Source organism: Ictalurus punctatus, chromosome 21, assembly GCF_001660625.3.
Source record: "Ictalurus punctatus breed USDA103 chromosome 21, Coco_2.0, whole genome shotgun sequence".
NCBI classification, from domain to species: Eukaryota; Metazoa; Chordata; class Actinopteri; order Siluriformes; family Ictaluridae; genus Ictalurus; species Ictalurus punctatus.
The window spans coordinates 7,727,512-7,797,671 of NC_030436.2; the positions used below are offsets into that span (position 1 = coordinate 7,727,512).

Genomic DNA, 70,160 nt, shown 5'->3' on the forward strand with positions numbered 1-70,160 from the left:
CCTACCACATGTCAGTGGACAGTATGAGTGATAAAAGATATATTGCTCATGCTGATATTTAACTGTAATCTGCAGAAATGTATGAAGATATAAGCAACCACTTGAGTGTTTAAACCTACTTATATAAGCTTTTAGTTTATACAGCTGTTAAATTAACACACGTGCATTACCACACGTGCAAATGAGAAGTCTACAACTGTACTGAAATATATTAACTGGTGATTAACTGTTTCTTATGGCAGATAAAAGCTATCAAGCCATCACTAACCAATGGTTAGTGGAGAACATAAAACAAAGGAGATGAGAAGGCTTTAGCAGCTGCTTGCAGACCATGGCTTCAGCAGTCAGATGAAACCAAGAAAATGTCAAGAAAATCCTACAGAATCAGCTGGTCTTTTTGGGGGGTTAATAAGAATAATTTAATTGATGACAGCTGTATGATAATTACATTTGAACATGAGATTGAATGTGATTTATTCTGAACACAGAATAATCCTCCACATCCCCAATTGTAAAAGGGAGTGCACAATTCAGAAATACTATTAATTAGTTTGCAAACATGTGCTCAATAAGACTTTAAAAACGTAAAAACAACCTCAATTCCGAAAAAGTTGGGACAGTGGAAATGGAAAATGCAAAAAACAAACAAACAAAAAGAGTCATTTGAAAATTCAATTCATCCTGTACTATATTGAAAACACATTATTAACAGATTATTTGATGTTTTACTTTGTGAATATAAAATTTATTTTTGTAAATATATGCTCATTTCAAATCTGATGACTGCAATACACGCCAGAAAAGTTGAGACAGTCGACGGTTTACCGCTGTGTAACATCACCTTTTCTTTTATTTCTTGACTCTTTTAATTATATTTGGCACTGTAGAAGGTGAAATGCCCCAAATCCTTCCGATTTGTCTTTGGAGAATGTTGTTTTTAAAGTGTTGGATTATTCTCTGCTGCATCTGTTGGCAGATTGGCGAGCCCCGACCCATCCTCGCTCTTGAAGGACTAGGCCATTTTTGGAGGTTCCTTATATACTATGATTAGATGATTGCTTCACCTGTTTCACATCAGCTCCTCATTTCAACATGTAACACCGCTATTACTCTTAAATTGCCCCTGTCCCAACTTTTTTTGCAACATGTTGCATGCATCAGTTTCAAAATAAATGTTTACAACAAATGATTGCTTCTGAAGGGCAATACTAAATTACAAAAAAAAATAAGACCTTCAAACAAAATAACAATTTACACCAATCTTCCTGTTCAATATTTTACCCCGGCTCTTAATGCATCGTGCGTGTCGCATTCTTGAGCATCAGTGAACGTTTGCACCTTTTGTAACTGTCGTGTACGCGTCCCTCAGTCGTCCTCAGTGTGAAAAGATGGATCTCAACATCATCAGGTCACTGTTGGAAAAGGGGTCAAATATGCAGAACTGTTATGTCCACAACTGTATGTGATTTAGTAGAGAGAGAAGAGAGATTAATATATATTACTGTACATAGAATACATAGAGAAATATCCATTTAAATCCACAAATTTCAAGTATCTTGTGCTTTTATTTAAAATAAATGACTTAATTACTTAATAATGATCCCGCTCTTTATTTGTAATATCAGTTGGTTATTGTAACAGTGAAACGTCTTTAGATTAGCTTAATGAAGTCATTAGATTACCAAGATGTTAAACATTAAGTCGTTTAAGGAATTGACAATTTCACTTCCCACGTTTTTCTGGAAAAAAGCCAAATATAACAGCTGACTTTACATACTGTACACTTTCTAGAGACGTGTGAGGCAAGTATCAACACTGCCCTCTTTTACTAGTATAAATATGAAAGCTTGCAGCTTGTTTATCCATAAAACTTTGATCCTTCACAAAACATTTTCCTGCTTCTGATAGCCTTCTTTAAGTATGCCTGCTGTTCTTGATCAAATGATGCAGCTTATCATATTTAAGCTTTGTAATATTTATTTACAGCAGGCATAGTGGGATGGTAAGTTTCATAATTTAATACCTTAACTTGCTGGTACTATATATGGTAATCCTTTATAATAATGTTTTTTTTAACTCATTTTATTTATACCACAGTGCATGTTGAATGCTCGATTCTGATTTCTTAGGTGTTGATTAATTTTCTATAACAGCACAACTTGGAGGATATCTCACTCTTTAATGAAAAAAAAAAAATGACTGTGGTATAGGAGACTCTGCTTTGTGTCAGGCTGCATCACACCACACACTGAGAATTATTTCCTCTAACAGCATGCCCAATTGTGTTGGTTTTTTATTTTTTATTTTATTTCTTCCTTACAGCATTAGCTAACATGAACAAGTCATGAATGTCAGCATTAATAAAGCATAAATCATGTTAAAAAAAAAAAAAAGAGTAAGGCCTGTATTCAGAGTGAGAGACTTAAGCCCAAAAGCAATGTTAGTATTTACACTGGAATAATTTGGGCATATTCAGAGATGGATTATGCACCTCTAAAGAGACAAATTAAAATGAAACATTAAAAAACGATTAATTGTATGATCTTTGAATAAGAGGATAATAAACATAATATACTCTAGTAGTCCGGTATATTGCTGTTTGTATAGACCTAGCTGTAATGATCACTTTAATTTGGTGTAATTTAACAAAATGGTTTCCGTCCTCATTGTTAATTATTTAATATTGACCTCAAATGGCATTCCACAGGATTTTGAGTGTATTTACAACCTAAAACACATTTCAGTGTGACATATTGTGGTTACAATAAACTGTATGTAACCAATTATGATGGAGTTAATATGCTCATATAATAATATATACTATTTTGTAACGTTCCCATAGAAGGCAAAAGCCTAGGGTGAGTGCAAGAATGAGAACAAATTACGATAGTGGGTTGGGTGGATGATAGTAATATGGTGGATATGTGGATGGTGCATGATAGTAGTGATGGTGGATATGTGTAGGACAGGAGGTTGGAGGTGTGGTTGTAGATTTGATTTCTACAAGAAACAAAAAAAGGACAGGCATTTACAGACACTAAGAACAGGACAACCATGAAACCATGACGACGGGGAAACTAGTCTCACTTAGGAGAGAGAACGTGGATGGTGCCAAAAGAATAAATATAGCAAAATAAGACTACACTAGGCTGTATTTAAAGTAGCTAACATGACTGCCAAAACATCAACAAAACAAAAACTAACTAACTAGAAGTACAAGGGGTGGTACCCACCCACCAACCTTCTTGAGTTTAACCTTGTTGGCTCTAACAGTGAGCCTAGGGGCTAAGGGTGGGACTAACAGTGGGTCTAATGGTGCGTTCAAGTCATATCGAAAAGATCGTATTTACGAGTTGAACACACATGAACGCCAGCAGAAAGTCGTATTTACGAGTGGGAAACTGGATTTTCTTTAAGCACTGAGTTTCAGAGTAAGAAAACATTGCGTGTCAGTAAGAAAACATTACGGAATCAATGGATATAACTCTAGTTGACTGTAAATTTGTTGAAATTGAATGTTTATTCGCCTCAGAAGCTGATTTCAGTTATTATGTGTTTGGTATATGCAGTAATTATTTAAATACAAGCAGATTTCTTAACATGTCTTTGTCAGGCTTTTTTATTTACAGTAAAACAAGCTAATTTCCTGTATAAAATACAATAGCATTGTACAATGACTATATAATATGTAACATTAAAATTTATGGTGGCTTCATAAATTGATTAAAAACATAAAAAAGCAAAACACACCTGATGTGCATTCTTTGCTCTTCATTCTTTAGAAGTAGAGTTGAAAAACTTTCTGTATTTTTTTGCTGTTAATTAAAAGAAGGTTCACCGCCATCTTGCTCCGACCAAAGTGACTTGAACGCACCTGACGACGTAGTTAAGACTTTGCAACTCGTAAACGCAAACATCCTAGGAGAACTTGAACGCACCATAACACTGAGCCTAGGACCTGACATGAGTCTTCAAAGTGCTGCTTTTAAACCAAAACGCCACCTCTTTAGGTCGGGTTCCGACCTTCCATCTGGTCAAGCCCTCTCAATCAGTGAATGGTAATTGCCACAGGGATCCACCTATAGGAGGACAGCCAGAGACAGAAGCGCAAACCGAAGAAAAAAGAGCGAGGGAGCGCACAAATACAAACACACTGTCACGTAACAATATTATATTATATTAGACTGGTTTCAATCACAGAGTATGCACTGAGCAAATAATATACAGTAGGCAGAAGGCTACAGTATATGTTTCTGATAATTTATTTTTAACACATTAAACCTAAATATTTGATTGCTTTTTTGAAGGTACAGATTAAGATCAAGAACATGTCATACTTGGCAGGCATCTGTAAAATTGATGGGGGAGGAGGATCTCGCTTTGATTTTAATGGTGTTGGAAATGGAGCCACACTGAAAAAGATCTGGGTGTGGCCCGGCGGCTGGCAGATAAAAGCCATCAAGGTTTGGCTTAATGATGACCAGTCCAAGCAGTTTGGAGAACCTGCAGGGAAGTTTTCAGAATTTACATTTGAAGATGGAGAGCATTTCACCTCCCTTTCACTTTGGGGAAATGGAGCTGGAACACGTCTGGGTGCCATCAAATTCAGGACAAATCACTCCCGTGAGTTTTTTCCACAGATGACAGACTGGGGTCTGAAAACAGAATATCCAGTTGATGTGGGTTCTGGGATCTGTGTTGGAATCAAAGGACGTGCCGGTACAGATGTTGATTGCTTAGGCTTCATGTTCATCAACACCATCAAGTCTACTAAGCTAACAGATGTTCGGTATCCCACACTTCATGATGTGATATCCAGTGTGGTTTTTGAAGAAATGAAATCCATGACTTTCCAAAATAAGTCTACACAAACTCAAGAATCTAAAATTGAAACCTCCAAAAAAATTATCAAAAAGTCCTCCTGGTCTGTTACCAACAAGCTTGAAGAGACATTCAGCCTGGATGTGAAGGCAGGAGTTCCCGGGATTGTGGAAGTATCAAGTGGATATCGCTACACAGAAGGAACTAAGAGCTCTCAAAGTTTAGAGAATACTGTAGAGACAACTGAACTGTACTCGTTTCAGGTCAAAGTCCCTCCAGGGAAAACCGTGGATGTGCATATCACAATTGGCCGGGCTACAGTTGATCTCCCCTACACTGGCACAGTCCAGATTACCTGCTATAATGGCAGTGTGCTGCAGTTTAAAACCAGTGGAAACTACCAAGGGGTCACTTACACTGATGCAAAAGTAAATGTGAATGAATCCACAAAAAAGCTTGCTGAGGAGCCAGAGGCTGAGAGTGAATTGATTTGTGAAACATTTTAAATAATGAATCATTAATTCTGCTTCTTCAGTTTTGATTACTGGCTTTTCATAATGGTGACCATAATTATTCTTTTGTTGCTTTACCTTACCAGTGTACAAGTGATGCAGACCCATAGGTTTTGATTGATCTGCTTTTTTGATTTTCTGAAAATGTTTGTAATTTTTTTTTATATACCTATTTATGGTAGTTTACTGCTGTGGAGATGAATTTCTGCTTCTTTTCAAATTTCCAATGAATAAAATACTGTAATTCACCCTACTTGTTTCAAACACTTTACTGTGTACAATGTCGTGTTTCAAAGCATGGTCTCTGTTCAAGAAGGATCTATAACACTTCCCAGGCATGTAGGGGAAAATAAAATAATTTTTAAAAAAATAAATTATAAGTAAAATAAAATATATAACCAGTTCCTTCAGGATTATCTTCATGTGATCGCAGAAAATAACGCGCAATCAGGCAAAATCCGCAATATTCGGAGGAGCTTGCAATTTTTCAAAAATGACCGCAGATTTGGGTCAAGATGCGTTATGTGACATTTGTTATCTGGTGTATTTACTGTCCTGTGAATTTATTATCTGGTGTATTTACTGTCCTGTGTATTTATTGTTCTGTCCGGTGTATTTATTGCCTTGCACTCATCTCACATTGTTGTGTATTTGCACTTTATGTAGTCTCAACACTCTCCTTGAGGTTCATGTTCCCTCATGAAACCTGCGATCAGTTAACGACCGACGCCTGGTAGTGCCTACTCAGAGAGGCATGAGGTCCCTTTCCAGAACCTTCAAGCTGACTGTCCCTCAGTGGTGGAATGAACTTCCAACCTCAATCCGGAGAGAATCTGTCCCTGTCTTTAAAAAAACAGCAAAAGACCCACCTCTTCCATGAACACTTGACTTCTTTAACCCTAACCCTAAACCCCAATTTAAAAAAATTCTGCGCTTACTCTGGCTCTTACACCTCTACTCTGTGCTTTTTGCTTCTCTAGAACTAAATTAAAAATCTTGTATTGTAGCACTACTTGTATTGTTCTCCGCTTCATATACTGCTTTACTTGTATTTCCTCATTTGTAAGTCGTTTTGGATGAAAGCGTCTGCTAAATGTTTTTGGATTTTGCACTGTGAGTTCCTACAGTAATTTCCAGTCCAGGTGGAGCAGCTGCTATAGCTATATAGAGGAATGCTATAGCATTCATATATAGCATTCAGTGCCATTTGTTTTCATTCTTTGATCTCTTTTATACCACTAAAATGTATTACAATCCTTAGTTTGTTAAATACTTTCATAGCAGATCTCCATGGCTTTGTAAGTTACAATAAAAAAGAGGGTACAGATATCAAATGTAATTAGATTATATCTTATCTATAACTTAAAACTAAGAGCCCACTCTTGAGGTGCTAGAGATTTACACAGTTGAATGGCTTCACTGTCCAAAATATGACATTCTCCTATTTTTATTATTATAATTTCTTTTGTTTATCTTTTTTTTCTTCTTCATATTCCATGAACATGTTTTTTGTTAGGAGAACCCATGTGTGTTAGAGAATTAGGAGACACAAAGATTCACTAGTGTACCATCGACTTGATCAGTGGAAGGAGCATTTAATTCAATACACAGCTCACTGTACTATAAAAAGAAATCTAGATGAACTTTTAGGAAGTTTTTTTTTTTTATCAGACTATGTGAGTGGGGAGTGTGTGCTGCAGTATTTGTTGTAAGGGTATAAATTGTTAATGAAAACTAACGAGGTCTCACACACAAACACATTTTGGCACATGCTGTCTACAACAAAAGCAATATGAAGTTTTTATTGAAAATCAGATGGAGTGAACAATTTTATTAATTGAAAACTTTGCAGATTAAAATGAAACAGAAGAATCATCTCCATAGTAGTGCGTTAACAAGTGAAACTTTTTTCAATTCAATTCAGTTATCTCAAAGCAGCTTTACAGAAACGTATAAGCACAGGATACAGATTTTAAGTGTGAAACAGTAATAATAAAAAGAAAATGTGCTTAAAGCAAGCTACAATCATATTAAATCTGCGAAAACATAAAATGAGATGTTGTATTCATTTCTCAGAGTGTGTGTTAAAATAATCTTTAACCAATCGAACAGTGTGTCTGCACACAGCCCTAACTGTGAATGTCGAATTTACAGGCTTTTATTCCTGTTTATTCCTTCACAACTACTTTTGCATCAGTGTAATTAAGGCCTTTGTAGATTCCACTGGTTGGAAACTCCAGCACACTTCCATTATAGCAGGTAATCTGGACTGTGCCAGTGTAGGGGAGATCAACTGTAGCCCGGCCAATTGTGATGTCCACATGCACGGTTTTCCCTGGAGGGACTTTGACAGGAAAAGAGAACAGCTCAGTTCTCTCCTCGCTGTTCTCTAAACCATATGAGCTCTCAGTTCCCACTGTGAAACCGAATCCAGCTGACACTTCAACAACCTCTGGGATTCCTGCCTTCACTTCCATACTAAATGTGAATTCAAGCTTGTTGGTAACAGACCAGGAGGACTTTCTGATGATTGTTTTGGAGGTTTCTAGCTTATACTCTTGAGTTTGAGTAGACTTATTTTCATAAGTTGTGGATTTGATTTCCTCAACAGCCACATTAGGTATCACATCATGAAGTGTGGGATACTGAACATTTGTTAGCTTAGTAGACTTGACTGTGTTAATGAATTCAAAGCCTAAGGAATCCATATCTGCACCAGAATGTCCTGTGATTCCCACGCAGATCCCAGAACCCACGTCAATTGGATATTCTGTTTTCAGACCCCAGTCTGTCATTTGTGCAAAGAACTCACGGGAGCGATTTGTCCTGAATTTGATGGCACCCAGACGTGTTCCAGCTCCATTTCCCCAAAGTGAAAGGGAGGTGAAATGCTCTCCATCTTCAAAGGAAAATTCTGAAAACCTCCCTGCAGGTTCTCCAAACTGTCCGATCTGGCCATCAGTAAGCCAAACCTTGATGGCTTTTATCTGCCAGCCGCCGGCCCACACCCAGATCTTTTTCAGTGTGGCTCCATTTCCAACACCATTAAAATTAAAACTCTTGCCTCCGCCTCCACCAATTACCAGGATGGGTGACAGGTATGACATGATTTTCCACTTAATGTGTTCCTTAAAAAAGACAAACATTTATTCAGGTTTAATATGTTAAATTGGAAAATAAATATTCCGAAAAAGACCCAAGAAATTTGGTTTCCCATTTTTTCACAAATAAGATATTGAAATATCAGAAGCATGTATTGAGCTTCTGCCTATATTATTTGCTAATTGGGCTCATAAAGCATTATCAACAAATTGTCAACACATATTTTTAGATTCAATTATACAGCCTAATGGCCAGTGCATACTTTGTGATTAAACCCTGTCATTTATTAATATATAGGGTAATGCTTTACATTAAGGTTATTTGAACAGACATTATTTAACACATTACAGTTCTACTGACATAATCTAACACTTGTATTAATTGATGAATAAAAAACAACAACAACAACAAACAAAAACCCACCTCCACTGAACAATGTTTATACCAGTCAGTAAAATAAAGCCCACAATGAACAGCTGTTTATCAAAATTCAGAACTGAGGCTAAAGTTTCATAATTTAAACCTGATGCTCGGTTTAGGATTTTAGGTACATGTAGTTAAATTTGTGACAGTTTATGTAAACATAGTTTAGTCATGGATTAATTAAAGTCAAAGCAGGTCTATTATATTCAAATCTAAAATCTCAATTAACATAAGTTAACTTTTCTTTCTTTGTGACATTAGTTTTGAATTCTGTTTTTGTTCACATTCCAGATGTTTTATTCATGTTAAATTCATGGTTTATTAATGTTTACTAATGAGGTAAATAATTTTATTTAAGGAAACCTTAACCTTATTAAAGGGAATGTAAAGCTATAATAACAGCACCTATAATCTCTATCCCTGCTATAAATATTGCTAAAATAATAATTCCAAAGCTTAAATACAATAACCTATATAATTTGATCAAGAATAGTAGGCACACTTACAAGAAAGTTGTCAGAAGAAGGTAGCAAGAAATGGCTCCCTTAAAAGAGTTTTGTCAAGGATGTAAGTTTAATGGATAAGACAGAAGTGCTTGCTCTCTTATTTATACTAGTTAAAGAGGGTGGGGTTGAATACCTTATTTTGAAATAATGCTCGTGTGTATGTGTGTGTGTGTGTGTGTGTGTGTGTGTGTGTGTGTGTGTGTGTGTGTGTGTGTGCGCGTGTGTGTGTGTGCATGCATGTGTGTGTGTGTGCATGCATGTGTTTGTGTGTGGGTGTTTGTGTGATATCAATGTTGCAACAATAGAAACCTGTTTCTCCATTGTGCTGCTTACGCAATGGGAGAAGAAACAAATAAGTGTGATGTTGGGAAATCAACAAATACTACTTATTAATGAAATTGAAGTTGATCACAACAACGATGTAACTGGAAGAGAAGTCAATGAGAAACATTCCACCTGGGGGGCCCGAACCTACACTATTTAAACCATAACTCAAAGATTCTGTCAGAATGGAGCCCAGCTAATAATTGCAGGTAAGGAAGTGACACCGTTGAGTAACACTAACTGTCTTTGTGTGGCCATCTGCCCAACATGTCACAACAAATAGATAAGATTTAGCTACAGATGTCTTATGAAGTTCTTATGGAATTTTTTCATATTCCATAAACATGTTTTTTGTTAGGCGAACCCATGTGTGTTAGAGAATTAGGAGACACAAAGATTCACTAGTGTACCATCGACTTGATCAGTGGAAGGAGCATTTAATTCAATACACAGCTCACTGTACTATAAAAAGAAATCTAGATGAACTTTTAGGAAGTTTTTTTTTTTTATCAGACTATGTGAGTGGGGAGTGTGTGCTGCAGTATTTGTTGTAAGGGTATAAATTGTTAATGAAAACAACACACTCACCACTCACATAATCTGATTAAAAAAAAAAAAAACTTCCTAAAAATTCATCTAGATTTCTTTTTATAGTACAGCTCCATTCTGACAGAGTCTTTGAGTTATGGTTTAAATAGTGTAGGTTCGGGCCCCCCAGGTGGAATGTTTCTCATTGACTTCTCTTCCAGTTCCATCGTTGTTGTGATCAACTTCAATTTCATTAATAAGTAGTATTTGTTGATTTCCCAACATCACATTTATTTGTTTCTTCTCCCATTGCGTAAGCAGCACAATGGAGAAACAGGTTTCTATTGTTGCAACATTGATATCACACAAACACCCACACACAAACACATGCATGCACACCCACACACACATGCATGCACACACACACACGCACACACACACACACACACACACACACACACACACACACACACACACACACACACACACACGAGCATTATTTGAAAATAAGGTATTCAACCCCACCCTCTTTAACTAGTATAAATAAGAGAGCAAGCACTTCTGTCTTATCCATTAAACTTACATCCTTGACAAAACTCTTTTAAGGGAGCCATTTCTTGCTACCTTCTTCTGACAACTTTCTTGTAAGTGTGCCTACTATTCTTGATCAAATTATATAGGTTATTGTATTTAAGCTTTGGAATTATTATTTTAGCAATATTTATAGCAGGGATAGAGATTATAGGTGCTGTTATTATAGCTTTACATTCCCTTTAATAAGGTTAAGGTTTCCTTAAATAAAATTATTTACCTCATTAGTAAACATTAATAAACCATGAATTTAACATGAATAAAACATCTGGAATGTGAACAAAAACAGAATTCAAAACTAATGTCACAAAGAAAGAAAAGTTAACTTATGTTAATTGAGATTTTAGATTTGAATATAATAGACCTGCTTTGACTTTAATTAATCCATGACTAAACTATGTTTACATAAACTGTCACAAATTTAACTACATGTTCCTAAAATCCTAAACCGAGCATCAGGTTTAAATTATGAAACTTTAGCCTCAGTTCTGAATTTTGATAAACAGCTGTTCATTGTGGGCTTTATTTTACTGACTGGTATAAACATTGTTCAGTGGAGGTGGGTTTTTGTTTGTTGTTGTTGTTGTTTTTTATTCATCAATTAATACAAGTGTTAGATTATGTCAGTAGAACTGTAATGTGTTAAATAATGTCTGTTCAAATAACCTTAATGTAAAGCATTACCCTATATATTAATAAATGACAGGGTTTAATCACAAAGTATGCACTGGCCATTAGGCTGTATAATTGAATCTAAAAATATGTGTTGACAATTTGTTGATAATGCTTTATGAGCCCAATTAGCAAATAATATAGGCAGAAGCTCAATACATGCTTCTGATATTTCAATATCTTATTTGTGAAAAAATGGGAAACCAAATTTCTTGGGTCTTTTTCGGAATATTTATTTTCCAATTTAACATATTAAACCTGAATAAATGTTTGTCTTTTTTAAGGAACACATTACGTGGAAAATCATGTCATACCTGTCACCCATCCTGGTAATTGGTGGAGGCGGAGGCAAGAGTTTTAATTTTAATGGTGTTGGAAATGGAGCCACACTGAAAAAGATCTGGGTGTGGGCCGGCGGCTGGCAGATAAAAGCCATCAAGGTTTGGCTTACTGATGGCCAGATCGGACAGTTTGGAGAACCTGTAGGGAGGTTTTCAGAATTTTCCTTTGAAGATGGAGAGCATTTCACCTCCCTTTCACTTTGGGGAAATGGAGCTGGAACACGTCTGGGTGCCATCAAATTCAGGACAAATCGCTCTCGCGAGTTCTTTGCACAAATGACAGACTGGGGTCTGAAAACAGAATATCCAATTGACGTGGGTTCTGGGATCTGCGTGGGAATCACAGGACATTCTGGTGCAGATATGGATTCCTTAGGCTTTGAATTCATTAACACAGTCAAGTCTACTAAGCTAACAAATGTTCAGTATCCCACACTTCATGATGTGATACCTAATGTGGCTGTTGAGGAAATCAAATCCACAACTTATGAAAATAAGTCTACTCAAACTCAAGAGTATAAGCTAGAAACCTCCAAAACAATCATCAGAAAGTCCTCCTGGTCTGTTACCAACAAGCTTGAATTCACATTTAGTATGGAAGTGAAGGCAGGAATCCCAGAGGTTGTTGAAGTATCAGCTGGATTCGGTTTCAAAGTGGGAACTGAGAGCTCATATGGTTTAGAGAACAGCGAGGAGAGAACTGAGCTGTTCTCTTTTCCTGTCAAAGTCCCTCCAGGGAAAACCGTGCATGTGGACATCACAATTGGCCGGGCTACAGTTGATCTCCCCTACACTGGCACAGTCCAGATTACCTGCTATAATGGAAGTGTGCTGGAGTTTCCAACCAGTGGAATCTACAAAGGCCTTAATTACACTGATGCAAAAGTAGTTGTGAAGGAATAAACAGGAATAAAAGCCTGTAAATTCGACATTCACAGTTAGGGCTGTGTGCAGACACACTGTTCGATTGGTTAAAGATTATTTTAACACACACTCTGAGAAATGAATACAACATCTCATTTTATGTTTTCGCAGATTTAATATGATTGTAGCTTGCTTTAAGCACATTTTCTTTTTATTATTACTGTTTCACACTTAAAATCTGTATCCTGTGCTTATACGTTTCTGTAAAGCTGCTTTGAGATAACTGAATTGAATTGAAAAAAGTTTCACTTGTTAACGCACTACTATGGAGATGATTCTTCTGTTTCATTTTAATCTGCAAAGTTTTCAATTAATAAAATTGTTCACTCCATCTGATTTTCAATAAAAACTTCATATTGCTTTTGTTGTAGACAGCATGTGCCAAAATGTGTTTGTGTGTGAGACCTCGTTAGTTTTCATTAACAATTTATACCCTTACAACAAATACTGCAGCACACACTCCCCACTCACATAGTCTGATAAAAAAAAAAAACTTCCTAAAAGTTCATCTAGATTTCTTTTTATAGTACAGTGAGCTGTGTATTGAATTAAATGCTCCTTCCACTGATCAAGTCGATGGTACACTAGTGAATCTTTGTGTCTCCTAATTCTCTAACACACATGGGTTCGCCTAACAAAAAACATGTTTATGGAATATGAAAAAATTCCATAAGAACTTCATAAGATATCTGTAGCTAAATCTTATCTATTTGTTGTGACATGTTGGGCAGATGGCCACACAAAGACAGTTAGTGTTACTCAACGGTGTCACTTCCTTACCTGCAATTATTAGCTGGGCTCCATTCTGACAGAATCTTTGAGTTATGGTTTAAATAGTGTAGGTTCGGGCCCCCCAGGTGGAATGTTTCTCATTGACTTCTCTTCCAGTTACATCGTTGTTGTGATCAACTTCAATTTCATTAATAAGTAGTATTTGTTGATTTCCCAACATCACATTTATTTGTTTCTTCTCCCATTGCGTAAGCAGCACAATGGAGAAACAGGTTTCTATTGTTGCAACATTGATATCACACAAACACCCACACACAAACACATGCATGCAACACACTCCCCACTCACATAGTCTGATAAAAAAAAAAAAAAAAAACTTCCTAAAAATTCATCTAGATTTCTTTTTATAGTACAGTGAGCTGTGTATTGAATTAAATGCTCCTTCCACTGATCAAGTCGATGGTACACTAGTGAATCTTTGTGTCTCCTAATTCTCTAACACACATGGGTTCTCCTAACAAAAAACATGTTTATGGAATATGAAAAAATTCCATAAGAATTTTTTGTTAATGTCTTAATGACAACTGAGATTCTACAGTATGATATGGCTTACAGCGGGATCATGTTTGTACAGTCTGACAAGCAAAAGTCACAAAGGATTATTAAAAATCTCACATAGTGCACCAGACTTTAGGCAGGATCAGAGCTCTGTTAAAGAAGCATAGTTCAAATATATGTCCAATTTAATTCCACAAAATGCAAAAGTTCAAAGGTACTTTTTAAATCCTACTTTTAAAAATCCTATTTCGAGTGGCCTTTTAGAGACTTGTACTGTCCTGTGTGACCAATTTGTAAATCATTTTATTCATAAAGGTGAGGACATAAGGTCTAACTTACCCCCTATAGCTCTGTTCTCTTAGAAACATTGTCATATCAGAGCTCTCTACATCAGTTTCAACTTGTGTCACCATCACAACTCTCTGATATTGTTTCTAATATGAAGTCTACAAACTGTCCTTTAGATGTTTTGCCTTCACACATTTTTAAAGAGGCTTTTCCAGTTTTAAGTCTGGTTGTTACTGCTATTATTAATAGCTCCCTAGAAAATGGAGTTGTTCCAGTTGCATATAAACATGCTGAAGTCCAGCCATTGTTAAAAAGACATCATTTTAACCAACATGATCTGAATAATTACAGACCCATCTCCAAACTATCTTTTTTCAAAAGTCTTGGAAAAAGTTGTTTATTCTCTGATCTCTTCTTACATGAGTACTTTTAACATTTTTTATACGTTTCAGTTTGGTTTTAGGGAACTACATAGTACTGAATCTGCTTTGTTAAAGGTTACCAATGGCAATTTACTCTCTCTTGACTCTGGTTCCTGCTGTATTTTAAGTGCAGCCTTTGATACAGTTGATCATGACATACTGTTAAAGAGTCTTAATTATGTGGCTGGGTTTCAGGGACCTGTGGTAAAGTGGTTTGCCTCTTACCTTAAGAGGAGAACTTTTTCTGTTAATGAAGGAAATTCTTTCTCATCTCATGCATAGATCTCTTATGGTGTACCTCAGGGTTCCATTTTGGGACCTCTTTTGTTTGCTCTATACAGTATATGCTTCCCCTTGGTCACATAATTCAGAAACACAACTAATCATATTGCTGTCATGCTGACGACACACGGCTTTTCAAACAACAGCTCTTCTCTGGTAAATCTGTATGAATGTCTTTATGACATTAAATGCTGGATATTAAATGCACATGATTTTTTTTTTACAGATAAATCATGATAAAACTGAAATAATAATTTTTGTCCCACAAGTTTCAACTACTGCTATTTTTAATCAGTTAGGTCCTCTGTCTACCAATGTGCACGATTGTGTCAAAAACCTTGATGTCATTCTAGATCCTTGTGTTTTAATAAACAGATCAGTGCTGTTGTCAAAAGCATCTTTTGTCAGCTGAGCTCTATTGCTAAAATTAAGAAAATGCTCTCTAAGAAGGACCTGGAAATGGTTATTTATTACATTAAGGTTAGACTACTGTAATTCCCTCTATTTTGTATTGTCTAAAACCGCTCTAGATCGCTTGTAAATGGTTCAAAATGCGGCAGCTGGATTATTGAGTGGCACAAGAAAACATGAGGATATTACTCCTGTCCTCACCTCTTTACACTGGTTGCCAGTCAATTTCCACATTGATTTTAAAATTCTGCTATTCAGTTTTTAAAGCTATGCATGGACTTGATCCCCAGTGCATCTGCAGTTACCCCGTATACTGCCGCAAGATCTCTTTGATCATCCAGCCAACTACTCTTTCAGTCCCTCGTTCACGTTTTAAAACTAAAGGCTACTGGCCTTTCTCGGTAGCTGCTGCCAAGCTCGGGAATAGTGACATGTGGAATTCAAGTGGCCAGGATCTACCTGGGAGTGTTTCTTTATTAAAAAGGTTCCAACTAGATGTTTTTAGGAAGTTTTTGTGGTTCCAAATTACATCCACCAACCAAATACAATTAATTAACTTATCATAGAGTCAGGTACTTATCTACTAGACAGTTGAATGAAGAAAGCAAGATACCGAATCAGTGAGTGAGAAGAAGCAAGGGTCCAAGTTTATTGTTTCATTCACATGAGATCCACACAGTTGAGACGTCCCAAGGGTGATCTAAAAAACCCAGAGCTGAGGCTCTTCTATTGATAAAGTTCCTCATATTCCGTTTTCCCACCCTCAGCACTTTTTCCACTACCAATATGTTCCAAGTTCAGCTGATACCAAAAACCCTTATGTTTGCTAAAACGTGTTTTTTAGCATCACTTGTCATGTAGTATTCGCTTATTTCAGCGTCCCTTATCATCGAAGTTTGGTTCGATTCCACTCCCCTTATGTTTGGCCTATCTTGGCTTCTATTTTTTAAAAGCTGACTTCTGCTTACTGTGTTATTCCTGACTGGATTTTCATTGAGAGGGGATCTCCATAACGTTACATCTAGTCTTCTGCTAATTATGGGTAAGTTTGCTCTTTTTCTACATTGCTTTTAGGTGATGTCTCTGCTTGTATTTTCTTTCCAGCTCTTTTAGCATGTGTATATGCTTTTACAATATTATTTTTCTGCATAACGTACAGACCTCTCTGTGTGTGTGTGGAACGTGACTCTCAGTTGGACGTCTGCTCCTATGTATGTGTGTGAGTGCAGGCGAATATAATCTGACTAAGCTCTTTAGCATGCCTCAGCGATTAGGTTCATGTGGTGTTTTTCTCCCGAGTATTGAACATTCTGTGTTTTTCTGTGTGTCCAGGTCAGATCTTCTTATCTTCTTTACTGGAGAGTTTGGACTTTGATCTGAACACCCGCTACCAGCTTGCACAATTGACTGCCGACATAACCCTGCTGACTGAGTTCCTGCGCACCCCGTCGGACATCTCCGGGTTCCCACCGCCTCTCAGATACAGAATCTGCCCAGCTAAGGTGTGTGGATGCTTCCACTCAGACTGACCCTCTGCCTGCTGCTTCACCCGTCCCCTCGGACTACCAGACCGATGATGACACGGGCTCTGGCCTTTCTCTTCCCTTTTCACCTGCCAGTCCTGACTATTCCTCTTCTTATGTCTCAGTGGGCTACAGTTTTTCCCCAGGATGTACGCCCTATTACCAGCCATTCTCTCCCTATTGTTTGTCTTCGCCCACTGATTACAGCCCCACCAGCCCTGTTTATCCTCAATAAAATCACGTGTTACTCATGCTTTGTTTCCATTTGTGTTTTATTTCATATCTATTTTAAATACAACATTTTCTACCCTTAACTTACTCAAGAACACTTGAGGGGTTCTTTTTTCCTTGCAAGTGTGCTATTCCTTTTGTTGAATAAAAATTTGCTTTCTTTAACCAATTCCATTTTCTTACATAATGACACACACTATATTTTATTCTGATTTTCTCGTGTTTCCATTTAAAATTAGTTTTATGTAAACAATTATTTTTTTTTAAATAATCTTTGTTTGTATAGTGATTATGGTAGCAGAAGTTTAATGCATGATTATGAAAAAAAATAGGATCTACTGTTTCAAATTAAGGTCTGATTAAAACTGCAATTATAATAGAGAAGCTCATTGGTTCACTCTGCTCAGTTTTCAACATAGACCTATTTTACTGATATTCTTACTATGTTAATCTTCTGCTCACTGGTTTTCCTCTAAAATAAACACTTCCACTGTTTCATTTGTCATTATGTGTAAGCAAAAGAAGTCAAAGAAATTAGATTACTTTGCACAAACCGATTCATACAACAACTGTTGAACCATTAAGGTTAGGGCTTGTAGTTTTTTGTATACAATCTTGCATAATCTCACCCAGTTGGTAGAATACTTAGAATAAATTTGCGCAACAACTGTAAAACTGTGTTAACTTGGAACAAGGGAGAGATTTATAAATAATAATAAAATTTCATGTCAACATGTCAAAATTAAAGAAAAATGTGTACATCAAATAATGAAATCATTAATAAGCAAAACACAGATTAATAATAATAATAATAATAATAATAATAATAATAATAATAACAACATTTGAATATAAACAGGACATCTTAGCCAATAAGGATCTTTCCCTCCAGATGGTGAGTGACGTCAGACTCAGTGGGTTTAGTCATCAGTAATGGTTCATTCAGGACTCTGAAGCTTTTGTACTCTATTTATCTCAGCACAGAGGACTCAGGGTGGGAAACTCAGACAAGCTCTAAACTCATACTGACTTACAAAGACATGACGCGAGTCCCATCTGTTACATCTGGAGTCCGGGTAGTGATAGAAGAAAAGACATAACATGAAAATTTTTGAACAATTTAACAATATATTCCATCCAATAAAATCTTCAGTGTAAAAATTTAAATTATCGATAAAATGAACTACCACATTAGTGAAATAAATTTTTTACCCTCAGCAATGGCTAAATAGTACAGTTGCTGTTCTATTATAGGTGGATTCCTTACAAGATATATTCAATAACAATGTAGATTATCAGGATTATTAGAATAGTGTTGAAATATGAGATTTGAGATGAGATCTACAAAAACCTCAGAATTACAAATGAAGATTTTTAAATCATGTTATTACGACCTGTTGATAAGGAATAACAGCAAAAATGTGACACCTTGTATTGAAAGTGTATATTAAGTGTGTGCAGGAAGAAGGGTAGCGCCCTCAGGGACAATATAGGAGACAGTGTAAAGTCGTCTCAAACGATTAGCCTGTAGGATATATTAGCATGTGAGTAGGCACACTTCTATTGTTTCTGACTCAATCTTTCAATAGTCAGAGTGTGGGAAATCTCAGGAGGGAAGCCTCACAGTCTATCGTCATCAATGTCTTAAACTCCACCACACACTGGATATTTGGGTGCACAAATGGGAGTAGACACACTTATTCACTTATGAGGGTGAACGTTACCACACAGTTTTCCTGGTGACATTAGCAGAGAATCTGTATAAACATACTAAAAAGTGCATTAGAAAGCAATTAGAATAGCTAAAGATAATACAAACAGTGATGCAGACAAAAGTAGAGATAATATTACTGTAAAGCTTGGCTTTAGCTATAGGTTTAACAGAAAACTATGGGTGAGAACCAGTGATTATCTTTGGATATATATTACGGTGGTTTTGCTTTTAAAAATTAATCTAACTTAACAAATAACACAGCATATATCCCATTATATCCCATTAAAATAAATGTTGACTCCACACGTGTGAGCAGTGATGATGAGCGTGTGCTCTGTCAGTGACATTGATCCCAACACCAGGCAGCAGATCTGCTCTCTTTACAGGGTCACTACTTTCCCAGATTCACACAGTGTTCTGTGAATCCATCTCCATCACCCCACCCCTCCACCTGCTCCCCTGAGACATGGACATTGTCCACTGCTAGAAGAACACTGAGCATGTGGCAGCCCTACATTCCTCATTGTGTGTCCAAGCTCTCCCATTGGCTCCAAACTGTGAGAAACTCCAACAAGCCCAAGACCCACACATTCATATGGAGATTTGGGAGTATAAATAGAGGAGATGCAGCCAGTACAAATCACACTCTCTACACAGAGAGATCTACAGCACAGAGACACAGCCATGGCACCAACCATCACTTCTGCAATGACCATCTCAAATGAGCACCTACCTCTAAACAACAAGGTAAATTAAGAACCTGGCTCCTTTCAATGCTTATATTTACCTGCTTTCTACTTAATAGCTCTTTATAGTTTAAGATGGCTAAATGTTCTCTCTTTGTTTTTTGCAGCTGAGGAAGCCGATGGTGGAGAAGATGCGCAGAGATCGTATTAACAGCAGCATTGAGCAGCTGAAGTCTCTCCTGGCTCCAGAGTTCCTCAACCAGCAGCCTGACTCCAAACTGGAGAAAGCAGATATCCTGGACATGACAGTCAGCTTATTGAGACAACTGCAGCAGCAGCCTGCATTATCCTGCAGTTCAGCAGCTGTCAATCAAGGCTTCTCCAGATGTGTCCATGAGGTTGCCCACTTCCTGTCCAAAGAAGAGGTGAAGACACAGAGTCAGAGAAAACTGCTGAACCACATCCAGAACCTGCAGCCATCTTCATACGAGAAGAGGAGGGAAAGTGTCCTGCCTCAGCTGAGCTCTACAGAGCAGCAGATCATCAGCAAAGACAAGAATGCAGTTAAGAGCTCCCTCTGGAGGCCCTGGTAAAGGGAAGATCAAGACTAAAAATGAAAAGCTGGAAACACAAGTCTATGTGGACTGTTTGGTTTTCTTTCAATTTCTATGTGAGCAGGATTATAACTGAGTTGTTAAAACTTAACATTTTATTATTGTTTTATGATCTATACCTTTCTATTTTGAGAAAGATTCTGAATGAAGATGCTTGTAGACTCCAGTTAGGAGCAATGTCAAGATCTGCAGTCTTGACAATGCATGTTTATGTTAATATAAATAATCTTGATTCATTGTTTTAAATTCACAAAACGTCCTTTACAATGCTGTTTCCATTTTAGGAGAAACACTGAATGTATTATTCTATATTAGATCTAATATTTGTATTATCTTTTTGAATTGACAAAATTCTGTTGGTTTTTGATCAAGCCTGATCACATTTTAGTGAGCTGGTTGGCCAATTTTACTGGAAAATACAGTATTATGTATTTTCTGGTTAAATACACTATATTTCTATATTGAAGTAGAAAATATATAAACATTAAATGCCTTCTATGAAGATGATCACATTCTGGTTAATACAGAATTATTCAGTTTTAATTTTCCATTTATTTGAAATGGGATTATAGTGTTTATCAATATGTTGCATGTTGATTGCCTATTTCTCATACAATTTGAGAAATTTTACGTTTTTTCCCCCCTTAGCCAATGTTTATTTTGTACCTTTTGCATGGTACTATTAATTATGAAACATGCATTTTGCCCTTGACAGTATCTGTTGAGACACTTTCTATTTAATTCCCATTTATTTATTTCTTTTGTGAAATATCATCTTGATCTGTTCATATTTAACAGACTTTAGTTGTTGGAAAGGTTTCCTGTGTCTTTTGTAAAGACAAATTGTTTAAACTTTGCTCTATTATGAGCACCATGTGTGTTGAAGAATTGTTCAAGTGACTGTTGTGATACATTATCACATATTATATTACCTTAACTCTAACACAAAAGTGCACCAGAAATAAAAATGAAAATAAAAATGTGTACACTACTCTCTTCTGTGTGATGAATTTTGTCATTAAACCAGAACACAGAATACATTTGGACAGGACAGGCCAGTACTTAAAAGAAATATGTGGTAATGATAGTTAATACCTGCACCATTTAATATCTGCACATTTTGATGTCTTTCATTGGGCAGAGTATAAAATATCTCAGGAGAGAAGAATGACAGTATGTGGCAATTAATGTCCTAAAGTGCATGTCTTATTCTTTTTTTTTTTTTTTTTTTTTTTTTTTTTTAAAGGTGGAATTTAAATGAACAGGATCAGTTCTTTAAAGGTACTATATAGAACCCTACAAGAGAGTGCAAAGGTCTCTGCACATGAACTAGACAAATAATAGTAAAATTTTTAATAACAGTAGAAAAAAACTGAAAATGAAAATCTAAAGTATCAAAAAATATAATGAAATCTGTAAAATTAGACTAAATGGATAATTAAATTGTATAACAGCGATGTGGCAATAAAATTTAAGAATATTTCATATGTGGAATATGGAGAAGGTTAGACCTATATGATCTTAACACATGATACGGAACATCTATTATCAGGTGTTCAGAGATGTATGAAGGTACTGCACCATTAAGACAGTTAAAAACTGATAAAAAGAAAATGTTAAAGTCAAAAGGAAACAGGCAACCAGTGGAATGATGAAAAAAGCTCTAATAGGATTTTCTAGTTTGCAGTAATAAAGAGAAATGATTGTGGATTATTTCAGTGGTGCCATGATTTCAGTCCATGAGATAATTGTTTAAATTTAGTCAGAATGTTGTAAAAAAAAAAAAAAACATTATTATTATTATTATTTTTTAAAATAAATAGTGACTCCACCTTGCCTAAGATGCAGTGTTTATGGCTTTTGAAGCACACTTGTGAAGAAGCCTGTCAGGATCTGGGTACCCATAGAGTCATTAGTATATGAATGGACACACTTCTGTCGTCCAGCACTTCATCTCAATGGGAAAACTGTGGGAAAGCGCGGGAGAACACAGTTAGACTTCTTAATTGTGTCAGCATGCTAAACTCCACTGACCCCTAACAAATGAATAAATGAGACCCCTGGTTCATCATGACACATCACCTGAGAAGCAAGTACATAACATGTCAATCTGATAATAATCTTCAGCATATTAAAACTTTCTATCAAAGTTGTACACCTGATAGAAATGTTTTAATATGGCAGAAAAAAAAGGATCATTCTAGCAACGTGTTCAGACTTTTCCTTCCAGATGGTGAGTGATGTCACTTTACAATCCACCACACAGTGTTTAGTCATCAGTAATGGTCCTTTCAGGTCTCGAAAGCTTTTGTACTCCATTGATATCAGCACAGAGGACTCAGTGTGGGAAACTCAGACAAGCACTAAACTCACACTGACTGACAAAGACACGACATGAGACACATCTGTCTGGTGTCTGGGCTGCTGGGCTATGAAACTTTATGTTGCTACACACAACTGAGATATGTGCATTAGTCTTTTTAAATGTATTATACTGTATATTATGATATATCAAATATTATCAAAAAAGTATTTCATACTCTGGATCAAAACTTTTAAAAGAACCCGCTATTAATAAAGTAAACATGTACTATGGAAGAGGGATGCTGTGTATTTTCAAATTTACAAACAATATTTCCACATTTTATGGAAATATTAACAGAAAATGTCTCACTAACAGGTGAAAAAGCGATAATTAGAGCTGTGATGTGTTTCCACACGTGTGAGCAGTGATGATGAGCGTGTGCTCTGTCAGTGACATTGATCCCAACACCAGGCAGCAGATCTGCTCTCTTTACAGGGTCACTACTTTCCCAGATTCACACAGTGTTCTGTGAATCCATCTCCATCACCCCACCCCTCCACCTGCTCCCCTGAGACATGGACATTGTCCTCTGCTAGAAGAACACTGAGCATGTGGCAGCCCTACATTCCTCATTGTGTGTCCAAGCTCTCCCATTGGCTCCAAACTGTGAGAAACTCCAACAAGTCCAAGACTCACACATTCATATGGAGATTTGGGAGTATAAATAGAGGAGATGCAGCCAGTACAAATCACACTCACTCTACACAGAGAGATCTACAGCACAGAGACACAGCCATGGCACCAACCATCACTTCTGCAATGACCACCTCAAACGAGCACCTACCTCTAAACAACAGGGTAACTTAAAAATCCTGAATATTGAATAAAAATAAAAATATCGAATAAAAATATCGTCTTAATGCTTACAATTACCTGCCTTTTGTTCAATAGCTCTTTATAGTTCAAGTTGACTAAACGTTCTCTCTTTGTTATTTATAGCAGAGGAAGCCGTTGGTGGAGAAGATGCGCAGAGATCGTATCAACAGCAGCATTGAGCAGCTGAAGTCTCTCCTGGCTCCAGAGTTCCTCAACCAGCAGCCTGACTCCAAACTGGAGAAAGCAGATATCCTGGAGATGACAGTCAGCTTATTGAGACAACTGCAGCAGCAGCCTGCATTATCCTGCAGCTCAGCAGCTGTCAATCAAGGCTTCTCCAGATGTGTCCATGATCTTGTCCACTTCCTGTCCAAAGAAGAGGTGAAGACACAGAGCCAGAGAAAACTACTGAACCACATCCAGAATCTTCAGCCATCTTCAGATGAAAGCAGGAGGGAAAGTGTCCTGCATCAGTTGAGCTCTTCAGAGCAGCAGATCATCAGCAAAGAGAAGAGTTCAATTAATAGCTCCCTCTGGAGGCCCTGGTAGTCTTCTAGGTTTGAAATTGTCTCTGTTAACCACTGTTGACCACATTGGTCTGCTAATGTGAGAGTAATAACTGGCTTTTTTTTTGTTGGGTAAAATTTACTCATGAACGCCCATTTCTTGTATATTGTGCTATTTGTTACATAATTTTCTCAGCAATTAAAAAGACATCAGAAAGCATTTATTTCATAATGCTTTGCATACTCAAGAAATAATTCATTTCAAATGTTTGGAATGATCATTAAAGTCTGACATCCATTTCCTATATCTGGTATAGATATTTAGGTTTGCCTTTTATAAAGGCTTTTATTTTCCTAAACATAAATGCCCTAGTGATATTCTAAAGCACATCAAGGGCTTTTATTAACCTATAAATATCATTTTGATGTTCTGAAACCTGTTGTACTTTATAATGAATAACTATCCTTTCTGGATAGGCATTGGATCCTCTCTGGATATTTCCTTGTGTGAAGGCAAAATATTTAAAAATACTAATTGAATATACTTGACTCATGACATGGCGAAATAAAACAATCAATGAAATTTTCTGTCTGGTTTGCTCTTCATTCCAGCACACTGGCTGATCACATTTTGCAACATATACAGTACGTTGCTGAATATGTATATTAGGGTGCTATTTTGAACATAACGGTTTTAAGTGTTAAAAAATAATAATAAACTCCTAAACAACAGAATCTCTAAATACATAGACTGTATGTGTTGGGGGGTTAAGGTTGTGTTATAATTCTAATAAGATTCATGAGGTTTCCCACGCTGGATTATTTGCATTCAGAGATTATGAAATGAACAATAAGCGTGTGTCTATTCAGACGCTAATGGTGTATTTAATTCTTGTCATCTGACAAGTCTGTGTAAGTTTAAAAAGCCTTAGCTATCCAAAGAACCTTCAAGTACTGGAATGAGAGCAATTTCACAGGACCTCATAAAAGTAAGAGATGCTATGAGTCATAATAAAATGAAGAATTTAAAGCATCATTGAAGGGAAAAGATAAATGTCATACCAGAAGATCACAATTTACAATAACATGGAATAGCCAATAAAAAAGAAGCATGTGCATGTGATATTCACTATAGAAGTTGTATTTAATGTGATGGCTTGCTAAGAAAGTAGAAAGTGACCATGAAATATGATCATCAACATTTTATTGCTTTATATTACTGTGATTTGATCAAAACAGTTGCTTGAAGAATTCTGAAAGACAGGTCTTTACAAAAGATAAATCCATACATTTACAATCTAATAAATTGATCAAAATCTATGAGAACACCTTGAGGAATGAAAGGAAATGCTCAAATATTCAGTATGAACTGCAACCAATGATTAAACACAGAGGATGCATAAAATGTCTAATTCAGACAAAGTAATTGTAATACTTAAAAACAATTTAACAACTTTAAAAAAATGTAAACACTAACCCTCCAATTTCCAGTTTGAAACATGTCTATAGCGTGATAATCGTGTAATTCAGTATAAAAGTCGGACATCTGTCACAAATCGTGACGGAGCAGAGATAATGCGGATGCAAGTGCAGGATAACAGTTGTTTATTTGTAGAGACAGGCAGGCAGACAAATCCAAAACGTGATCCAAAACGTAATCCATAAACATGCAAGAGGTCAGGCGACTGGCAAACAGGCATACACGGGGCTAGGCAGGAATCTAGGTCGATTAACAAAACAAGACACAAACTAGGACGAGGAACTGGAAGCGGAGAATCCAGCACGAACTAACTTTAAACATTGACTATGACGCAAACTAAACTAACTCTAACATGAACCGTGACACTTACTACTTACTACTTACTACTTACTACTTACTACTTACTACTTACTACTTACTACTTACTACTTACTACTTACTACTTACTACTTACTACTTACTACTTACTACTTACTACTTACTACTCTTCCGCGTTGTGTGCTGGGAGGCACGCGCTATATATGCCGACATGATTAGCGTCTCAACTGCTATCAGCTGAGAGCAATTCAGACCCACGTGAATTCCCAGCCAATGACGGAACAGGTATGAGACATGACAGACATAAACAAAACACACGTGTCCCAATGTCACTACGGTCAACAGCGGAAAAGCAGGTGCTCGCGCATTCGCGCTTAGAGCACGCTGCTTCAAGGGGGAATCGTGACAATACCTCCAACAATGTCCTTATACACTTCTTCTATGTAGGAAAATATGAATATTGAAGGTCTGTGATCCAGAATCCATAATTGAAACTTTTTTCCAGTAATAAATTCTCCCGATTATAGGATGATGCTTTTTTTTTCTACCCTTAATTCAATACAGAGTCTAATAAAGACCTCTAGAGTCTACCAGGGCCTCCAGAGGGAGCACTTAACGGAACTCTTCTCTTTGCTGTGGTATTTATTAGTACAAAATAGTGTGTGAGTCAAGATGAGCCAATATACTAATCATTAATCAATATCACCTTATTTTATGGAAGCAATACAATCAGCAACTGCATCACTGACTTTCTTCACTACTTCAAGACAAATAGTCTTTGGAAGACTAATGAGTAAATAACCAAGCAACAAATTTTTCATAATTTCTAATACTTTCTGTGACTGCATCATTATTTAAAACATCATTATTTAAAACATTGTACCTATTCCCATGTGAGGCTCTTTAGGACTGAATGATTCAGATGCCAATGCCATAATTATGCTAATGATGTCAACAACACTGTGCATTAAAGTTCACCCTCATATCCATAAGGGTGTCCCCTGTGTGCACCCAAAATATCCCTGTGGCTGGTGGTTTCGGATGGACTATGACTCTTCCTTCCTGAGCTTTCCCACACTCTGACCATTCAGAGAAACAATAGAAGTGTGCCTATTGACATGCTAATATCCTTTTAGAAAAGACCCTCAGGGGCTGTTTGTCATTTAGAGGAGTGACTCACACCTGTGGTGAAAGATGCTTAAACTTTGCAGTATCCTAAAAGAACTATCAGTCTAACTTTAGGAACTTTTGAACTACAGAACTCATTTTATTAGTCTGAAAACTAGTTTGAATGTTTTTCACATTTTGGGACCATCATGCACAAATAGATTATATTTATTAATCCTTTTGGAAAAAAGAAGTGTGTGTGTGTGTGTGGGGGGGGGGGGGGGGGGGGGGGGGGGTTGCATTAATATTTCTGCATAAAGTAAGACACAATTTCTTTAAGCCAAATACACTTAAATATAACAACAATTTAACTCAAACTTTGTAAATTAAAATAAATTGTTGTTATATTTAAGTGTATTTGGTTTAAAGAAATTGATTTATCAACTTAAAAGTTTTGAGGTAATTAGTTTCCTCAAATTTTTTGAGTTAAATGAACTTATCCGGTTTTACAGTGTGGTGTTGGAGGTTTGTGGATTATGTTTTTGCTATCATGTTAAAATGTCTTTTATTCTGTCACTGATAAGGGCTCCATATGTAACAGATGCACCTTACAACTTGCCAACATGAGGAACGAGTGTGTCTGAGCTTCTCACACTTAATCCTCTGTGCTGAGATCAGGGGAATACGAAAGCTTTAGTCCTGAATGGATCATTAGTGACATTTAAAAACTGTTTGTGGTTTTATAAAGGAGCTCAACATCGCTCACCATCTGGAGGGAAAGATCAATATTGGCTGAAATGTGATGTCAAAATATTTCCCTGCATATATACATTAATAAAACTGAAAAAATTAAGTGTTCTGAAAAATCTTTATTATGCATGAAAGAAGCACTGACGCTTAGGCAATGTGGACTCAATATTTTTACAAACTCCTGAAGTTTCTCTATAACAAGCAGGAAACATAACACGCTGCTGACTGAATTTCCTACTAACATTTAACATACTAATAATACAGTACATCTACTATTGTAAACTGTTTATGAAATTGCTATTTGGTGGTCAATGTAATGATCCATTAATGAAATCCTTCCTGAATACACTGTTACGAAAAGTAAAAGAGTAACAAGTCATTCGTATTTTAATATTATCGGATTTCTTGAACATTTTCTAAAACGCAGATCCTGTCCAAACTCATTCAGTACTTTGGTTCCAAAACATGAAAAATGTAGAAAATGAGGGAGCGATTTAGAGTTACTTTTTATTTTTTGGTTCTGCGTATACAAATGATTTTCTCATAGTTCAGAAAACAGGTGATAACATATCACAACCTTTGCTTGAAGAGTTCTTCAAGACACATGGCACTCATAATAGAGCAGAGTTTAAACAGATTGTCTTTACAAAAGACACAGGACACATTTCCAACAGCTAAAATCTGTTAAATGTAAAGATTATTTCTCAACAGCGATTATCAGGAAATAGCAATGAAACAAAGTTTCTCATCAAATCCTGTCAATGACAAAGTTTAAGTTACGTACGTAAGAGTACCGTTCAATAGGTACAAAATAAACCTTAATTAAGGTTTTAAAAAATTCTTAATTTAAATCAAGATTTTATCAGAATAAACTAAACTGCATTCCATAGAAATAAACATTTTAAAGCTTTATAATTCTGTATTAATCAGAATGTGATTACCTTCATAGAAGTCATTTTATAGTGGTTTACTATATAAACATACAATGTACATAGTACTGAATTTTTCAGTATAACTGTGGACCAATTCCAAAAAATAGGATAAAAACTGATCAAATACAATCAGAATTTTGTAAAATCAAAAAGATAACACAAACGTTAGTTCAATATAGAACAATGTTTTTTTTCCTAAAATGGAAATAGCGTTATAAAGGACATTTCATGAATTGAAAACAATGTATCAATATTATATATGTTGAACATAAACATACAATCTCAAGACTGCAAGATCGTTCCTAACTGGATTCTACCAGCATTTCATTAAGAATCTTTCTCAAAGTAGAAAGGTATAGGTCTATTGCCCAAAGATATTAGTAACATGTTAAATTTTAACAATATAATCCTGTTCACACAGAAATTGAAACAAAAACAAATAAAGTCCACATAGACTTGTGTTTTCTGCTTTTGAGTCTTGATCTTCCCTTTACCAGGGCCACCAGAGGGAGCTCTTAACTGAACTCTTCTCTTTGCTGATGATCTGCTGCTCTGTAGAGCTCAGCTAAGGCAGGACACTTTCCCTGCTGTTCTCATCTGAAGATGGCTGCAGGTTCTGGAAGTGGTTCAGCAGTTTTCTCTGTGTCTTCACCTCTTCTTTGGACAGGAAGTGGACAACCTCATTGACACATCTGGAGAAGCCTTGATTGACAGCTGCTGAGCTGCAGGATAATGCAGGCTGCTGCTGCAGTTGTCTCAATAAGCTGACTGTCATCTCCAGGATATCTGCTTTCTCCAGTTTGGAGTCAGGCTGCTGGTTGAGGAACTCTGGAGCCAGGAGAGACTTCAGCTGCTCAGTGCTGCTGTTGATATGAACTCTGTGCATCAGCTGCAACTGTAAATAACATCAGCTGCAAATAACAAAGAGAGAACATTTAATCGTCTTGAACTATAAAGAGCTATTAAGTATAAAGCAGGTAAATATAAGCATTGAAAGGAAACAGGTTTTTAATTTACCTTGTTGTTCAGAGGTGGGTGCTCGCTTGAGATGGTCATTGCTGAAGTGATGGTTGGCGCCATCCCTGTGTCTCTGTGCTGTAGATCTCTCTTTGTAGAGCGAGTGTGATTTGTCCTGGCTGCATCTCCTCTATTTATACTCCCAAATCTCCATATGAATGTGTGAGTCTTGGGCTTGTTGGAGTTTCTCACAGTTTGGAGCCAATGGGAGAGCTTGGACACACAATGAGGAATGTAGGGCTGCCACATGCTCAGTGTTCTTCTAGCAGAGGACAATGTCTATGTCTCAGGGGAGCAGGTGGAGGGGTGGGGTGATGGAGATGGATTCACAGAACACTGTGTGAATCTGGGAAAGTAGTGACCCTGTAAAGAGAGCAGATCTGCTGCCTCTTGTTGGGATCAATGTCACTGACAGAGCACACGCTCATAATCACTGCTCACACGTGTGGAAACACATCACAGCTCTAATTATCGCTTTTTCACCTGTTAGTAAGTCATTTTCTGTTGAGAATATTTCCATAAAATGTGGAAATATTGTTTGTAAATTTGAAAATACTGAAATTCAACAAATGTGCTGTGGTATTTATTAATACAAAATAGTGAATGTAACCAAGGATATAAGAACGAGTAAAACACAGCTCTTAACCTATGTGAAAACATTTGCAAACCTTTGTTTAAGCCTGGGTCAAAAATAATCCAATATCCTAATCATTAAACAGTATCACCACATTTTATGGAAACAATACAATCAGCACCTGTATTAATGATTTTCTTCACTACTTCCTGACACATCATCTTTGGAAGATTTATGAGTAAACGATCAAGCATCACATTTATCATAATTTTCGGAGGTATTATTTTCCCTGTGACTGCATCATTATTTAAAATAGTTATAAGTGTGCCTATTCCCATGTGAGAATTCAATACAGAGTCTAATAAAGACCTCTAGAGTCTACCAGGGCCTCCAGAGGGAGCACTTAACGGAACTCTTCTCTTTGCTGTGGTATTTATTAGTACAAAATAGTGTGTGAGTCAAGATGAGCCAATATACTAATCATTAATCAATATCACCATATTTTATGGAAGCAATACAATCAGCAACTGCATCACTGACTTTCTTCACTACTTCAAGACAAATAGTCTTTGGAAGACTAATGAGTAAATAACCAAGCAACAAATTTTTCATAATTTCTAATACTTTCTGTGACTGCATCATTATTTAAAACATCATTATTTAAAACATTGTGCCTATTCCCATGTGAGGCTCTTTAGGACTGAATGATTCAGATGCCAATGCCATAATTATGCTAATGATGTCAACAACACTGTGCATTAAAGTTCACCCTCATATCCATAAGCGTGTCTACTCCCCTGTGTGCACCCAAAATATCCCTGTGGCTGGTGGTTTCGGATGCACTGTGACTCTTCCTTCCTGAGCTTTCCCACACTCTGACCATTCAGAGACAGGATGAGAAACAATAGAAGTGTGCCTATTGACATGGTAATATCCTTTTAGAAAAGACCCTCAGGGGCTGTTTGTCATTTAGAGGAGTGACTCACACTGACCTGTGGTGAAAGATGCTTAAACTTTGCGGTATCCTAAAATAACTAACAGTCGAAGTTTAGGAACTTTTGAATTACAAGATTCATTTTCTTAGAAGACGTTTTAAAACTAGGTTGAATGTTTCCTCACATTTTGGGTCCATCATGCACATAGAGATGATCTTTATTAATCATTTCCCCAAAGAAAAGGGTGTTTGTGTATTAACTTTCTGTATAAAGCATGACACTACTGTGAGATCTACTGTTACAGAACTTTATTAGCATCTTGTTTTGCAATAATTTTTCTGAATCATTCAAACTTTTAAAAGCTCATGTATAGTGATATTCACTTCATATCACTATATTCTGGTCTGTCAGAAATAATTTTGGTTGTTGTAGATACGTAAATCATGTTTTTACTATCATGTTAAAATGATGTGTTGTTTATTCTGTCACTGATAAGGGCTCCAGATGTAACAGATGCACCTTACGGCTTGCCAACATGAAGAACGAGTGTGTCTGAGTTTCCCACACCAAATCCTCTTTGCTGACATCAGTGGAGTACAAAAGCTTCATTTCTGAATGGATTATTAGCGACTTTTAAACATTGCTTTTGGTTTTATAAAATCACTCACCATCTGGAGGGAAACATCCTTATTGGCTGATATGTGATGTCAAAACTTTTCCTTGTATAAACAGAGCAATAAAAAGTTACTGCTATTATTATTATGTTATTTTTCTCATAATCAATTAGAAGTCGGTTTTCAATGAGGAATTTATAAAAATGCTTTGATAAAATTTGGATATCATGTAAGTAAATTTAAAATTTAGACTTATAAGAGCAAAATAAGAGCCAAAAAATTGGGACCCCGATTCCAAAAAAGCTGGGACACTGTGTAAAAAACAGAATACAATGATTCGCAAATCTCATAAACCCATATGTTATTCACAATAGAACATAGAAAACATATCAAAATGTTTAAACTGAGGGAATGTACCATTTTAAGAAAAAAATAAGGTAATTTTGAATTTGATGGTTGCAAAAAAGTTGGGACAGGGCAACAAAAGGCTGGAAAAGTAAATGTTACTTAAAAGAAACAGCTGGAGGTTAATTGGCAACAGGTCAGTAACATAAAAAAGAGTATCTTAGAGAGGCAGAGTCTTTCAGAAGTAAAGACGGGCAGAGGTTCACCAATCTGCGGAAAAAAACAAACAAAAAAACAACCTTCTAGAGTTAAACCTAAATGAGACCTAGCTTCTGATATCTGACTGGAGTCTAATAATATCTACCATTTATTTTGTAATGTGTACATTGCACTTGTAATATCCTGTACTGCCCATCCAGGCTTCAAGAAAATATTCTCCCAAACATCTGGTCAAACTCAGTGTTCAGATCTCTCGTCCATATTCTTCAATTTTCCCTTTTCTCATAAAGTCTTGTTTGCTGCCATTGTAAAGAACACAGATGGTTATTTTAATACATGTGAAAACATTAGGAACTCCTGAATAACATTTCCACCGCCACCTAGATTATATCCAATAAATCTAACACAACTCTTCAACTGGAGGTACGTTCAGAAGTCCTCTTTTTCATTCAATTTCCAATATACTGTGTGTTTTCCTAATTTAATTGAAGGATTTGAACATATTGATGAATAAAATTGTTTATACTGAAAAACCTGAAACATTTTGTGTACCTTACACTAAATGTCATTTAAGTATTGAAATACAGCGTTAATATCCCTCTCTACAATAAATTAGATAAAAAAATTTTTTTCTGAGGAAAAAGCCTGTATAAGTTTAAAGTGTGAAGTGACAGAATAGTCCAGCTCCATCCACAAAGCTTGAATGTCATTTTCTGCTGACCAATGTCTTACCAATCTGATCAGCTTAAATGTAATATAATAAAGCTCTATATAGTATTACTAATATGTTTGATAAAATCTGATGCGTTTCAAGACATAATATATGTAAGTAGTACACACAGTAACTGAGTTTTTGCTAAGGTAAGGGAAGCAGGTCTTAAACCAGCAGCTTGGATGTAGCAGATGTGTCTCGCTTCATGTCTTTGTAAGTCAGTGTGTGTTTAGAGCTCGTCTGAGTTTCCCACACTGAGTCCTCTGTGCTGAGATCAATAGAGTACAAAAGCTTCAGAGTCCTGAATGAACCATTACTGATGACTAAACACACTGAGTCTGACGTCACTCACCATCTGGAGGCAAGTCTGAACGTGTCGCTATAAAATCCTTCCAGGTTTACATACATTGCATATGTGAGCATGTGAATAAGATGTGATCCTGTGAAAATGCATTTTAGCATGCCATGCCATCACAGGAAAATAAATTGCACACCATACAAGCGTTTTTTAAGAATGTCGACCTTAGTCTACTTTGGACATAAACAGTCAGGAAACCTATATAAAATGTCAAGAATATATCAAGTAACTGACAACCTATCAAAATCAAAATTGCATAGTGCAATTAAGAAGTGTGATTCGGCTCTATTGCACTTTCCTACACTTTTCCCATTGAGATGAAATGATGGACAATAGAAGTGTGTCCATTCAGATGCTAATGATTCTGTTGGTAAGAAGATTCTGACAGGCTTCTTCACAAGTGTGCTGAAAATTTTTTATTATGCATGAAAGAAACACTAAAACATTCAATATGAACTCAATATTTTTACAAATTCCTGAAGTTTCTCTATGACAAGCAGGAAAGCTGTTGATGTGGACAAATGTTAAAATATTTGCTCAAGAGTTTAATTGTTCTAATTATTTTCCAGTATTTTTGCATGATCTTGGATTGTCCTTTTAAATTAAGAACCTGCAAATACTATAACATATGGCAGACTGAATTTCCTATTAACTTTTAACATATTAATAATATAATACAACTAATAATGTCAATTGTTTATGAACTTACTATTTGGTGGCCGATTTAATGCTTCATTAATGAAATGCTTCTGAATACACTGTTACAAAAAGTAAAGGAGTAACAAGTCATTCGTATTTTAATATCAATATATTTCTAAAGCCTTATTAAGTGTATTAGAGATATACATCCTGTCCAAACTCATTCAGTACTTTGAATCCAAAAATTGACAAAATTGAGGAAAATGAGTGAGTGATTTAGATTGATTTATTTTTTATTAGTTCTGCATATACAAATTTTTTTTTCTTATAGTTAAGAAAACAGGTGATAACATATCACAACTTTTGCTTGAAGAGTTCTTCAAGACACATGGCACTCATAATAGAGCAGAGTTTAAACAGATTGTCTTTACAAAAGACACAGGACACATTTCCAAAAGCTAAAATCTGTTAAATGTAAAGATTATTTCTCAACAGCGATTATCAGGAAATAGCAATGAAACAAAGTTTCTCATCAAATCCTGTCAATGACAAAGTTTAAGTTACGTACGTAAGAGTACCATTCAATAGGTACAAAATAAACCTTAATTAAGGTTTTTAAAAATTCTTCATTTAAATCAAGATTTTATCAGAATAAACTAAATTACATTTCACAGAAATAAAAATTTTAAAGCTTTATAATACTGTATTAAACAGAATGTGATTACCTTCATAGAAGGCATTTTATAGTGGTTTACTATATAAACATACAATGTACATAGTACTGAATTTTCCAGGATAACTGGGGACTAATTCCAAAAAAATAGGATAAAAACTGATCAAATACAATCAGAATTTTGTAAAATCAAAAAGATAACACAAACGTTTTATATATATATAAGCAAGAGCTCTTCAAGACACATGACACTCATAATAGAGCAGAGTTTAAACAGATTGTCTTTACAAAAGACACAGGACACATTTCCAACAGCTAAAATCTGTTAAATATTAAATATTTAACTGTTAAATATAAAGATAATATTTCTCAACAACGATTAGCAAGAAATAGCTATGAAACATAAAGACTCTCAACAGATATACTGTCAGTGACAAAGTTTAGGTTTCATACATAACAATACAAAACAATAGGTACAACATAACCCTTAATTAAGGTGTTTTAAAAATCTTAATTTAAATCAACACATTAGTGTGGGAAATTGATACTAACATTATATTTCATAGAAATGAAATCTATAGCTTAATAATTCTGTGTAATCAGAATGTGATTATCTTCATAGAAGCAATGAAATGCTTATATACATTCTGAGATATATATATATATATATTATTATATTATATATATATATATATATATATATATATATATATATATATATATATATATATATATATATATATATATATATATATTGCTCCTAACTGGATTCTAACAGCATCTTAATTAAGAAATTCTTCTACAAGAAGAAAGGTATAGATGTATTGCCATAAGACAATAATAATTGTAATAATCATTTAACACGTTTTAACAATTCAGTTATAATTGTGCACATGCAGAAACTGAAAGAAACTTAAACAGTTCAAATAGAATTGTGTTTCCAGCTTTTCATCTTTAGTCTTGATCTTCCCTTTACCAGGGCCTCCAGAGGGAGCTCTTAACTGCATTCTTCTCTTTGCTGATGATCTGTTGCTCTGTAGAGCTCAGCGGATGCAGGACACTTTCCCTCCTGTTCTCGTATGAAGATGGCTGCAGATTCTGGATGTGGTTCAGTAGTTTTCTCTGGCTCTGTGTCTTCACCTTTTCTTTGGACAGGAAGTGGACAACCTCATGGACACATCTGGAGAACCCTTGACATCTTGATTGAGAGCTGGAGGAGAATGCAGGCTGCTGCTGCAGTTGTCTCAATAAGCTGACTGTCATCTCCAGGATATTTGCTTTCTCCAGTTTGGAGTCAGACTGCTGGTTGAGGAACTCTGGAGCCAGGAGAGACTTCAGCTGCTCAATGCTGCTGTTGATATGATCTCTGCGCATCTTCTCCACTGTCAGATTCCTCAGCTGTAAATAACAATCAGAGAACACTTAGTCATCTTGAACTATGTAGAGTTCTTGAACAGAAGACAGGTAAATATAAGCATTGAGAGGATTCAGGATTCTTAATTTACCTTGTTGTTCAGAGGTGGGTGCTCGCTTGAGATGGTCATTGCTGAAGTGATGGTTGGCGCCATCCCTGTGTCTCTGTTCTGTAGATCTCTCTTTGTAGAGCGAGTGTGATTTGTCCTGGCTGCATCTCCTCTATTTATACTCCCAAATCTCCATATGAATGTGTGAGTCCTGGGCTTGTTGGAGTTTCTCACAGTTTGGAGCCAATTGCTTGGACACACAATGAGGAATGTAGGGCTGCCACATGCTCAGTGTTCTAGCAGAGGACAATGTCCATGTCTCAGGGGAGCAGGTGGAGGGGTGGGGTGATGGAGATGGATTCACAGAACGCTGTGTATATCTGGGAAAGTAGTGACCCTGGAAAGAGAGCAGATCTGCTGCCTGGTGTTGGGATCAATGTCACTGACAGAGCACACGCTCATCATCACTGCTCACACGTGTGGAGTCGACATTTATTTTAATGGGATATAATGGGATGTATGCTGTTATTTATAATGGGATATATGCTGTTATTTATTAATTTTGATACATTTGATTTGGTTTAGTTACTAAAAGCAAAACCACCATAATGTATGTCCAGAAATTATCACTGATTGTTGATGGTTACTCCACGTTTCCTGGTAAACCTTGATATTAACAATAATTATGAGCCAAGCTTTACAGTAAAATCATCTCTTTTGGCAGCATATTTTTTTACATTATCTTTAGCTGTTCTCATTGCTTTCTGATGCACTTTTCAATATGCTTATACTGTGTTTATGCCAATGTTACTATTTAGTAAAGTTCACCCTTATAAGTGAATTAGTGTTTTTTCTCCCATGGGTGTACCAAAATATCCAGTGTGTGGTGTAGTTTAAGACATTGATTACAATAGATTGTGACTCTGCCCTCCTGAGATTTCCCACACTCTGACTTTAGAAAGAGTGAGTCAGAAACAATAAAAGTGTGCCTATTCACATGCTAATTTATCCTCCAAGCTAATCTTTGGAAAAGACTGTACAGCTCCTCCTTCATTGTCCCTGAGGGCTCTACCTTTCTTCCTGCACACACTTAATATTACTTAATGTTATTTTCAATAAAAGGTGTTACATTTTTGTTGTCATCAACAGGTCTAAATAACATGACATTTTAAGAAATGTTAATTTGTAATTCTATGATCTTTTTGTAGAACTCATCTCAGATCTCATATTTCAACAAAAATAAAAGACTGATATTATGATATCCACTAGAGTATAAAAATTATCTCCTGGATTAATTTAGCACCATACAACTTCTATATCTGAATGCATCCTTTTGATTATATCATGAAAATCATCAGGACACAGAGCTTCAGTGTTATCATCTTCACACACACACACACACACACACACACACATATATATATAGGCCAATCATAAATTTTTCATAATGAAAATGTTTTGGTTAGTTTTATTTATTTATTTATTTATTTATTTATTTATTTATTTATTTATTTTTGAGCTACAACCAGGAGTAATCTGGAATATCTGATAATACATCTTGAAAATACTGAAAATTGTTTTGATAGTATACACTGTTGTTGAATATATCATGTACGAAAACCATTTATAATAGAACAATTGTATTTCTTATCCTTTATTGAAAAATAAATTCACTGATGTGGTAGCAGAGATAATTTGACCGATTATTAGATTTTTAAATTGAAGATGATTTACTGGATGGAATTTATTACTAAAATGTTAAAGAATTAAATTGTATGCACAAATTTTCATGCTGTCTTTTCTTCTATCACTACCAGGACTCCAGATGTAACAGATGGGTCTTGTGTCATGTCTTTGTAAGTCAGTGTGAGTTTAGTGCTCATCTGAGTTTCCCACACTGAGTCCTCTGTGCTGAGATAAATAGAGTACAAAAGCTTCAGAGTCCTGAATGAACCATTACTGATGACTAAACCCACTGAGTCTGACGTCACACACCATCTGGAGGGAAAGACCCTTATTGGCTAAGATGTCCTGTTAATATTCAAATGTTATTATTATTATTTTAAATCTGCATTTTGCTCATTTTATTTTTCCTTATTTGATAAAATGTTTTTCTTTAATTTTGACATGTTGATGTGAAATTTTATTATTATTTATAAATATCTCCCCTCTGACAAATTAACCTAGTGTCACACATTTTATTTATAAATATGATATAAACCGGGCAAGATTTTGAAAAATTATACAAAAATATCCAAGCACTAACCTTAATGATTCAACACTTATTGTATGAATTGGTTTGTGCAAAGTAATCTAATTTCTTTAAAGTAAACTAATTCCTACATGTTACACATAATGACAAATGAAAGAGTAGAAGTGCTTATTTTAATGGAAAGCCAGTGAGCAGAAGATGAATAGATTAAAAATATCAATAAAATAGGTTTGTGTTGAAAATTAAGTACAATGAACAACAGATGAGTAAATAATATTTGTAATTAAAAAAGAAAAAGCTTGTTGAAAATTGAGCACAGTGAGGAAATTAGCTGCTTTGTTATGGTTGCACTCACAATGTTAATTAGAAAATCTGACATTACATGTGTATCGTTATGTAAGAAAATGGAACTGATAACCCCTCAAGTGTTCTCCAGTAAGTTAAAGGTAGAAAACTTCCTAAAAACATCTTGTTGGAACCTTTCTAATAGAGAAACACTCCCTTGTATGGTTCTACTTTTAAGGACTGATCCTGGCCACTTAAATTCCACATATCATTTTTTATAAGACATGTGATGCTGTTGTCTTTAATTTAGATTACTTTACTTATTTAATTTCAAATGTCTACGCATGTTGGGGATAGAAACACCTTCATCATAGTAGAATCCTTATAACCCCTAGAAAAGTTGTCCACTGCACTGGGGAAAGCATACTTTTCTGAGGTTCAACCTGAGCCCCAAGCTCTTCATGTGGGCAAGAACAACATCTCGATGTTGAACCACCAGTTCCCTGGATCGTGCTAGAATTAACCAGTTGTCCAGGTAGTTGAGTACACGGATGCCCTGGAGTCACAATGGAGCCAGAGTGACATCCATGTACTTTGTGAAGGTGCGAGTGGATAAAGCTAGTGACATTTCTATGTGGAAATATGCACCTTTTAGATATATTGTCACAAACCAGTCCTCAGACTGAATCTGTGGAACGATAAGTTTGGGCGTCGGCATCTTGAATCTGTATGTCTGAAGAGTACAGTTCAGACGACGCAGATCTAAAATTGGCCGCATACTCCTATTTTTTGCGGACCAGGAAATAACGGCTGTAAAAACCTCCCTCCCTCAGGAACGGCTACATGTTCTATGGCCCCTTTGTCCAAGAGGGATCTTACTTCCTGCGCTAACGTCGGGCTCTGGTCTGTGCTGACTACTGTGGTGAGCACACCATGCCGTTCATTACCCACAATGGCCGAATAATTCAACATCGTGGGGTTATAAATACGGCTTATGCATGGTTTCCCCCTAGAAGCCTGATATTTTGTCATGCACTTCTGGAGGAAAGGGGAGTTTTCTGCAGTGTGAGGGATTTACTTTCACTGGGGAGAAAAAGGCTCATCCAGCCTTAGTAATCATTTCACGCAGCCCTTTATATGCTGCTCTCAGTTTTTAGCACATCCTTCTGGCTCCTTGGAGTCAGAGAGGAATTATTACTATTGTGTGTGTGTGTGTGTGTGTGTGTGTGTGTGTGTGTGTGTATCTCTCTCTTTTTTCCCCTTTTGGCTTTCCATAGCGGAAGGAGTCGCCGCGACGCGAGCTCCAAGATCCAGCGGAGCCGAACCCGGAAGACAGAGCAAGAGATAGAGCAGCGCTCGTCTCCGGCTCCTCTTCCGGATCCATAAGAGATCCCCCGGACCTGAGACGGTTAGCTGCCTCGGCAGCGGCCGGCCCAGATCCGCGAGGCTCTGAAACCCAACTCGCTTCGGCTTCCGAGAAGAGTGCGAGTCGCGAACCGAGCTGCTTAATGTATGCGTTACCATGCGCAGCCTCTCGAGGGCTGCCGTCGCATACTACACCGCGAACACTTCACCTAGAACGTGTGCACTATTCCCGTGATGAAACGGGAGCAAGCCGTAACACACTTCCTGAATTCTCTCACTCATATTTTTGTCTCTCGCGCATTCCTTTTTTGCCTTCTTCTTCTTCTTCTTCTTCTTCCTCTCTCTCTCTCTCTCTCTCTCTCTCTCTCTCTCTCTTTTAAAGGGATAGAAAAGTTCTGAGATTTTGAGGAAAAAATAGCGAGGAAATGAAGCGTCTTTTTGTTTCTTTACACAAACAACCGACATGCAGTTTTTCTCTGAAGATAATAAAGGCTGATGGTGTGGTTCACACGTGCAATATTTATATCATGCGACGCGCTTAATTGCTACGTCACCTGATCATGGCAGGCCTATAAATAGGCATGACAAGGTTCAGATGCCGGTCGAGCGCGAGAGGCGCTCCCGTAGTGTTATGCTAAACGCAACGTCGAAGTTCCCTTTGAAAGGGAACGTACTTTTTTTTTCAGCTGGAATTGAGGCTTTAATCAGGGTGGAGGGAATATTGAATAGCTCTTAATACCAGTCCATTCTGTCGCAAAATCTAAAGACTTTTGCTAAAACATTTGAGGTGAAGAGGAATTTCACAAAGTTCAAGGTTTTGGAATGGCCCAGTCAGAGTCCAGACCTAAAGCCAAATAAAAATCTGTGGGATGAGCTGAAGAGGGCTGTGCACAGGAGATGCTCAACTAAATTGAGCTAGAATGCTTTTGCTAGGAAGAATGGCAAAATATTGCTAAGTCAAGATGTGCCAACCTGATTGACTCTTGCCCAAAAATATTAAATGCTGTGATAATATCTAAAGGCACTTCAACTAAGTATTAATTTAGGGGTGTGCATTCTTATGCAACCAGGTTATTGTACATGTTTTTTGTTTTACCACCCCCCCCCCCCCCCAAAAAAAAAAGATTCATATTGTTTTTCACTTTAATTAATAGGTTAAAATTTCACAATAAAATCGTTTTCATTTGGTTTAATTTTTTTTTACATCACAAAAACTTTTTTACAGAGGTGTTTTTATATCCACTGTATCTTTGTGTTGGCCATCATTATTCTTATCATAATTGTCAATAACATTCTTATAACTGTTGTATTCTGTATCTGTATCATTATCTAAAATGCCTATTTTCTTTGTGAGTGTCTATAAAAAACATTGCTTGAGGTTACAGGTCCATGATTATGATAATTATACTTTATCATTAAAATTGTGTGGGAAAGTTTATCCCTGTGTGCACCAAAATACTCAATGGCTGGGGGATTATAGGACATTAATGACCATAGACTGTGATTCTTATCTCCTGAGTTGTTTTACACTCTAACCCATGAAGGACATCAAAACATCCAAGTTAGTGTACTAGACATGACATCACAAAATTCACAACACATAAGAAAGTACTTTAGACATTTAAAAAAAAAAAATTCCCAGTGCACTTTTGTGTTAAAACAATATAATATGTGATAATATATCACAACAGTCATTTGAAGAATTATTCAACACACATGGTGCTCATAATAGAGCAGAGTTTAAACAGTTTGTCTTTACAAAAGACACACAAAACTTTTCCAACAGCTAAAATCTTTTAAAGACAAATATAATATTTCTCAAAAGAAATAAATGGGAATTAAATGTAAAGTCTCAACAGATACTGTCAAGGGCAAAATGTATTGTTCATAATCAACAGTACCATACAATAGGTACAAAATAAACCTTGGCTAAGGTAAAAACATGAAAAATTCTCAAGTGCAATGAGAAATAAGGATGAATAATCAACATGTGACATATTGATAAACAGACAATAAAATCTCATTTCAAAGAAATGGAAATTTAAAGCTTAATAATTCTGTATTAATCAGAATGTGATCAACTTCATAAAAGGCAATTAATGATTATATATTCTCTAGTTCCCTATATGAAAAAAAATAGTGTATTTAACCAGAATGTACATAGTACGTGTCTCTTACAGTAAAATTGGCAACTAATTCGCAAACGTGATCAAATCTGATCAAATATGATCAAAATAGATCAAATAATAAAGATAATACAAATGATAGTTCTAATAGAGAACAATATATAGTGTTTTTTTTTGTCTAAAATGGAAAAAGCAAAAGGATGTTTCATGAAGATGAACTTATCAGTATTATTTATGTTTAACATAAACATGCATTGTCAAGACTGCAAATCTTGACGTTTCTACTAACTGGAGTCTACCAGCATTTCATTAAGAATCTTTCTCAAAGTAGAAAGGTATAAGTGAATTGCCAAAAGACAATAATAATATGTTTATATTTAACAACTCAGTTATAATCCTGTTCATATAGAAGTTGAAACTTAAAGAAAAAGAGTCCACATAGACTTGTGTTTTCTGCTTTGAGTCTTGATTTTCCCTTTACCAGGGCCTCCAGAGGGAGCTCTTAACTGAACTCTTCTCTGTGCTGATGATCTGCTGCTCTGTAGAGCTCAGCTGAGGCAGGACACTTTCCCTCCTGTTCTCATCTGAAGATGGCTGCAGGTTCTGGATGTGGTTCAGCAGTTTTCTCTGTGTCTTCAACTCTTCTTTGGATAGGAAGTGGATAACATCATTGACACATCTGGAGAAGCCTTGATTGACAGCTGCTGAGCTGCAGGATAATGCAGGCTGCTGCTGCAGTTGTCTCAATAAGCTGACTGTCATCTCCAGGATATCTGCTTTCTCCAGTTTGGAGTCAGGCTGCTGGTTGAGGAACTCTGGAGCCAGGAGAGACTTCAGCTGCTCAATGCTGCTGTTGATACGATCTCTGCGCATCTTCTCCACCATCGGCTTCCTCAGCTGCAAAAAACAAAGAGAGAACATTTAGCCATCTTGAACTATAAAGAGCTATTAAGTAGAAAGCAGGTAAATATAAATATTGAAAGGAAACAGGTTCTTAATTTACCTTGTTGTTTAGAGGTAGGTGCTCGTTTGAGATGGTCATTGCAGAAGTGATGGTTGGTGCCATGGCTGTGTCTCTGTGCTGTAGATCTCTCTGTGTAGAGTGAGTGTGATTTGTACTGGCTGCATCTCCTCTATTTATACTCCCAAATCTCCATATGAATGTGTGAGTCTTGGGCTTGTTGGAGTTTCTCACAGTTTGGAGCCAATGGGAGAGCTTGGACACACAATGAGGAATGTAGGGCTGCCACATGCTCAGTGTTCTTCTAGCAGAGGACAATGTCTATGTCTCAGGGGAGCAGGTGGAGGGGTGGGGTGATGGAGATGGATTCACAGAACACTGTGTGAATCTGGGAAAGTAGTGACCCTGGAAAGAGAGCAGATCTGCTGCCTGGTGTTGGGATCAATGTCACTGACAGAGCACACGTTCATCATCACTGCTCACACGTGTTGGGTTGATATTGAATTACATTCCACAATCAGTGACTTTATTTAAAAAAAAATTTCAAGTTTGTTTTAACACTTGGCCTAATTGTATACTATTTGGTAAAAGACAAAGGCAGAAGGTTATGTACTATCTTTATTACACACTAAAATTATGTAATTTAATAATGGTAATACGTACATTTATGACACTACTTACTAATTATTACTATCGATATATTTCCTAATTATTTCATAATTGTTCATGCCCATACTGTACTGTTCTGTATGCTTATTAGTTTTAAGGCAATTTCCAAAGCTTACTCAACATGTTTACAACAAAACACCTGTCCAGGTGTAACAGACGTGTCTCATGTCATGTCTTTGTCAGTTTGTGTGAGTTTAGAGCTCTTCTGACGTTCCCACACTGAGTTGTCTGTGCTGAGATCAATGGAGTACAAAAGCTTTTAAGACCTGAAAGGATCAGTATTGATGACTAAACACTGGGTTGTATTGTAGATGAAGTCTAATGTCTCTCACCATCTGGAGGGAAAGTTTCCTATTGGTTGGTACTCTATGACTTTCTATAATTGTTATTTTTCTTTCATTTTTTTAAATACATTATTATATTATAATATAAACCCAGTAGAAAGTTTAATCATTGTTCTGTTCTTATCCAATTTAGCATTTCAATTATTATTGAATAAATAAATGTGATCATTAAAATGTCTTGCAATTATAGATTACATAGTTATATATAATAGACAAATATCACAAACTGTTTACATCAATACAGCAACATGCTGGTAGCCCATGGAATTAATGTTAATGACTAGTAAAACTGGGACTCGGCTTTCCTGAGCTTTCCCACACTCTCCTCAGTGAAAAGGCTGCAACGAACAATAGACGTGTGCCTACTTAAATGCTAATCAGCCCTACACACAGCTGGTCCCCACACCCCCAGGGATGAAGCTTTTTAGATAACCATCTTGACCTTCCTTAACCACACTGTATGCACAGAAAATTCCCACCTGACAAGCGTTTTCAGAAACAATAAATCTATCAAAATACTGTTTGATTTAGATTTGTGTTGTATGTTTATGCAAATTATAGTTGCGTTATTTTACATCTTGTTATTAAGATACATTTTGATGAATTAGTAATATGAGAATCTGGTTGGGAGATATATTTCGTACGGAGTTTGAATTAATATTATTTGATTATGTATATATTTAACTATCATTATTTATTTATTTTTAGCAATTATGATTATAACAAACTGTATATTATGTAGCAATGCCACACAGACATACATTACACTGAGTAAAGAATAAATATGGGAGCCTTTAGACTAGACTAGAATGGACTGTGTAACTCTTTTTATTTTTTATTAATTCTGTAACATAATTATATTGCTATTCTACTGTACTGGAATTATCCTTTAAAATTAAATAAACTCTAATTATAATTTTTTGTATATTCTTGTCTTTTGAACTTCCTTTCTGAACTATATGATGTAATCTAAAACAATACTAGAAGTTTAAGGATGTTTACATTTATGGCATTTGGCAGATGCCCTTATCCAAAGTGACTTACCTTTAACTCATGTATACGACTGAGCAGTTGAAGGTTGAGGGCCTTGCTCAAGGGCCCAGCAGTGGCAGCTTGGCAGTGCTGGGATTTAAACTCACAACCTTCTTTCCAATGTCTTAACCACTGAGCTACCTCTGCCCCCGGGTCCCCAAGGACCATAACTGTTTAATATTCTAAAATATTAAATAAAATCTAAATAAATATATCTAAATAAAGATATAGAAGATGATATTTCAAAATCAATGAGGTAAAAAAGGTTGTATGATGTAAATTAAGAGAGAAATCAGTGAGCATGGATGAATGAAGCTGAGCATGAATTTGAGCATAACTGTTAACCTGTTTTGTCCCATTTCAAATTATTGTCAATTGTTTCCCCCAAAATATTATCATGAGGTATAAATTTATATGTATCCTATGTCAGAACATTTCCTTCCACTCCACAATAATATCACACAATAAAATAACCTATTATTTGAACATTTTCTCCCTTACATTCATATGATTAAGAACACACATATGATTAAGGGTGAAATAATATTTATTTCATATGAACAAATATGTAGACATAACAATCAACTGTTTCAAAATATAAACAAATCAACAAAATTGTGTCGTTAAAATGATACATTGTATCTTTAGAAGTTAAACAGATATTTTTTAGAGTGAACCATCTTCTCCAGTAGACAGCACTCTCATTGTTTCATGCTAAATATAACTGAGTAACATCTCTCAATGAGAGCAAAAGAATATAATTTTATAATGTAAACGAATGCATAAACTGCATCCTGTACTTATTCCACAATATTGCATATATTTGTGGAATATTTTGCTTATAATCTCCACAGGCAAGATATTATCTTATATGTATATATATATATAGGCAGGCTCAGGGTCATCCAGACTGAAAGTGCCATTTTTCCATCCGGGGTTGAGGTATTTCAGAGTGTCTTTAAGTGCTGACTTCCTCATTGCTCTACTGTTCAAAAAACAGCGGTGTTACATCTTCTGTCGGGGATGGGCAAAGTCGGAGAATGTCCCGAGAACACCTGGAGTAACCGTTGTGGAAAACCAAGGCCTTCTTCATGGTGAAGAACGACACCGTCTTTTCCAGAAGATCAGAAGTGGGGATTCCGTTATGGAGGTGTCCTTCAAGTGATGACTTCAGTTTCTCCACCTTGCTGAAACACTTCCTTTCCAAGCTGTGGAGTTTACACCTGCAAAAAATAGAGTATACATCAACATATTGCCTTGAATCTGCTAAATATAGGGTGCTGAAATACTGGTATGACTGTGTACTGTAATAACAATGTATGAAATAGTTAGACTATTGGTTGAGGCATACTGGTACAGATGATATCACACACAAAAAACTGCTTAATTTTATATACAACTGTAGAGCTTGTACAGTATTTCCAACTGCAAAGTTTATATTACTTTATATTAATTTACAGGAACTTATTTCATGGGCGTTCTACATTAAATAAATACATTAAATGTAACCACATTAAATATAACTATAAACGGATAAAAAGTATAATGGTTTCTGCTTTATTTAATTAATACATTTCAATCATTGCCAAATTGCTGTGTTATAAGAGGAATAAAACACTTCTAGGCATGCTGTTATAGGAAAATAATTAACTATGGGGTGGTCTGCTTTGGGTCAGCCTCATAACACCACCATATTGTTGATTACTTTCCTATAACAGCAAGTCCCCAAGTGCTTTATTTCCAAAATATGGTATGATATATGTTATATTCACATTTTTAAAAGCAGTACACATGTCTTATAGAACAAATATGACATGAAAGTTTAAATGAGAAAACTGTATACACGCATGTTTATGGTATTTTCTAGCAATTTCTGAAATAATTTAATAGATATTGTGGTTGTTTACTGTTAACTGCAAGTAGATCCAATGACTTTCTGAAAACTGTCATCCTGATGCTGTAACACAAAAATCTCCATTTTCAATCTGGAAAAGCAGAATCTGTTTGAAAGTACCTGGCATGTTGAATGTTGTCCTGAGGTGTGATGTCCATGTAGGCAGGCATGTCTGATGCTAGCTTAGGTGCTTGATAGTCAAGTCCGGTTCTACTTAGAGCACAGGCCCCGTTGGGGTTCAGTTCAAATCTGGCTTCTATCTCCTGATCCTGCTTGTATTTATACTGAATTTTGTCTGGGTCCAGCCAATGAAACCATTAGAAATTAAACAATAGTCTGCTCATATGTCTTTGGTCAATGGGACTCTGATGGGACACTTCATTGGACAGGTGGAACGTTCTCTTCTCTGCCATCTGGCACTTACGCTACTGTGGGAAAATGACTAGAGGTATGAGCAAACAGATTTTCCAAAGTTCCCACAGTGTCATTATTGATAAGAATTGAAGGTAGCTGTACATATTTTCTGTAACCAATTAGTGCAATAAACACCAATATTTGCATAGTTACAGCAAAACATTTTTAGTAGTGTCACTGTCCATTTGCTATTCAATGGATATCTTTTTCTTATGACTCACATACTCTATAAGTGTATATTAAAAAGGCCTGTCTTACAAAATCCTAATCTACATTGGCATTTGACGGAATACTCAAGGATTTCAGAGTTTAGTTACAGTTCATTTGGTTCCAGCCCCTCAATCTAGTAGCCAACTGTTCCTGTGAGAGCGGACACACTTCTATTGTGTAAGGGATTTAATGTGATGAATGCTGAAGTGTGGGAAGCCGTGTGCCTCTGTGACTCCACCAGCTCGGAGCAGATGAGGGGTGTGTGACTGGGGCATTCTCAGCTTATTACTGATGGACAGCTGTGTGTGTGCATGTGTGTATGTACCAGACTGTGTGAAATATAAGCCTGGGAACATGTAACACACGGAGAGCTCTCAACTAGATATCATGTACCATATTTTTGAAGGAAAACTGTACATTCACTACAAATTGCATCTTTTCTACATTTAGATTGTGTTTTACCTGGGAAAGTGAATATAGTGAAGCTTTCAAAATCATTTCATGTATATAACTGGACCTCAATGATCACACTTCTATCTTTAGAGGGTGTAGCGAATGTAATGAACATTTAAAACCGATTTAAGATATACAGTATAATTAGACAATAAGTAAGCAATACAACATGACAGTGTGGTGTAATAGGTGCAAAATTAATGACGGCTGGTGTGGAGTGGTAATTATTTTGCTATAATAGCACGTCCCGAAGTGTTTATTCCTCCTATACCACAGCAATTTGTCAACAATGACACAGAATTCAATTCATTAATTATAAGGTCACATCATACTTTTTATCAGTGAACACGATGTATGCAGTGCACTCATTCTCTCATCAGCCTCTCTTTTTTCCTCACTCTTGAAGTTAATAAGACTAAGCCATTAACCATGTTACTGAGAAGCTACAAAGCCGTCTGTCCTGAAGACTTTCCTATGTTGGAAAACTTAATGTTCCAGTGTCACCTCTAACTGCTATAAAGTGCTGACACTAAAGACTCCTTCCACAAAGGTTAAATAAATATCTCCTTACAGAAAGTTTCACCTTATCAACCATTATGTTTGTTTATAAAATAACAACTTTTTAAATTTTATTATCTCATTTAGTATTAGGCTTAGATTATGTAGAATGCCCACCACACAAGCTGTCTTAATATCTAAATAGGTCTTAATATTTCCATTCAGTGTCATAGCAAAGAAAATGATTAGATAAACTTTGGAACATACAAGGTGAGCGTGTGCTCTGTCAGTGACATTGATCCCAACACCAGGCAGCAGATCTGCTCTCTTTACAGGGCCACTACTTTCCCAGATTCACACAGTGTTCTGTGAATCCATCTCCATCACCCCACCCCTCCACCTGCTCCCCTGAGACATGGACATTGTCCTCTGCTAGAAGAACACTGAGCATGTGGCAGCCCTACATTCCTCATTGTGTGTCCAAGCTCTCAAACTGGCTCCAAACTGTGAGAAACTCCAACAAGCCCAAGACTCACACATTCATATGGAGATTTGGGAGTATAAATAGAGGAGATGCAGCCAGTACAAATCACACTCTCTACACAGAGAGATCTACAGCACAGAGACACAGCCATGGCACCAACCATCACTTCTGCAATGACCATCTCAAACGAGCACCTACCTCTAAACAACAAGGTAAATTAAGAACCTGTTTCCTTTCAATATTTATATTTACCTGCTTTCTACTTAATAGCTCTTTATAGTTCAAGATGGCTAAATGTTCTCTCTTTGTTTTTTGCAGCTGAGGAAGCCGTTGGTGGAGAAGATGCGCAGAGATCGTATCAACAGCAGCATTGAGCAGCTGAAGTCTCTCCTGGCTCCAGAGTTCCTCAACCAGCAGCCTGACTCCAAACTGGAGAAAGCAGATATCCTGGAGTTGACAGTCAGCTTCCTGAGACAACAGGAGCAGCATCCTGCATTATCCTCCAACTCAGCAGCTGTCAATCAAGGCTTTTTCAGATGTGTCCATGATGTTGTCCACTTCCTATCCAAAGAAGAGGTGAAGACACAGAGCCAGAGAAAACTGCTGAACCACTTCCAGACACTTCAGCCATCTTCATACGAGATCAGGAGGGAAAGTGTCCTGCATCCGCTGATCATCAGCAAAGAGAAGAGTTCGTTTAAGAGCTCCCTCTGGAGGCCCTGGTAAAGGGAAGATCAAGACTCAAAGCAGAAAACACAAGTCTATGTGGACTTTATTGTTATTGTTTTATGGCAAAAACCTTTCCACCAGTTTTTGAAGAAATGTTTTTCTCATAAAAAAAGTCATACATGTCATACATTAGTTTTTAACCTGCTTTTTAAAAGTGTCGATTGTTTGCTGTATATAATATACATTTATATGTATATCATCTACTTACAATTTACTTTGTTAAAAATGTGTTTTACACTGATATTATATACTCTATGAGTGCCTTATTCAATTAATTTATAGAAATACTATATATGTTTTTTAAGCACAATATGGTTATTGTTTTAAATGACCACTGAAAATTACTTTGGCAGTAAAATATATACTAATCTGCTAACTGCAAGATTATTTGCTTTATATTAACATGGATTACTGTTTTAAGAAATTATGGCATCTTTCTCCTCATCTGGGAATCTACTTTGTACAAAAATTGTGCTTTATGCTGAATTATATACTCCATGAGTACTCCGTAGTACTTTCATGGTGTGGTTCTTGTTTTGACCCCTGAAAATGTATGTAAACCTTTTATAAAAGGTTTATTTCTTTATAATTGTATAACTAAACTCAAAATTTGAAGTAGATGACATTGCAACAATGTATTGTACTCTATCAATGTATTTTGTCTGTACTGCATGGTTTGTATTGATGGTTATTTGGGAAAGAGAATAAATAATTTAACTGTGGATGGGTTCAGACTCACATGCATTATTCTCCTAATTACATACCTCTCCTATTAATCATTCAGTAATTACTAAATAAGATGCTTTAGTATAAATAACACTAAAGGTTGCTCATAAATACAGTTAGTGTAGGGACATTAACTCTCAATAGCTCATCTTATATTATTCTTACGTACGTGGATAAAATAGTCTGATGAATGACCATTTCATATTTAATTTCGTGTAACTTAAAACCTCATAACACAGACTTTTTTCTGCTAGGTTAAAAAAATGGTTCAAGCCAATGGTTAAACTTAAATACCTGGAATGTTTATTAAGTGATTTCAATTACAACATGATACCAAAAGAAAAGATCCATGTTGAATTTGATAGTTGGGGTTTGAATCATAGCACACGCCTTCACAAAAGACAATAACATCATCCGGAAAAAAAAGGACACTTTTTTGTCATACAACACAGGTTCCCAACTGTGGTCTTGGAGTACACCCTGTGCTGCATATTTTAGTGTTCGAACACACAAGATTCAACTCAGGAAAAGCTGGTAATTGGCTGATAAGGTTGAAGTGGGTGTGCTGGGAGCAGAGAGAACAGTAAAATGTGCAGGGGGTACACCAGGACCAGGGTTGAGATCCTGTTGTGTACACTGTACACAAATTAAGTAACATAAAACTAGATTAGTTACAGTACATGCAAATGTTGCACAAAATTACAAAGCAACAACAAAAATAAAAACACTAAATTGCTATAAGATGTTAAGAGTGATAAATAAAATTGCTGGACCGCACACCATCAGTTTTTCTTCCATGGTCTCCACAGTGCCACTCGGTTCCTGGATGCTGTTCGTTTTGGTGATCTGTGAGAAAGATGGTTCTGAGTTAGTAACATCAAGCCCAGCCTCAGGCTCATCCTCTGCAGCACATAGAAACGTTTGATTTCTTCTCGGTCTTTGGGTGGCAGGGGAGCGTGCAGGGACACATGGCGCAACATCTCATGCAAACACTGAGAGAAGCCACGTGCAAAACTTGAATTTGCACGCAAACCCGCCTTCTGCCTGAGCAACGTCACAGCCATCTCTAAAATGTCGGCTTTCTCCAGTTTGACTGCCTGCTCTTCAGTTATCTGCATGATGGGACAGAAAATCATCCTAAGCTGCTCGATGCTGCTGTTGATTCGGTCTCGGCGCGTTTTCTCTGCCTGGATTTTGCGAAGCTAAGATGGAGAAATGGGGAAAAAATTAGGACACTTTTGACTTGGAATGGAAATGCATTCCCTTACAAAAACATCACAGACAATTAAACGTTTTTTCACACGTAATGTGAATTACATGTATTGTGAATGTGAATTCACATGTAATTACTCATTTACATGAGTAATATGAGCTGAAAAAAAAAAAGTTATTGCATTCTAAAACTGCACACATGAACTCAAGTCATGTGAACAATGTGTGTTCACGTGAGAAAAATGACTCCTACAAGAACAATTTTTTTAAATCTAAATAATGATTCCACGTGCCCTATATGTGAAAAATTATCACGTGAAAACACATGTAATACACATGAAAAACGCGTGAAAAATAACATCGTTGATTATTCACGTTATGTTACATTTCTGTAAGGCTTCTTAGCACATACACAAAAACATGGTGTCTTAGCTAGATTTCTTTTAAAATGCACGGTAATCATCATACATCTATGGTCAATTTCAAAACCAGGCCCACGAAGGAATCAGTAGAATATAAAAAAGAATTTCTCTTTAAATTATATATATATATATATATATATATATATATATATATATATATATATATATATATATATATATATATTTCCTTGTTGCACGAGGAAAACTGCGGCACCAATTTATTTATCTTTTGCGCATTTATTGCATGAAATCAGGTGCATGAACTGTGTGCACGTGTTCCTGTCCCTGTTTTGTCCAGATGAGAAAAACATATCTATCTACAATTTATCTACATAATAATAATAATAATAATAATAATAATAATAATAATAATAATAATAATAATGTCAGCTTTTCAGTCTTCTCTACTTACTTTGTTTTCTGTCCTCGCACGTGCAAGATCCACATTTGTACAAATGGGTTGCATTTCATTCAAAGTCTACAAAACAAACCGCAAAAGGTGTGCAGACAAAAAAACAAAAACAAAAACAAAAACGACAGTGCATGCACGTGAGTCTGTATTTATACCCAAAATAACGACCCCAGAAACAGGAGACTAGGTTTCTTCCCATGCCGACGGATAATTAAAGGAGAACAAAAACACCGCAGTGATGTCTTGTGTTGTAGCTACTTCCTCTCCCACGATGGGAAACCGACACGGGCCGCTATAAAGTGTTAAAAGTGTGCCTGTAACACCTGCTTTGACGCCATGTTGCGCTCACAAGTTCGCCATGAAGGCGTGAAGAAGTAAAGTCTCCTAGCCACGCTTCACTTCACCCTGCCTTTGATCCTGCAGGTTGTAATGGCCTTGTCTTTGCTTTGAAACCCGAGCCGTTTTCTCATTCTCATTCCTTCCTGCATCGACTATCAAAATGTTTTGAGCAACCTTGAATCAAGCTTTAAACGAAGTTAATCACGTGCTTTAATGAACGTGCTGTACTTTATCAGCCGCGCGTGCTGTCTCAGGCATGGTTAGCATTACACCTTATACACCTGAAAATTAAACAGACATAACTGGAATCTGCTTTGGTAAAGGAACTATTTATTGGTTAAAGGTATTCCATAACTCTTTTCCCTCTCTATAGGTTCAGTGCACACACACACACACGCGCGCACACACACACACACACACACACACGGATAGTAAGTAAGGTCTTACTGTCCTTGTGAGGAACATGCACTGACATCAATATTAATGCACCTGATTAAAGCTATATCTACACCTACATCTAACCTGAGCCCTAACCCTTCACTAACCAATGGGGGAACCTTTTAGCTGCAGGTTTTGTAAAAAGCTCCCAAAAAGGTTAAAGCTGATATTTCTATCTAAACATTTCATTTCATTAAAATGTCTATTTAAACATTTATTTAAACGAATGGGAGAATCATTTTATGGGTCAATGAATAGCTACTTTCAAAATATTTATTAATTATTGTGAAAATCAGGTGTTTAGTTTGGCAACATTATAACATTCATTTATAATCCATTATATTTAAATGTTATTTAAAATATTTCAATGTTAAATATTTAACTGTCATCCTACGTATTAAATTGATAGATGCTGATGTAGCATAATATGTATTGACTAAATATTGATTGACTAATGGAAGCCTGAATGACTTGATTTGATTTGTCGAGGACACCGCACCCACTGGCCTCTGAGTGTGGGAAACCTAATCCTGCCTGGGACTCATGCCTTTGTAATGCTAATGCACTCCTATAAATAGGGCAGAGAGGGATCCTCACTACAGACCACATCTAACTCGCTCTCCTCAGAGAAGCACAAGCTCTCCTTCTGAAACAATGGCTCCTGCGTACATGAATTCTGCTGACTACTCAAAGCTTTCCAACAAGGAAAAACATAAAGTGAGTATCTCTACTACTGTATATTCAACTACTTAATCTTATCGCTTTTGAAAATGTTCCATTTTTACAAAGTGAACAAGTTGCTAAGAGAATTCCTCTTTCGTTTTTTAGCTACGAAAACCAGCGGTGGAAAAAATGCGCCGTGATCGTATCAACAACTGCATTGAGCAGCTTAAGGTGATGCTGGAGAAAGAATTCCACCAGCAAGACCCCAACACCAAGCTGGAGAAAGCTGACATTCTGGAGATGACTGTCATCTTCCTGAAGCAGCAGCTGCAAAGCCAGATCTCAGCGCCTCAGAAAGCTCACTGTGACGGTTACTCTCAGTGCTGGAAGGAGACCGTGAACTTCCTGTCTGACAACTCCAAACTGGACATGACGCTTCAGCATCTCAACCGCTGTCAAGAAGCCCGGAGAACACAGAAAGATTTCCCAGTGTCTCCACGTTCCTCCCAGACCCACCAGGCTCCTGTCAAGCAGGACATCAATGTAAACAGAGCTGTGTGGAGGCCTTGGTAGGGACACTGAGCACAGAGACTCTCTCATGTCAACCAAATGGTAGTTTTACCATCGCTAAGTAGGAGTGTATTTTCCATTCCAGTGATTCAGATCATTTTCTCATGTTGGGTTTTGATCAGAATTCTTAAAAGTATGTTTATTATATGTCCTCCCTATGGGTTGGGCAAGGTTATCAATTAACCCATGTTATTACTCTTCATATTGAAGACTTACACATTTTTTTTTTGTTTATCTTAACTCCAGTGAAGTTTTATTTATTAAATTATTCTAATTGATTGTATTTGTTACCTTTTTTAATAAAAGTTTTGAATATGTATTTCATTTTTACATGTTGCCTTAAATGTGAATATGAATAAATTGACAAAATATGTATATTTCTTGTCTTGGTTTGTTCATTCATTTATTTGGCTTTACATATCATTAGATAAACAACACTTTGGCTATTGCTCCTCCATGGACAAAAAAAAACCCTTGTGGTTACATTAGAAGCAGTTAAACTGGTCCATTTGTAATTTAATGTAATTAATGCAAATCCATGTACACATAGCTTTACTTCAATGGCCAAGATCATTTACATTTCTGTCTCACAGCAAGCAGTAAATCTTGGGCTGCATATGAAGGTCATGTTGTGAAGACTTGCCATTGGAATGGAAATTAATGGATTAGGATTTTAAGTAAGTAGAAGTAAGGCATTTGACATCTAAGTCACAGATGTATTGTATAGTATTATATTCTTGGAACTGGCCTATGCACTGTATTAAATTGCTCCTGATGCTTCCTGTACAAAAGATATTCTGCAGCATGACATAGCAATATCACTTGTTTATGAAGATCATTCCTATCGAGTTAACCTTAGAAATTGGAGTAATAATAAAAAATAAAAAAGGCCTACTCATGAAGAGCTAGCAGCTGGCTGTGATAAAGACTAGTAACCAAAAATTCTGCAAGAAAGCTGTCATTTGGCCATTTCCTTTATAGATTTAGATTTACAATATATAAGAATGAAAATGTTGATAAAACTCCAAAAGTCTTTGTCTCCTACTCCAATCAGTTCACAAATATCATCCTGTCTGTTGTTCCATAGGATTAGGGCATGTGCAGACGTATAGACACGTGAAGAAAGCATGAGTTCATAGAACTGTGAGAAAGACAGCCTTAATGTCCCTGTCTATACACTAGAACCCTGATAGTCTGTGTATGCCGTCAGCTCTGGTTTCACCAGACAGCTGGTGAGCTCGATGGGTACTCGGCACATGTGTGGGGCCTGCTTCTCGCAGGATTTCCCACACTCTTGACACAGTCTCGCCTTTCAGCGCAGACACAAAGGAAGTGTGCCGCGCTAAATTATCCATTAGGCATGGTGGTGTGAATTTTGACCCTCCATCACTTCTGATTCACAGCCTCCACCAGGGAGAGACCTGTAGGCATGTTACAATCAACTTCTCAAAGAGATTAGTTAATATTGATTGAATATATGAAGAGTACTATAAGATCTGTATTTGTATACATATATTGTATATAATGTACAGTATATGCATGCTTTAATGCAGAATGATGCACAAACAAAGCAGAGTCCAATAAGCTGAACTTTTACACACAAAAAACACATGAGCCTGATCTCATGAAAATAAATAAAGGGTATTTTTCTATTTCCATATTGAAATGATAATGATTATGGTGTAGTACCTTTATAAAAATCCAGAAGAACATTTCTTTATATACTCATAAAAATATGCTGAGTATTGCATAGTCATGGTATTGCATAATCATCGTAATGAATCAAAACAGGAATCATTTGGAGTCAGAGTCAGAATCAGATTCTGGTGTTGTTTCTGGCTACTGATTTGGTAGAGAGTGACTTTCGTTATAGTGTCTGAGAGTACTGGCACTGGCACACTTTTCACACCACTTCAGCTGTATTTGCACATGCAAACCCAGCTGAATTGCTGTCACAAGTATTTTGTCTCACAGGACGTCAATTAGTGGGATAAGAAGGCAAAATAACACACACAGAAAACACACTATGGGATGGACCTGTGGTTCTTGAAGTGGTGTCTGAAGACTGCCAGAAATAATGTGATGAAGCCAAGCAGTCTGTGATTTTAATATTATGATAATAATGAGTCTTTATTATTTACATATACATTACAGCACAGTGAAATTCTTTTTTTCACATAACCCAGCATGTTAGGAAGCTGGGGTCAGTATGCAAGGTCAGCCATGATACTGGCCTTGCTCAAAGGCCCAACAGTGGCAGCTTGGCAGCACCAGGGCTTGAACCCCTGACCTTACAATCAGTAACCCTAAGTCTTAACCTCCAAGCCACCACTGGCCCAACCATTTTTAATTATACAATGGTGGTGAAAATTATGTTAAACTACAAGCAAAGTTATACCTGTAGTTATTGCTATTATTTAACAACAATTATTTGGTCTTATTTAATTACTAAAGTTATAAGCCTAATTTACTGCTCACTTGAATGGGTTTAATCTAAAGCCCAGTAATTTAATTAAAAGCATAAAAAATGTCAACTTAAATTAAGTGTAAGATTAATAAAGGTTAGGAAAAGTGGAGTTAATGTTATACAAAAAGTTCAAATATTGTATAACATTTTAACACAGTGCAATTTTTCTTGTAATGGCTCAAAAAAAAAAGTGTTCCTGTTGTTCCTATTATATGATTGGTTATATTATATTCATAAAATAAAGATAAAAGATTGATACCATAGATGACGCATTGACACTTTTCTCGTTCTCACACCTATACATTTACATTTATATACATGGAAATTATTTTACTGTACAACTGTGACTAACTACAGTATGTGGCATGTGCCTTTACTATTGTGTGAAGCCTTTGGTCTCTGTCAATTTGTCAGTTGTATTAAGAGACAGCAACAACCCTCCCAACACACACACACACACACACACACACACACACACACACACACAGACTGTTTCAATGCCCTAACCCCCACTGACAGACACACTTCACTTCCTGGCGTCCCCCCTCCTTCTCTTTTCCAGCTCAGGTTTGCCCTCAGGCTCAAGCCATTGATGTTATCAAGTGTTGCACACAAGCCTCTGATTGGACGATTGAGTGTGGGAAAGCTCAGAGTGTCTCAGACCCATGCTGTTAGACGCCGAGAAACGTATTGTAAATGGAGCATCGCCTTTGTGTGCAATCAGTCTGCATTGTCAAACCTGTTTATGGAAACAGAATAGCTTCTTTCTGAATATCAGTTTATGGCCGGTATTAATGTTATCATGGGAAAATTAGGATAAGACCACCCAAGAGAGATTTAACTAGATTTCATAGATTAGTTATAAAATGAAGCGTTAATCAACATGTGAAGATATGAAGTGAAACTTCAACTCAGAATCAGTTCCAATCAGATTAAATAATTATGCAGTAATTTGGTTTGGAAGTTCACACTGACAATGAAATTGTAGCAAGCAAGAATATAGGAAGTATAACTAAGCTGAAAACTGATTAAGAGTTTTGTCAAATTATTGAATGATGTTATGTATTAATCAGTGTTTTTGCTAGCATATGTACAAAATGTATTGTGTACAGTATGTAAAAACTGAACAGCTAGTTTAGCCACAAACATGAAAGAAGATTAACTTGGTTATGTAAGTTGCTTTGTGTATATGATAAATGTCTACTGATTGGCATAGACATATGCTTACTAAGTGAGACACATACAGTACTTAAAAAAAATACTGAAACCAAGTATCTTAACTCTGTGAAACCAACCTCCATCAGTTATGTGTACATAATATGCTGCACTAGTTTATTTGACCAAGAAATGATAGTGCAAAATCTGAGATGCAAATTGAACATTATGAACCTAACTTCCATCACTGATGAGTATATAATAAGCAGCAAGAGATTATTTAATCAATAAATTCAACTTATTACAAAATCTGTGTGTATTTTATGCAACTTATTACAAAATCTGTATGCATATTTTTAAAGCCTCAGTTTAGTGTTAGGGTTTGGAAGGGTCTGAAATGTTCATTAAGATCTGAAGTGTACATGTTGTAACAGTGTAGCAGGATTATTAAAGAATTTAAGAAGAAAGTCATAAGTTTATTTAATAAATCAATTGTCTTTATTAAGCAACAACACCAGACACACAGTGTCAACTATTCATTTCGGTGCATTAAAGAACCAAGATGAAAAAACGTACAATTTCTCAACTGTGTTTTCCAAAGGCAAAATCAAGGATTACAATAACATAATCCAACAAGTCATTAAAATGCTTATTCTAAGCAGAACTAGTGAAGACATGCATACATTCTGTAAAAAATTACTTGACAAAGCAAACTTATAAAGTCAGCATATCTTCAATATGAAGAATCTGTCCATTAAGTGCTTCTCAAAGAGAAGAATGTTTCTTTCAAAATCCATATTGGAAATAGGTGAAAATACAAATCTCCTACATCATAAGAAATGGTGAAACTACCATTTGGTTGACATGAGAGAGTCTCTGTGCTCAGTGTCCCTACCAAGGCCTCCACACAGCTCTGTTTACATTGATGTCCTGCTTGACAGGAGCCTGGTGGGTCTGGGAGGAACGTGGAGACACTGGGAAATCTTTCTGTGTTCTCTGGGCTTCTTGACAGCGGTTGAGATGCTGAAGCGTCATGTCCAGTTTGGAGTTGTCAGACAGGAAGTTCACGGTCTCCTTCCAGCACTGAGAGTAGCCGCCACAGTGAGCTTTCTGAGGCACTGAGATCTGGCTTTGCAGCTGCTGCTTCAGGAAGATGACAGTCATCTCCAGAATGTCAGCTTTCTCCAGCTTGGTGTTGGGGTCTTGCTGGTGGAATTCTTTCTCCAGCATCAACTTAAGCTGCTCAATGCAGTTGTTGATACGATCACGGCGCATTTTTTCCACCGCTGGTTTTCGTAGCTAAAAAAAGGAAAGAGAAATTCTGTTAGCAACTTGTTCACTTTGTTAAAATGGAACATTTTCAAAAGCACTAAGGTTAAGTAGTTGAATATATACAGTAGTAGAGATACTCACTTTATGTTTTTCCTTGTTGGAAAGCTTTGAGTAGTCAGCAGAATTCATGTACGCAGGAGCCATTGTTTCAGAAGGAGAGCTTGTGCTTCTCTGAGGAGAGCGAGTTAGATGTGGTCTGGAGTGAGGATCCCTCTCTGCCCTATTTATAGGAGTGCATTAGCATTATAAAGGCATGAGTCCCAGGCAGGATTAGGTTTCCCACACTCAGAGGCCAGTGGGTGCGGCGTCTTCGACAATAGATGAGGCATCAATTATTCCATGGTTAACAGGCCTCATGGCCCACACAGTGGGGATGGCCTTCTAGATATCAGTAGCACAAGACAGGTTGTTAGACTTTTATTACCTGGGAACCTTCCCTTTGACTGATAAGCCGTCTACAACTGGGGACTGAGAGTCTGATATTTTCCCAAGGGCCACTGGCATAAAAATAAAACATTATTCTTCTTATCTGACTCACACACATTTCTAAATTCGACAAATGTGCAAGATAGGAAGGGGAATAATTATAACCTGATTATTTTAAACGCTTAAAAGCTAATGAGCATTTTTAAAAATGTTTGTTCTGTATCAGAAATACAACAAGTTAAGGTTTAATTTGTCTACATACTGTACATTAAGTATTTTGCTGCTTTCTCATCCCCACACATAAACCCACTGAGAGGAATGCTTTCACAACAAATGTCAATTAAGCACAATTATCTCATGCTCTGGAGGACGGCACACTTCTTTTGTGCTGGGCACCCTCCCTCCACCCGAGAATTTCGGGTAATAAATGGACAGACAGTGTGGGAAAGTCAGGCAGAATCCTGCTCACACGTCCTCCAGTCAATAGAGCTGCACCCCTTCTCGTCCGCCCCAACACACCCTTTGAACCTGGAGGTGGAGCGGGTTTGTGGGACGCGTGCATGTTCTCATCGGACTTCTCCACACATCACCTGCTCCCTTCATTCCCGCATTTTTTCATTCCCCCACTCTTTCACTACATAGACATGTGCTTAAACATCTGCATTACAGGTACTTCATAGTGAGTATTTGAACTTTTAATACTGATTAATATTGTAACCATGTCATCTGATATTAAGTCATTTTATTCATAATATTAGTTCTATTTATTATTCTTTTGCAAAAAAAAACACTTCCTAATTTTTAGTTATTTGATATCAAAGATTAATAATCCAGTGTACTGTTGTAAGATAAAATACTTAACATTGTTAGTGTTCAAACAACCATGCAAATGTCTATAAACACCATATGCTCTGTGGTGGTTTTGGAGGGAAATTTCTATCCCCTTTATTTACCGGCTCAGTTTCTCCCCTCAAGCAGTTTCTCCCCTCACAATAACAGATGATGCCACTAAAAGAATGTGGACCTTCTTTCCATAAAAAAGCCCCATAATACACCACATATCCAGGCATATAGTGTCTCTATGGCTGTGCACCCAGCTGCCCAAGTATCTAAAGTTTGGCCAAAGCGGCACTCTTCTGCAAGGAATGTGTGAGAGCTTCGACCTGTGTGTGTTTCCCACACTTCGGTTCCATTCAGCAATCGGCTCCACCCTGCCTCCACTGATCCAGTGTGCTCCATTATGCCTCAGCCTGAATAGACCATCTGGACTTCTGCTTAGACACACAAAGTTTCCCCCTGTCCTACACACACCTTAGAAAGGGAGGGCTACAGGTAGACCTCCTATTGACAGACACCATCAAGGCGCAGGAACCCATCACTGCCCACACACGCGCACACACACACGCGCGCGCACACACGCGCGCACACACACACACACACACACACACACACACACACACACACACACACACACACACCTGAAGCAGTGTATACAGCCAAGCACCATGCACCTGCCTATGCAAATGGATCCTATTTACCTTAATTCTGTCATGACACAAAATTCGAATTCACCTGTTGAACGTTACATGGCATGAGTTGTAAAAGTTAGGCCTATAAAAAGTCCAAGCATGAGCCCCTCTATTTAGGAAGAATTAGCATAGTGTTCTTTCAGAGTGTTTCCAATTTCCCTCTCTTTTTGTTTAATGACTACAAACACACCATCAACTGCCACCACTTTCCTAATGGGGCAGAAGGGATGTGACAATGCCACAGTTTTGCACTCCAAGTGGCTTTTCATGGTTCTCCTGAATGCCAGGTCATGTGACACTGGAATACCATTGAGTGTTTCCTCACATCAAGGCTGAAATTCCACCATGTTGAGGGGAGGTCAGGGCTTTCCCAGCTAACATGCTGAGGAGCACGCTCAGCATCTGCCTCTCTCACTCTCTGCGTGGGGGTGAGAGTGTGTCAGGCAAGGGACATGCCGTCAAAGCCTGGTTTTGGAAGGAGGTGCCCACGTATTGTGCCTTTACAAGTTACTTTTGGCGGGAGCTGGAAGTGAGTGTGGGAAAGGATTTGGGGTTAAGTCCTCCATAACAGCCCACACCACCCACACACACACACACACACACACAGATGATTCAAAGCAAGTGTGCTGTTAAATGGAGTCATGCAATAACACAGTTATGCACTTCAGCAGGTGCTTCTGTTATATTTGTTTTCCAGTGCTGAAACATATTGTGTTTATAAGGCTTGTCATGGTTTGCAAACTTGAAAATTCATATGACTTTGAATAAATTAGGGTGATGTGGATGGATTTTGTTTGACTGCATGCAAATAAAGTTGTACAGAAATTAACCATGGTCTTGAAATTTAAACTTAACTTTCATAATTTTTCTTACAAACTCAGTCATGCATACAGTACAGAATTCCTGCCTTTTTTGTTAATGGAAATGAATGGATCACTCAGTTGTTTTTGCTGTAGGCTTCATTAAGGGTTTTCATATCCTCTTCGTTAATCCAAGGTTAGTTTAATATAACACTCTGATTTTGTACATATACAGTAAGGAACAAAATAGTCAGAATAGGCCTAAATCAATTTCTTAACACTTGGTAAATTTAATTGTTAGCCGACACACAATCTTTCACTAAGTTGACATAAACATCTCAGTTTGGTTTATCATAGTGAGACCAGAGATAAGAATTTGCTGTAGACTGGATTAAAGGTTGAAAGTATATGGTGAGATTACATGGTGGATTTTTTTTTAAAACAGAGATTTAATAGTGATAGTCGTGTAAATAGTCTTGAGGTAACATTTTACTTAATATGTAAACTCCAGTTAATTATTGCAGGCTAATGGTATATCCATGTTGCAGTCCAAGTATGTCTTTATGTATCATTCCAAGATTGAAGTATAGTGTAATACTATTAATTATCTCCATGCTAAGGTTCATTGGCTACAGGGGTCTAATTCAATAGCATAACTAGTGGCTGCAATATATTAATTTTGAGGATATACCTAATTAAAAAATAACCACCTCTGCAGCAGCTCCACAGAGAGCCTATATGGCAGTTTTGTCTAAAACAGACATGACCAACTGAAAAAGTTGGAGTATTGCATGCCTTGCGAATGTTATTTGCGAAGACACTGGCCATAATATATAGTGTGTTAAAACTGTATGGCCATTATAATTACAAGTGGGTAACAGCTACAGATTAAATTTAAATACCACTCTGGGCTTGATACCAGATGGATCCTCTTTACTTTTTCATGATAAGTAAAAGTATAGGTATAAAATAATAATAATAATAATAATAATAATAATAATAATAATAATAATAATAATAGCTTTTGGTAAAGTCAATCAACTTTCAGGCTGATTTCAGGCTTCTCCTAAACTGTAGTAATACAAACACATTTTTGTCCACCACATTATCTGAACCTTCTGAGGCATCTTAGGCACAATCATGTCATGTCATATATCACTGAAAAGCTTGTTTCCTGATATGTCACTTTTAATTTTTAATTTTTCACTATCCAGAATAAAATAATTATTGTTTTCTAGATGACCTGCAGTCACGATATTGTACATGTTCATTCCTGTCAGTAATTAGAAGGATATTACAGAGGAATTTCCCAAAATGTTGATTTTTAGAGTTTTTTTTTTTAATAACAATTTATTAATTAGCATTTTAAATTTTCTTGATAAAATGATAAAGAAATGATATTCCAACAACAAAGTGTTTCCCTTGACAGCATCTTCACAGTAAAATAGATATTTTAGTTGTAACAACATCAAAAGACTAGATATTTGGTTTGAGCCTAATCAACAGGACAAAGATTGATTGTTATATCTATTGTTTTTAAATTTAATGATCAATTCACGAGTTTTAATAGTGCACTAATTAGTATACAGTACTAAACCTCTAAACAAAATAATATATTACAATACTACAGATAGTATTACACGTAATAAGTGAAAAATGTGTTTTTATTAATGTGTTAAACACATTTTAGATGGATTTTTCCCGCCGTTTCTGAGGTAAACTTATAATAAAGCCACTGTTTTGACTTTTTTGTCTGAGAAGGCACGCGCGCCGCAGACCAATTAAAAAAGAGCTCACTGTCACTACAGCTTCTCTGATTGGCTCCCGAATGTGACAGCATGACAGCCCAAGCGTAAACACAGAAGGCGCGCGAAAACAGCGCGTATAAAAGTGGGAATGAAGTTTCGGCACGTGAATGAAGCGCACGCGACTGAGTTGACAGAGTGATGGCGCCTAGCACGCGCGCACCGACTCGAGAGAAAAACGAGACACCCAGAGTGAGTATTTCAGTAATGTATTATATTTGTTCAGCAGTTTGCCATGTTTATTCAAGAATATAGCGTATAATAGTACAATTACTCAACGTACAAAATAGAAACCAGTTCTTGCACGAGCTGGTCATGTGTCATGTCTGGTGTTTTGAACAGTTAAGGAAGCCCGCGGTGGAGAAACTGCGCAGAGATCGCATCAACACAGGGATCGAGCGCCTGAAACTGCTGCTTAAGGACGAACTGAATCCTAAACGCAAGCTGGAAAAGGCGGACATTTTAGAAACGGCGGTTGCGTACTTGAAAAAAAGCAAGGGGCTGGCGCGCGCCTCTCCGGACCAGAGCTACGCTGACGGCTTCGCGCGCTGCTTGGAAGAGACCGCGCGCTTTCTCACGGTGCATAACCGAGTCGAAAAGGGCAAACACATCGCGATGAGCAGTCTGGGTCATGCAATACATCCTAAGGCGACCGGAAGTATCAGCGTGAGAGTGAATGCTGTCAAGAGTACCCCTGAACGCACCGGGGCAGTTTGGAGACCGTGGTGATTCCTAACAATAACAAAAACAAGACCCTTACTGAGCCATGTTCATGGTGCTCTTATTGCATAGAGTATCACTGTGTTAATGTAAACAGAAGCTGTTTTAGTGTAAATAACTTCGCCTGTGTGAAGCTAATAATTCTTTACAAATTGTAAAATAATAATAATAGTATTATTAATAATAAATAATAATAAGCCATATCTAGAGGGGGAAGGTGTGTAGACACTAGGCCCAAAAACACTAGTCCACTAAAATAGAAACTGTCTGGTACAGGAAGCCCAAAATTCCTACTGTTGCTCCTGATGTCCTGTGTTCCTGAATTCCTGTGAATATTGTCTATAGAGACCTTGATTAATATTGTTGTTATTATTATAATTATTCCCTGTATTTGATCTATCATATTGATAGAATTGTCTGAAGTATGTCTGTAACAAGACAATAAAAAGTAACCTGGATATTAGTGTTTGGTTTGGTGTCATGATTTATGTATACTGTACCTGCAAACCATTAAGGATGATCAGATTTGACATATTTTCCAATCTGATCTAAACCACTGGTGTATTTTATGACTTATTTTATGATTTACACCACATATATGGTGTAAACAGACTATATTATACTGTATAACTTCTTATTATTAATAACTACCTCTACATTTATTTGCATAGCAAGACTTCGCACAACTTCACCTTCAGTAACTGCTTCATCCTGGACTGGGTAGTGGACGATCCGGAACTTATTCAGGGAGCACTAGGCGCAAGGTGGGAATAGATTCTGAATGGGATGCAAGTCCATCACATGGAACCACACACACACACACTTATTCATACCACTGGACAATCAAGTGTAGCTAATTCAAACGTACCTCCCAGATATTTCAGGGAAGTGAGAGGAAACTGGAGAATGTAGAGGAAACCCACATGGACATGGGTAGAACGGACAGTAGGTAACCCAAACACAGGATCGAACCAGGGACACTGGAGCTGTGAGGTGGCAATGCTACCTTCTGCACCACCATGTTACACTATACTAATCAAAGTATTACCTCTACATTTATTCACATAGTAACACTTAGATTGGTGGCCAGTAAACAGACATACTGTATACTCTTATCAATTCTTATATCATTCCTTTTAATCCATCAGTAATACACCAATTCTCATCAAATAAATCTAACACTGTCAGAATGCCATACCATGATCTCAGTAAAAATGTTCATCCTTTTATGTAGACAGTGTATTGACATGAAACTGTATGTCACTGTTTTCTCACTTTATCACTGCAAATTCATTCACATTTCTTCACAAGTCATAACATTACAAGTGCAATCCATTACAGCTTTATTAGTATGAAATACATCAGCTTTGCTAATCGGAATCCAAACATAAGATCAGGGTTGTCATACTGGCGATCGTATCCTGAATGAAACAACTAATTAAACTAAACATGACACTGGGACTTTGTCTTAATTGTCTCTTCTTCAGAACACACGTATTTGATCAACGTTCTGTCCAAATTGACACACTGCCACCCCCCAGTAGTAAACTGTGAATCGTGCAAGACAGACAGGATAAACAGGTGGTAAATTACTAGTTAATTCGTGCATTCTTCAGTAACTAAAGTAAGTGCTTTATCCTGGCCAGGGTGGCTGTAGAATTTACCCTGCATGGGACACCAGTCAAACACAGGTCACCATACATATTCACACACACATTCACACTTAGAGGCGATTTAATATAGTCAATTTTCCTACCAGCATGATTTCTGGAGGTGGGAGGAAAATGGAGAACCCGGAGGAAACCCGCAGAGGCACAGACAGTAACCCAGGGCCAGGGCTGAACCAAGGATTCAAGGAATTGGCTACTCTAAACTGCCCCTAGATGTGAATAAGTGTCTGAATGTGTGTGCATGGAGTCCTGTGATGGACTGACATCCCATTCATGGTGAATTCACACCAGAAATTCGATAGCACTGTCCATCTGACCATCAACACATTGCACAGAAAAAATTGTTAGACATCAGAAACCCATACAGTGGTGTTAAATTATAACTGGACTGTAACAGGCCTGATCTGATATGATTTATTGTGTATAAAGTATTTTACATTGGTCCTAATTTTTTTTTTTTTTTTATTGTTTACTTTTGCAAATGCTGAATAAAAAAAAAAGTACTGGTGAATATTTGTGAAAGCAACGATTAACTGACAACCTCCACGAGGTGGCAGCATCTATCTCCAAGTTTAGCAAGAATATAGCACTTGACAGCAGTTTGCTGTCATATAAATGAGGAATGTCAAAGACACAGAACCATTCATCAATTCATTTATTGAGTCGCAGGTCCAGATTCCCTTGTTTCACTAACATCATTAAATATGATCGGTATGATACTGTGTTGTGATTTAACAACAAAATATCCACTAAAGTTGAACAGGAAGTTAAAATTTATAATTGAACTGCTGGAGACTCCATTACTGTCGAGTTAAGGTCAAAAGATACTAAAAGCCCAGAGCCAATTGCCTCATATCCATCTGTTAGACTATTATGGTACTAAGCAGCATCATATTATTCTGTTTTTAATTATATATTAACACGTGTTTGTATTTATAATCAATTACAGCATATAACTCAAGTTTAGAATCAGACAAAAAGGTAGACCATTATCTGGTAATGTAACTCAATCTGTATTTACACTACTGTAACAAATTTTACACATTAATAGCTGTGGTAAACGCCCATGTGAGGATTGTTTTTAAATGACAGTAACAGAAATTATCAGTGCAACTCTGATCCTCTTGCTTTAATCAACACTATTACAACTTGTTCATGATGTTTGTCTGGGCTGGGAAATAACTGGAGGCAGCTTTCATGCAGTTCTCCTAACTGTGTTCACATATCTAAGGGCTGTTTCAGTAGTTTTGCATGTTTAGCCCAGAGCAGCATCACAAGGAGACACCGTTCCATCAAGAATCTTGGTTTTGTGCAAACCAGAAACTTTAAAAAGGCCACTCTGGGAACGATAAATGTTAAATCAAGAGGGATAGTCATCATTAGCGTAGTCTGTATATACGTGTGATTTTGTGGATGGAACAGGAAAGATCTCAGTCCATGTAGGCGTATTTCCAGTCTCTGAGCGGAACATGGGTCTCCTTTACAACCTGTGGTGAGGTCCATCTGAGGACATAGTGTGGGCCGCCGGGCTTGTCGTTGGTACCTGAGTGAATAGAAAAATAAGGTAAAGCAAAACTGGTAGATATTACAGCTAAGACAAACAGGAGGAGGTGGGGATGAATACTTATGTAAGCCACTGTATATTTGTTCTCTGTTTTGTTTCATTGTAGGTTTTGTTACTGATGAAATAAAAAGTAACTTATTTGATTTAAATGTCAGGAATTTCCAATAGATCCCATTTGAATAAAAATGTTCTTACTGTAATACAATTAACATGCAAAATTATGTAAAGACAGGACTGTGATATAAAACTGTTGGCTACATTGCCCACCCACACTGAGTCTTAATACACTGGATACATGGCTTTAAACATTCACCTGATGCTCTGGAGCCTCCAAATGGCTGCTGGGCCACAATCGAACCTGTCGATTTGTCATTAACGTAATAATTTCCTGCTGCATTTCTCAGTGCTTTTGCCGCCTCGTCTACGACAGCCCTGAAACAAGTATTTCCAGTTAATTTACAAATTCCCACAAACATGAAAATGAGCAAGGGAAACACCCTGTTAGACATAAAATAACTTATGTGAACTTTTTTGGGAAACAATTCTCAAAATGACATGATACTTACTCATCTTGAGCAAAGACAGCCCCTGTTAGCGCATACGGGGACGTGTTATCGATCAACTCCAGCACTTTCTTGTAGTCATTCTCTGGATAGACGTAGACAGTCAAAACTGGTCCAAAGATCTCCTAAAGAAGGAATACATTTCTTCTCAGTGATATATTTCAAACACAGTTTAGAACCAAACTGCTAAAAACACAAAATAAACTCAACCAGGATTACCCGATACAGATTTGCACAGTAATTTCCCCTTGGGCATCACATAATAATGATTAAATGATGCCAATTTCTCAATCACAGACCCAAATAGAGCCAAATGTACCAATACTTTAAGTCTTTTGTACCTGTTGTGACTATCAGTTAGTTAAACTAACATTAAATCGAGTTCTCCACTGATTCTACAACACCACTTTGTTATACCATGTATTGGACAGGAAGTCATTTGGGATTAGTGTTAATTACTTAAATTGCCCATCACTAGTATTTACAGTGACCCAAAACATCATCAGATTGTTGATGTCAGGACATCTGTCTGTGATCTGAATCTCAAGAGAAAGTGGGTCATGCAGCAAGACAAAGAAAATAAGCACACAAGTCGTTCTACCAAAGAATGGTTAAAGAGCACCTTGTAAACCTGTTATAAGCCAAGTCTTCCAGTAATGCAGTTCAGCCACTGCACAACGTCAGCTACCACAAACACACTCTGACACAAACGTACTAACTCTCACTCCTTTTGAAGGAAGGCATTTCTTTTGTCCTAATTGAATATTGTGTCCGATTTGTCTTAATTTACGGATTTGTTATGGTTCGCTTTGTTTCAAGTCATTAACATAAAACCACTGAGTTTTTATGTGTTTAATTGAAACAAACAATCTATTTAAAGTACCATATGTAAAATTGCAGTACCTCATAATCCAATTATACGATGTGAAGTGCATTATTTGAGCCTTACATTATATGTTGGTTTATGCAAATTTATTAGCTATAGGAGGATACAAATATTTTTCCAAACTGCCTGGATTTTCATCAACACAACATTGTGTAAATGCTCTTAAAACGATTTATGAAAAAACATTCTTTGTGTCCAGCTTGATAAACGAGGCCCAATGATCTCTAGTCTTTATCGTAGACTTTGTTATAGCTCTGCAGATTTGAGAAAGGAGAATGAACTGAGATTTTCATCCTGTGAAGTTAAGCATATAATGCAGCTCAGTGGGACAGCGGTTGGCTTAAACAAACAAACCAAAGTCCATGCACACACCGGTCAAATCCTGTTCGCGTGTGAATCGCTAACCTCTCAAACTCTGCTTTTTAAGCGAAGATACTTCCATCAAGAAAGCGATCCAAATAAAACACGATGTGTTATAATCAATGTTATTACTTTGGCACATTATAATAATAACCATGAGATAAATACCTCATTCATTATTTTATCCTGAGGGTCTTTGGTTTCAATAATTGTCGGCTCCACAAAATATCCTTTTTTGTCATCACATTTTCCTCCAGCGATCACAGTAAGGTTGGGAGATGACTTGGCATGTTCCAGCCAGCCTTTGATCCTTCCAAAGGACTTGCAAAAGAGAAAGAATTTGGAAAGTAAGTTGCAGGAACAGAGAAAATATAAAAGCTTTACGAACAATAAGTTA

The 70,160-nt window shown here is 36.7% G+C and overlaps 13 protein-coding genes, 1 long non-coding RNA gene and 1 pseudogene across 14 annotated transcripts in view; 8 read left to right on the plus strand and 7 right to left on the minus strand.

Annotated features, from left to right (window-relative positions):
* The first annotated feature begins 4,198 nt into the window (after positions 1-4,198).
* LOC108254749 (aerolysin-like protein) lies at positions 4,199-5,903 on the plus strand. Its single transcript, XM_017450021.3, has one exon. The coding sequence runs from the start codon at positions 4,329-4,331 to the stop codon at positions 5,325-5,327; it is 999 nt and encodes a 332-aa protein (XP_017305510.1). The 5' UTR covers positions 4,199-4,328; the 3' UTR covers positions 5,328-5,903.
* Positions 5,904-7,110: 1,207 nt separating this feature from the next.
* Positions 7,111-9,479, minus strand: LOC108281062 (aerolysin-like protein). The gene is made up of 2 exons (XM_053674135.1): positions 9,365-9,479; positions 7,111-8,461 (listed from the first exon to the last, which is right to left on the minus strand). The coding sequence occupies exon 2, from the start codon at positions 8,438-8,440 to the stop codon at positions 7,502-7,504; it is 939 nt and encodes a 312-aa protein (XP_053530110.1). The 5' UTR covers positions 8,441-8,461; positions 9,365-9,479; the 3' UTR covers positions 7,111-7,501.
* A 1,266-nt stretch (positions 9,480-10,745) lies between these two features.
* On the plus strand, positions 10,746-13,114 carry LOC108254737 (aerolysin-like protein). The gene is made up of 2 exons (XM_017450010.3): positions 10,746-10,860; positions 11,764-13,114. Exon 2 carries the CDS (start codon positions 11,785-11,787, stop codon positions 12,721-12,723), a length of 939 nt encoding a protein of 312 aa, XP_017305499.2. The 5' UTR covers positions 10,746-10,860; positions 11,764-11,784; the 3' UTR covers positions 12,724-13,114.
* A 3,371-nt stretch (positions 13,115-16,485) lies between these two features.
* LOC128628918 (uncharacterized) lies at positions 16,486-17,213 on the plus strand. The gene is made up of 2 exons (XR_008393179.1): positions 16,486-16,656; positions 16,770-17,213. It is a non-coding gene; the product is annotated as an uncharacterized LOC128628918 (long non-coding RNA).
* An 844-nt stretch (positions 17,214-18,057) lies between these two features.
* On the plus strand, positions 18,058-21,183 carry LOC108254739 (transcription factor HES-5). The gene is made up of 2 exons (XM_017450012.3): positions 18,058-19,652; positions 19,759-21,183. Exons 1-2 carry the CDS (start codon positions 19,530-19,532, stop codon positions 20,182-20,184), a joined length of 549 nt encoding a protein of 182 aa, XP_017305501.1. The 5' UTR covers positions 18,058-19,529; the 3' UTR covers positions 20,185-21,183.
* Positions 21,184-23,243: 2,060 nt separating this feature from the next.
* On the plus strand, positions 23,244-24,449 carry LOC108254741 (transcription factor HES-5). The gene is given in 3 exon segments (XM_017450015.3): positions 23,244-23,273; positions 23,276-23,368; positions 23,510-24,449. Coding segments are annotated over 3 exon segments (549 nt in total). The 3' UTR covers positions 23,936-24,449.
* A 3,294-nt stretch (positions 24,450-27,743) lies between these two features.
* On the minus strand, positions 27,744-29,559 carry LOC108254748 (transcription factor HES-5-like; annotated as a pseudogene).
* A 5,770-nt stretch (positions 29,560-35,329) lies between these two features.
* On the minus strand, positions 35,330-36,195 carry LOC108254742 (transcription factor HES-5). The gene is given in 3 exon segments (XM_017450016.3): positions 35,330-35,963; positions 36,071-36,133; positions 36,136-36,195. Coding segments are annotated over 3 exon segments (549 nt in total). The 3' UTR covers positions 35,330-35,537.
* Positions 36,196-41,067: 4,872 nt separating this feature from the next.
* On the minus strand, positions 41,068-43,450 carry LOC108254738 (transcription factor HES-5). Its single transcript, XM_017450011.3, has 2 exons — positions 43,020-43,450; positions 41,068-42,913 (listed from the first exon to the last, which is right to left on the minus strand). Exons 1-2 carry the CDS (start codon positions 43,266-43,268, stop codon positions 42,494-42,496), a joined length of 669 nt encoding a protein of 222 aa, XP_017305500.3. The 5' UTR covers positions 43,269-43,450; the 3' UTR covers positions 41,068-42,493.
* Positions 43,451-49,056: 5,606 nt separating this feature from the next.
* Positions 49,057-50,401, plus strand: LOC108254740 (transcription factor HES-5). Its single transcript, XM_017450014.3, has 2 exons — positions 49,057-49,187; positions 49,294-50,401. Exons 1-2 carry the CDS (start codon positions 49,065-49,067, stop codon positions 49,699-49,701), a joined length of 531 nt encoding a protein of 176 aa, XP_017305503.1. The 5' UTR covers positions 49,057-49,064; the 3' UTR covers positions 49,702-50,401.
* A 309-nt stretch (positions 50,402-50,710) lies between these two features.
* Positions 50,711-53,187, minus strand: LOC108254743 (transcription factor HES-5). Its single transcript, XM_017450017.2, has 2 exons — positions 52,477-53,187; positions 50,711-51,632 (listed from the first exon to the last, which is right to left on the minus strand). Exons 1-2 carry the CDS (start codon positions 52,528-52,530, stop codon positions 51,213-51,215), a joined length of 474 nt encoding a protein of 157 aa, XP_017305506.1. The 5' UTR covers positions 52,531-53,187; the 3' UTR covers positions 50,711-51,212.
* A 653-nt stretch (positions 53,188-53,840) lies between these two features.
* On the plus strand, positions 53,841-54,830 carry her15.2 (hairy and enhancer of split-related 15, tandem duplicate 2). Its single transcript, XM_017450018.3, has 2 exons — positions 53,841-53,970; positions 54,082-54,830. The coding sequence occupies exons 1-2, from the start codon at positions 53,908-53,910 to the stop codon at positions 54,487-54,489; spliced, it is 471 nt and encodes a 156-aa protein (XP_017305507.1). The 5' UTR covers positions 53,841-53,907; the 3' UTR covers positions 54,490-54,830.
* A 3,762-nt stretch (positions 54,831-58,592) lies between these two features.
* Positions 58,593-59,705, minus strand: her15.1 (hairy and enhancer of split-related 15, tandem duplicate 1). The gene is made up of 2 exons (XM_017450019.3): positions 59,522-59,705; positions 58,593-59,407 (listed from the first exon to the last, which is right to left on the minus strand). The coding sequence occupies exons 1-2, from the start codon at positions 59,582-59,584 to the stop codon at positions 59,000-59,002; spliced, it is 471 nt and encodes a 156-aa protein (XP_017305508.1). The 5' UTR covers positions 59,585-59,705; the 3' UTR covers positions 58,593-58,999.
* A 4,377-nt stretch (positions 59,706-64,082) lies between these two features.
* LOC108254746 (transcription factor HES-5) lies at positions 64,083-65,178 on the plus strand. Its single transcript, XM_017450020.3, has 2 exons — positions 64,083-64,192; positions 64,343-65,178. Exons 1-2 carry the CDS (start codon positions 64,142-64,144, stop codon positions 64,727-64,729), a joined length of 438 nt encoding a protein of 145 aa, XP_017305509.1. The 5' UTR covers positions 64,083-64,141; the 3' UTR covers positions 64,730-65,178.
* A 1,852-nt stretch (positions 65,179-67,030) lies between these two features.
* aldh4a1 (aldehyde dehydrogenase 4 family, member A1) overlaps positions 67,031-70,160 on the minus strand; it is a 9,135-nt gene continuing 6,005 nt past the window's right edge. Inside the window, exons 12-15 of the mRNA XM_017450007.2 lie at positions 69,932-70,084; positions 68,521-68,642; positions 68,268-68,386; positions 67,031-67,933 (exon numbers count right to left, since the gene is read on the minus strand). Coding sequence (XP_017305496.1) covers positions 67,821-67,933; positions 68,268-68,386; positions 68,521-68,642; positions 69,932-70,084 — 507 coding nt within the window. The 3' untranslated portion in view covers positions 67,031-67,820. The remainder of the gene's footprint in view (positions 67,934-68,267; positions 68,387-68,520; positions 68,643-69,931; positions 70,085-70,160) is intronic.

Coding starts and splice junctions, on each gene's coding strand:
- LOC108254749 (XM_017450021.3), top strand. CDS start 4,329: ATGTCATACTTGGCAGGCATCTGTAAAATTGATGGGGGAGGAGGATCT.
- LOC108281062 (XM_053674135.1), bottom strand. CDS start 8,440: ATGTCATACCTGTCACCCATCCTGGTAATTGGTGGAGGCGGAGGCAAG.
- LOC108254737 (XM_017450010.3), top strand. CDS start 11,785: ATGTCATACCTGTCACCCATCCTGGTAATTGGTGGAGGCGGAGGCAAG.
- LOC108254739 (XM_017450012.3), top strand. CDS start 19,530: ATGCAGCCAGTACAAATCACACTCTCTACACAGAGAGATCTACAGCAC. Junction 19,653..19,758: donor ACCTACCTCTAAACAACAAG/GTAAATTAAGAA, acceptor TGTTTTTTGCAG/CTGAGGAAGCCGATGGTGGA.
- LOC108254738 (XM_017450011.3), bottom strand. CDS start 43,268: ATGTGGCAGCCCTACATTCCTCATTGTGTGTCCAAGCTCTCCCATTGG. Junction 42,914..43,019: donor ACCTACCTCTAAACAACAAG/GTAAATTAAGAA, acceptor TGTTTTTTGCAG/CTGAGGAAGCCGATGGTGGA.
- LOC108254740 (XM_017450014.3), top strand. CDS start 49,065: ATGCAGCCAGTACAAATCACACTCTCTACACAGAGAGATCTACAGCAC. Junction 49,188..49,293: donor ACCTACCTCTAAACAACAAG/GTAAATTAAGAA, acceptor TGTTTTTTGCAG/CTGAGGAAGCCGTTGGTGGA.
- LOC108254743 (XM_017450017.2), bottom strand. CDS start 52,530: ATGCAACCCATTTGTACAAATGTGGATCTTGCACGTGCGAGGACAGAA. Junction 51,633..52,476: donor GTGCGAGGACAGAAAACAAA/GTAAGTAGAGAA, acceptor TCTCCATCTTAG/CTTCGCAAAATCCAGGCAGA.
- her15.2 (XM_017450018.3), top strand. CDS start 53,908: ATGGCTCCTGCGTACATGAATTCTGCTGACTACTCAAAGCTTTCCAAC. Junction 53,971..54,081: donor CCAACAAGGAAAAACATAAA/GTGAGTATCTCT, acceptor TTCGTTTTTTAG/CTACGAAAACCAGCGGTGGA.
- her15.1 (XM_017450019.3), bottom strand. CDS start 59,584: ATGGCTCCTGCGTACATGAATTCTGCTGACTACTCAAAGCTTTCCAAC. Junction 59,408..59,521: donor CCAACAAGGAAAAACATAAA/GTGAGTATCTCT, acceptor TCCTTTTTTTAG/CTACGAAAACCAGCGGTGGA.
- LOC108254746 (XM_017450020.3), top strand. CDS start 64,142: ATGGCGCCTAGCACGCGCGCACCGACTCGAGAGAAAAACGAGACACCC. Junction 64,193..64,342: donor AGAAAAACGAGACACCCAGA/GTGAGTATTTCA, acceptor TGTTTTGAACAG/TTAAGGAAGCCCGCGGTGGA.